The sequence below is a fragment of the Vanacampus margaritifer genome, chromosome 4, assembly GCF_051991255.1.
Source record: "Vanacampus margaritifer isolate UIUO_Vmar chromosome 4, RoL_Vmar_1.0, whole genome shotgun sequence".
Lineage (NCBI taxonomy): Eukaryota > Metazoa > Chordata > Actinopteri > Syngnathiformes > Syngnathidae > Vanacampus > Vanacampus margaritifer.
The window spans coordinates 5226295-5277689 of record NC_135435.1 but is presented as its reverse complement, the minus strand read 5'-3'; the positions used below and the strand labels follow the sequence as shown (position 1 = coordinate 5277689).

General features: G+C 39.5%; 3 protein-coding genes and 1 pseudogene across 3 annotated transcripts; 3 read left to right on the top strand and 1 right to left on the bottom strand.

The window, feature by feature from the left end:
- Nucleotides 1-15626: 15626 nt before the first annotated feature.
- LOC144050627 (beta-1,3-galactosyltransferase 1) lies at nt 15627-19060 on the top strand. The gene is made up of 2 exons (XM_077564043.1): nt 15627-15819; nt 17821-19060. The coding sequence occupies exons 1-2, from the start codon at nt 15785-15787 to the stop codon at nt 18992-18994; spliced, it is 1209 nt and encodes a 402-aa protein (XP_077420169.1). The 5' UTR covers nt 15627-15784; the 3' UTR covers nt 18995-19060.
- A 1536-nt stretch (nt 19061-20596) lies between these two features.
- LOC144050286 (interleukin-17C-like) lies at nt 20597-24504 on the bottom strand (annotated as a pseudogene).
- Nucleotides 24505-33959: 9455 nt separating this feature from the next.
- Nucleotides 33960-42717, top strand: nqo1 (NAD(P)H dehydrogenase, quinone 1). Its single transcript, XM_077564708.1, has 6 exons — nt 33960-34205; nt 38499-38666; nt 38795-38925; nt 39771-39884; nt 41390-41491; nt 42238-42717. The coding sequence occupies exons 1-6, from the start codon at nt 34109-34111 to the stop codon at nt 42604-42606; spliced, it is 981 nt and encodes a 326-aa protein (XP_077420834.1). The 5' UTR covers nt 33960-34108; the 3' UTR covers nt 42607-42717.
- A 1441-nt stretch (nt 42718-44158) lies between these two features.
- On the top strand, nt 44159-50218 carry gabarapl2 (GABA(A) receptor-associated protein like 2). The gene is made up of 4 exons (XM_077564155.1): nt 44159-44382; nt 45581-45636; nt 45720-45892; nt 49701-50218. The coding sequence occupies exons 1-4, from the start codon at nt 44349-44351 to the stop codon at nt 49789-49791; spliced, it is 354 nt and encodes a 117-aa protein (XP_077420281.1). The 5' UTR covers nt 44159-44348; the 3' UTR covers nt 49792-50218.
- The last annotated feature ends 1177 nt before the right edge of the window (nt 50219-51395 follow it).

The following is a 51395-nucleotide window of genomic DNA, read 5'->3' as shown; positions in this document are numbered from 1 at the left end:
TATATGAAGACGATGTGTTGTGGTTATGTTCAAAGTTGTGGCGAGGGGATCCCAGAAATACCAGATTGGCATGACAGTCAATATGAGAAAGAGTGTCATGATGTAACCGCAATTGAAGACGCGTTGTCGCTTTGAGTGATGAAGTTCTTTGTTGAATGAGAAGGACGTGTTGACGAATCCTTAAAATGATAAACTTTTGCGTGTTCAAATAAATCAAATGATGAGATTTCCGTGAACAGGGTCCTTGCAAGGATGATTTATTCCAGAGATCTCCGGTCACATAATTGAATATCACCAAAACTGTTTCATCCAAAAATGTGTCCCTCCCCCATGACACACAGCCCTTTATTACAATCCCAGTTTGTACAGAAACGCCTCTTCTCCTCCCATGAATAAGAAAAACAGATTGATTCTCACAATATGCTATGTGGTGAGAACAAAACAGAATCTCAGTACGCTAGCTTGCACCTGTCTTCATCTTTTAGACAAAATATATTCTCAGTGTGCATTTTCTCAAAACAGAATCTCAGTAAACAGATTGAACTCTCTCACGCAGGACACTGAAAAGAAATTTTATGCAAAAACAAGATACCAGATAGGTTAAGGTCGAATTATATTGAGTTTAACATTATTACACCTGCTCTACACATCTATAACTAAATTCAACATGGTTAAAATATAAAATAAAGAATTAAAAATGTTAATAATGTTAACAGACGTTTGTCAGTTCCGTTTTTGTTCTTGCGTTTGTTTTTTGTTTTTTTTTGTTCTTTTGAAGAGGGTCCTTCAGCTTCTTTTAGAACCCTTGTAAACTGCCAGAGATGCAAGGATTGATCACCGGGATTTGTCTTCCCAAGGTGTGACTCAATCTTTGTGGAATGTTGCCCGGAAAAGGACACGTGCCTCCGATCTCCATTGAGTGATGTCCTCAACGAGACTCAATCTCCATTGAGTGATGTCCTCAGCTAGAGCAGCTCGTCAGGTGGACACTGGAAGCAAGCATGGTTTTCCAGTTGAGTCGTCAGGTGGTTTCCTGCTGGTGAGGGGTTGAGCAGGAGGCGGACCCGGTGGGTCTGATAGGCAAGATGTGGAACAATGTGCCCCCAGTGAACTGGACCAGATTGACCTCTCCATCATCTCATCTGGGTGCAGAACATTTTCATTTAGTCACTAATAAACATACATATTCACAATTCCTTCTTTTTGAAAGAGCATCTGGTAGTTTTTTGTTAGTTTGGAGTTAGTAAATGTTAGTGAAGTTCTGTAGGTCCGTCCTGGGGGAAAATTCTGTTTGTTGTGACATTCAATCAGAATCCAGCCTTTGGCTGAGTTTAATGACCTAAGCACATTCATTAATGCAACAATGAAAATCTTATAGCCAATTCAAATCTGACGAGGCCAATTTTTGTCTACAGCTTATAATGGGTTCCATTGTCTGATCAGATTTTCCTAGGAAACCCATATGATGGTATATAATGATTAATGAAATGTTTTACCATAATATTTACTGTTATAGATATGGCATGAATGTGCTTCCAGCCATAAAATAAATGCAACCAAAGGCGGGGGCCTTGGCGGTCTGACCCCCGGCTACTGAAGCTAGCTCTGGGGACATGGAATGTCACCTCTCTGACAGGGAAGGAGCTTGAGCTGGTGTGCGAGGCTGAGAAGTTCCGACTAGATATAGTCGGACTCGCCTCCACACATGGCTTGGGTTCTGGTACCAATCCTCTCGAGAGGGGCTGGACCCTCTTCCACTCTGGAGTTGCCCACGGTGAGAGTCGGAGGGTAGGTGTGGGCATACTCATTGCCCCCCGGCTAGCCGCCTGTACGTTGGGGTTTACCCCGGTGAATGAGAGGGTAGCCTCCCTCCGCCTTCGGGTGGGGGGACGGGTCATGGCTGTTGTTTGTGCTTATGCACCGAACAGCAGCTCAGAGTACCCACCCTTCCTGGAGTCCTTGGAGGGTGTGCTGGAGAGCACCCCCTGGGGACTCCCTCGTTTTGCTGGGGGATTTCAACGCTCACGTGGGTAATGACAGTGAGACCTGGAGGGGCGTGATTGGGAGAAATGGCCCCCCCCGATCAAAACCCGAGCGGTGTCTTGTTATTGGACTTCTGTGCTCGCCACGGGCTGACCAGAACGAACACCATGTTCAAGCACAAGAGTGTCCATATGTGCACTTGGCACCAGGACACCCTAGGCCACAGTTCGATGATCGACTTTGTAGTCGTGTCATCGGATCCATGGAGCCCCGCCGACGGCCAGCGACAAGCCCCGAAGAGATGCGCTCTCCCCCTGGTCCATGGAGCCCCGCCGACGGCCAGCGACAAGCCCCGAAGAGAGGCGCTCTCCCCCTGGTCCATGGCGCTCTCCCCCAGGTCCATGGAGCCCCGCCGACGGCCAGCGACAAGCCCCGAAGAGAGGCGCTCTCCCCCTGGTCCATGGAGCTATGTTTTGCATACCTTCGTAAATAATATTTAAGATGAGATAGGACAGCTAGCTCTAAAAATTTACAAATATGATACAGAGTCAGTTGGCAAGTGTCCAGTTTTCAATGAATATTCCACAAGAGCACGGTCAATGAAGGCCACAGCCTCCTTGTCAGCTTTTGGTCAAACATCAAGTCAGAGATTATTTTTAATTACATATCACCTCAAATTATGTTAAAAATGTGACAACTCCCAGTTGGCGCCCTCATGGGAAGTTCTGTCCAGTATCAGGGACTTGCACGCAAAATGGCCGACTTCAAATTCTGAAATGAGACTCAGAGACAAAACAAAGGTTAAATTATTTTTTACACCTACGAATAAGTCATCATAGATACAGGAAAAAAAAAAAATTCTACTTACGAGCATGGGGGAAAGGCCTTTTTTTTTTTTAAATTGTGACCGACAAAGGGAGGAAGTCTCCTCCACTTTCAAAATATGCACCCTTTTTTCATTGAAACCTACTCTGTCCACCTTCTGCAAACGCCATTCATATACATCCTATCTTATCTGTTCTCCTCCATTTTAACTCCTGCTATCTACAAACTTCACCCTTTTTTCATTGAAACCTACTTTTTCCTTCTACTTCAACATTACGCAATCCACCTTTTCCATTGTCAGGGTCATACAAACATTCACAATTTCCTGCACATTAAAAATCAAATGCCCCCTTTAACACACAAGTAACACATAACTTCACCCCCAGGATGGGGAATGGGGAAGTACCTTCCAAGGACTGTACTTAAGTCTCGGGAATGCCCCTCAAAATGGCTGACACCAGATTCTGGAAAGAAACTCAAGGTTAAATAATGTTCTCGCGTACGAGGAAAATTATGAGGGAGAAACAATTAACTATAACAAAAATATTTCATGTAAAAAACAGTCCAAAAAAACAAACATATATTTCTTCTCATTAAACTATAAAAGCAGATCTACTTATAAAAAATGAAAATACGGATGTCACCTGCCTCTAAAACAGAGTCGCGTTGGAGATTTTTATTAGGAATATTACCGTCCCAATCAATTTATCCCGTTCAGCCTTTATTAAACGGTTTTATTTATTTTATTGCGTAAATTCGTCGTCTACAGCTGTTTTTATTTACAAAGCGAGAAAAAATAGAAGAATAGAAGAAATAGAATAGCTATTTACTTAGATATTATCACAGCCATCCGAGCGATCTTTACAGAACCACCCAAAGTCAACATTTCAGCATTAATTATCATTTAATACACTTTTCTTACAGTTACGTCCGGGTTTTTCCTCTATATATATAAAAAAATACATATATCTCTAACACTTTTGTAACCAGCGATCAGCGTTTACGTACACATGCAGCTTAAACTGCCGTCATCAAAGACATCAAGCAAACCACAGATCTTATCGGAGAGAACCAACCTTTTCCACAATAAATCTAAGTCCAGTTGTTCAATAATAAATATATTTCACGTCATTGTTTAACACATGCAAGTTCAACGGCTTTCATCAATGATATTAAGCATACCATAGATTGTAACGGTGGGAAAAAACCTTTTTCACAGCAACTGTGCATCCAGTCGTTTAATTCCTCCTTCAATTCACGTCTTTTTTTCGTGGGCATCGCCCCGATAGCCACCTCGGAAGCGTTAGCAACTTGCTTTAGCAACTTCATGTTGCTCTCATGAAGCGGAAGTGCATTCGGGTCAAACCATTCGGTGTCGCGGTCAAAAAGCGCCCCCGTAACTTATATTAAACATTAACCTGCTTAGTTATTATTATATTAAAGTTATATAAATATGTATTAAGTCAGTGACGTCTCACTTGTAGTACCACAATTAAATTAGTCGACAATATAGCTCATTACGCCCCCCGTAAAAAATAATAATAATAATAAATGACGTCAGACAATTATACAACAGACAAACATGAAATATCGTTTTCGCGATATAAAATTTTTTATCATGATCTCTGTCCTCTTAAAATAATGAATACTGCTTTAAGTCGATCACGAAGCAGTCTATCGGCTCCTTCGCAGCGAAATGTTGTTCCCAACTCTACATCTAGTTAACAATTGCCTCAGAAATGCAAGGACTTACACTCTCTAAGATTCCTTCAGAACGAGACTGCCATGTGTTTTCCGTAATTTAATAAAACGCCTACTTCAACCTGTTTGCCACAATTATTTGATTCAATTGTGCAAAATCCATCGTAACGTTACGTATCAAACTCTGGTAATATAATCTCATCTGCGCATGCATCAATGTGTTGTCGTGCAGCTGAACAAATGTATTCAAGAATCTTACGATTTCTTAACAGCGGCGTAAATCCGTTGTGTCAATCTGTACCCCTTAATATCAAATTTATTCAAGAATCTCTCGACTTCTTGACAGCGGCGCAAATTCGCTGTGTCTGCCTGTTTTCCCATTTTCAGCGCAACAACCAACGTGACGGCATTTCCGTAAACAATGCTCTCGTCACCACGTACGTGTACAGTTCAAACACCGTAGTAAAATCCGAAATCAGGGACTTCGCGTCCAACAAAACGACTTCAAATTTTACCACTACCTGTTCACATAGATCTCATCTGCAATGTAATTTTACAAGACGAATATCAGCTGCAGCGCTTCCAAACAGACAGAATTCCTTAAACGTGGATAAATGTCCACTTACCGTAATTAATGTGCCCTGGAATTCTATCCGTCTGTGAACGCCACAGCCCATAAAACGTCGTTCGTCGAGTGGTCACCATTTGAAGGCTTAAATTATAAATTATAATCTTTTGCGTGTTCAAATAAATCAAATATGAGATTCTTGTGAAGAGGGTCCTTGCAAGGATTGATTTATTACAGAGATCTCCGGTCACACAATTGAATATCACCAAAAGAGTGTCATCCAAGAATGTGTGTCTCCCCCCATGAGACACAGCCCTTTATTACAATCAGAGTTTGTACAGAAAACGCCTCTTCTCCTCTCATCAAATACGAAAAACAGATTACATTCTCACAGTATGCTATGTTTATCTTTCACGTGAGAACAAAACAGAATCTCAATATGCCAGCTTGCACTTTCTTCATATTTTAGACAAAACAGGTTCTCAGTGTGCCAGCCCCACTCAACATCACAAACACCGCTTGCAATTAGCTATGTAGTAATGTGCATATTGTTTAATTATTAACAATCGTGGTCTCTTTTCTTAATGCTGTCATGTCTGGGAAGATCTGGCTTTGGTTGAGGATCCCGATTGGTCCTGAGTGGATTCCTGCCCTTTCGCAGGCTGACCAATCCGGGTCCCTCAGCCACTTGTGCCTGGCCCCAGCTGTGATTAGTTACCCTAATTGGTGTGGGTGTATTTCATTCCCGGGTGGTGATCAGTTCCTTGTGGGATCATTGCTGCTTGTCACGGTCACCCCACGTGCTGTCTGTCATTTTGATTTTGTACCTTTTCAGTTCCTTTGTTATTTTATGCTAACCAGTTCCTTGGTTAGTGTGTTTTGTAAAATAAAGCATAACAGTCTAAGCCGCACTCCTGCCGTGGTTCTCCTGCCTCCCTGCATTTTGGGTCCTCTACTTCACACGCCGACAGACTCAACTCCGCTCTGTGGCCGGACCGTGACAGAATGATCCCACCATAAACGGATCCAGCGGACCAAGAGGCAGGTACCGTTACAGTTTTCGGCGGTGCGCATGCAGCGCCCGCTTCCAGTTGCGGCCGCCACTGGTTCCCGTTCCGGCGGCGCACGTCGTGCGGCAGCAGCCCCTGGCATCCTCGCCTGAGCCGCTGCAGCCCCTGGCATCCTCGCCTGAGCCGCTGCAGCCCCTGGCATCCTCGCCTGAGCCGCTGCAGCCCCTGGCATCCTCGCCTGAGCCGCTGCAGCCCCTGGCATCCTCGCCTGAGCCGCTGCAGCCCCTGGCATCCTCGCCTGAGCCGCTGCAGCCCCTGGCATCCTCGCCTGTGCCGCTGCAGCCCCTGGCATCCTCGCCTGTGCCGCTGCAGCCCCTGACATCCTCGCCTGTGCCGCTGCAGCCCCTGGCATCCTCGCCTGTGCCGCTGCAGCCCCTGGCATCCTCGCCTGTGCCGCTGCAGCCCCTGGCATCATCGCCTGTGCCGCTGCAGCCCCTGGCATCATTGCCTGTGCCGCTGCAGCCCCTGGACTCTACGCCGGAGCCTTCATCTGGGTCCCGCTACAGATGTTGACTTTGTTTGGGACGTCTGGGATCCGTCCCTTAAGGGGGGGGTACTGTCATGTCTGGGAAGATCTGGCTTTGGTTGAGGATCCCGATTGGTCCTGAGTGGATTCCTGCCCTTTCGCAGGCTGACCAATCCGGGTCCCTCAGCCACTTGTGCCTGGCCCCAGCTGTGATTAGTTACCCTAATTGGTGTGGGTGTATTTCATTCCCGGGTGGTGATCAGTTCCTTGTGGGATCATTGCTGCTTGTCACGGTCACCCCACGTGCTGTCTGTCATTTTGATTTTGTACCTTTTCAGTTCCTTTGTTATTTTATGCTAACCAGTTCCTTGGTTAGTGTGTTTTGTAAAATAAAGCATAACAGTCTAAGCCACACTCCTGCCGTGGTTCTCCTGCCTCCCTGCATTTTGGGTCCTCTACTTCACACGCCGACAGACTCAACTCCGCTCTGTGGCCGGACCGTGACAAATGCCAAAGACTCCAAATGACAACAATGTTAACCTCCAATGGCCATATAATTTAAGTAAATGCTGTTGTTATTATTATGAAGACATAGTTCTCACTCACTTTACAATTCAGCAAGGGGGAATAAATACAAATGATAAATAGGCCTAATTGACATGTTCTTTAACTCTATCCTCCATTATTAAAAGGTGGAACAACAATTGTATTTGTTGTGTGTTCCCCTCCTTCAATACTCAATGTGACTCTGCTCCTTTTGTGTTGTGCCCACAACATTTTTCTCTTGATGGCCATGTGGGAGGTAAGCGCCTTTACAGCTGGGGCACCAGCAATCGGTTTTGTGTTGAGAGTAAAATAGATGTGACATACTTTTGCCTCCTTGTCTCGTCATTTATTGTATCTCCACAACAAGTTCTTTCATATGTACATAAAATGCTGACCTTGCTGCCTTTTTTTCATATCGGTACAGGCAGAATTTTGGTTTTATTCAATCATAAACATGGGGGGAGAGAGTAGGTTATTGGAGACCTAAATGGTGTTAAAACATGATACAACTAAATAGTGGCCTGGTCTGAAAAAATCTAAGTCATGGCAAAGGAGTTGGACCTGCTTTAATAAGATGCCATTATAAACCGGACAAACAAGTTAACTGCAGTAATTCCCCATCCCTGATTATGACTGACAATTTTTTTTCTTTTCTTTTTCTTTTCTAAGAGCTCACTATTGTTCATTCGGTAATTTGACATGTCATCGTCATTGCTCTCTCTCTTTTATTTTATTTTTTTATTTTTATTTTTTAATTTTTTTTTAATTTTTTTATTTTTATTTTTTTATTTATTTTTTTTATTTTTTTTATTTTTATTTTGTATGTGGGTGAGTATGTGCATGTGTGTGTGTGTGTACATGTGTACGTGCGTGTGAGTGTTAACTCATTAGTTCACCTAAAACCTATTAAAAATCCCATACCGTTCACTTAAACGAATACTTCAGAATCCAGCTAGAGTCGTTAGGTTGTCAGGAGACCCGAGGAAGGATCAAAGAAAATAAATGAAAGTGAAATCCAGCACCGACCAGACATTACCTAATACCCACCGGGTTATCAACCAGAGTCTTTCACCAACCCCAGAAACATCTAAATTCCAACAAATTAGGGAGACCTCAAGAGACCAGAGGAGAGAGTGAGGAAAGGAAGGAAGGATAGATGAAGCAGAGTGACATCCACAGACAGCCTCCACCGATTCAACGACCAGAGGAAGAAGCAGATTGTGTTTGAATTTCAATAGATGCTGGTGTGGAAAACCTCCACCAAAGAGGGGAGACGTCGACCCGGGCCAGGACAGAGCAAGCACAACACCTGAGGGCCCCCCAGGCCACGGCAGCGCCAAGGGACAACCCCCGGGCCCCACAGTTGCCACCGGCCGGAGAGCAAACCCAGGAGCCAGGAGCGCCCCCCACCCCAACACGGCCTGCGCCCCCAACCCAACGCAACAGGATGCGGCACAGCAGGCCCTCCTGGCACCTCACCGGTCCACAACCCCCGCATGTTGCTGGATCAGTCTTTGTTTTCTGTTTGTTTGCTGTACGTATTCTGGTTACGCCAGTCTGATTACATGCCGGTCCTGTTCCTGGTAGTAATTTTCCTGGCTATACTTCGTGATTCACTTATTTCTAGATTTTTTGTGGGTAATATACGTACACTAGAGGGTGACACAGCGGATTTTCACTCCTGTCCTATCCCACTTCCACAGCAAAAATCTTGTCCCGTCTCGGACAATAGTTAAAAAAAAAAAAAAACGTCCCAGAACTCCCATCCCGTCCCGCTCCCATTCAGGATTACTCCCCCTCCTACTCCCACTCCCGTACCGCTCCCATTATGTGGGTCAACTGCATCATTTCATTTAAAAAACAACAACAAAAACAACTTTAGTTGCATTTAACTCATTTATTGAGTAGTTTGTTGCCCCCTTTCTTGTCCAAATGGCTGCGCAAGTATGCATCAGTCCAAGGTTTTCTCCCGAACGAATATTGCTCCCGTCTGCTCCCGAGAAGTATTTATCTTGTCCCGTCTCAATCCAGTGATTAACTCTTTCACTGCCAAACGTTTTCAGAAACGGGTTGTCTCCAGTGCCAGCCAATTTAAGCATTTTGGCTGATCTTTCAAGGTCCACAGAAAATGTTGTGTTTGGACTATGGAAACACACATACTACCAAATGAAAGATTGGACTCTCATCTTTCATCAGAAAAGTTGTTTCTACCTTATTCCGTTCTTCAGTAATCAACAATAGAAAATGGTTACTTTCACCGAAATGCTCTGTTTTGAAACAAAAAGCGGAGAAAAAGAGCTTTTTGTGAAACAATGTTATTTCATGCACTCTAGTGAATTATACACTTCTTTTTGTCCATGAATGATGCCACAAACACCTAAATAGTGCTTTACTTCTATAAAACGCTTTCACCAACAATGAAAAAGTGTTTTTAGATTGCAAAATACGTTTATTTCCATTCAACAGTGTAACAATTTGACAAAACAATTTCGCAAACTATTTACAAATGTGTGCAACTGTGGTACTACTTACAATCATGTGGATGTTTCAAATACAGTTTTTCTTTTTGTAACGCTCTCCTGCGTGCAAGGAGACGCTAGGACTTGCACAACACTTTACTTTCACTTTGGCTTTTGTCCGTTTCGCGTGCAAACGTTACACTTTCTTGACGGCCTTTTTTTCCGGGGAATAAATAGCAAGTAGCAGACTGTACACACTCCTCCGATGAATATGCATTGGACTCGGGGCACTCTCCGTCGTCCGATCGAACGTCCGCCTGTGCAGAAGTGCTCGGTTGTGCTCCGCGTTTTCCGGTGTCAGCATCGCTAGTCCGTGAGCCTTTATAATGTCGTCATAGCCGCCGCATCAGCGCTTGCAATTTCGGCGTCAAGCTCGGATTCACCATCATCATCATCGATGATGATCATCGTCGTCATCAATGTGCTCTTTTAGCGTTGGTCGATGCCTTTCGTCTTGTAAGTGTAGAGCTGCTTGCAAACGGGCGCCATTGTCCGTTTCCTCCTGCTCCATCTAGCTCCCCCCACGTATCCTACTGCCGCGTCAATGCTTTCCAACCTCGGATTCACCATCATCATCATCGATGATGATCATCGTCGTCATCAATGTGCTCTTTGTCGTTGGTCGATGCTTTTCGAATTTGAAAAAAACGGCTCGGGCGTGAGCTCCTCGCAACCGGTCGCCATTTTTCCTTTGTCTAACATTCTCATCTACTGCTCGACGCTCTAGCTCCGCCTCTACTGACGCCTACCCGATCTTGACAAAAGAGAGTCATCGCTGCCCTCTAGGGGCCAAAAATAGTCCTTAGGCACAACAGACCTCCTTGAAACTTTCACAACAGATGCGGAAGGCTTCCCTCCACCCGTTTCAAAGAATAAAAAATAAAAAAATTGGATGACGTCTTTTGACGTCATTGGCAGCCCTCCGTAGGTTTTTACTTGACGTCTTTAAACGTCAGTGGCAGGGAAAGAGTTAAAGATAAAGTTCACTCCCATCCCGTGGGAATTCCATGACCCGCAGAATTCCCCCAAAACGTATACTCCTACCCAATTGACAATTCAGAACATCCGTGCATTTCTGATATTTCGGCAATGCAAATGCTTCCTTTACAAGGTTTTGCCTGTGACTAGCATACAAACCAGGTAAACTGTTATAGTTGTCAAATGACATTTGATCACATTTTGAAATCAAATTATAAAAATGACAACAATCCAAAGTCCAATGCTTTTCAATGAGCGGATAAGCTTCTATTCACCAAATTGACCACCATTTTGACTTGTCACGAAAGCTCGGAATCGTCAATTGGTAGCACCCTTTGTTCCACAGTTTTATTCTTTTGTACTTTAAAGTTTTATTTATTACTTCTTTTTTTTTGTAATAGAGACTATTTAAGTTCCCCACCAGTTCTATATCATAAAATTGTACTGCTTTGCAAATAACAACTCCCCAATAAACATTGTACAAACAGAGAGTGATGTGTTGTAGATAGTGGATGATACGTTATGCAGAGCAGAATGTTGATAAACACACATGCTCCACTGCTGAAAGTAAATTGACACACACCAAAGACTGGTCATTTTAATACACTCATTAACCCTTTTTGGGGTCAAAGTACAGTGCTGGAGTAAAAACGGAAGAGAAATTCAGTGACTGATTCACAATTTGACACTTTTGTGACCTCTAGGCTGGATTGTTGTTTTTCTCGAACATTATCTACAAGTCTCTAAATTTTGTCCAGTTAGTCCAAAATGTTACTGCTTTATTACTGACGATAAGTTAAAGCACATTTACTGTGTATTACTTTAACACTGTATCTTCGGGAAGACAAGAGTGTATGTGGATCACTCCGCGGGAAAAAGAAACAGCATTCGGAGAGGGAATAGCTCCAGCACAACTTTATTGCCTTGCATCGTTCTCCAGTGACAGTCACCACAAATGTCACAAACGCTTCCCTGTCCTTTTTCAATGTATCCTTCCGCTACTCGCGCTCATTTTACAATAGTGTAGTTCCGTCCCCCCAAATCAGGAACAAAGTAGATCCCCAACAAAAAAATATAACAATGTGAAAAAAAAAGTATTGAAAATGAATGGTTAGTTTCAGTCCACTAGCTTCCTGAAAAAATAGAACTGTAATTTTAATTTTCCCTCCCTATCCAACCTTTTTCTCTCATTCTTCCTGCTTGAAGGCATTCCTGTTTTTGCTTCTGGCTAAAGATGGGCGAGATGGCAGTAAAACAAAACATATCACAATAATATACAGACAGTATTGTCAGTCAATATTGACAATCATTGTTTTTTTTAACCTAATTAAAAAGAGAAAACAATAAAATGGATTAAAGATAAAAGGAAATAAAACACATCCAGAGGAAATTTGTGAATAATGTAAATATGCTTCCCCAAACCAGTATCTTACAGTTAGATTAACCTTCATTCATCGTAAACACATTGTAATAGTAGTAAACAAATACTGTCTTGAATTGTATGCATTTTAAATGGCCATCCATGTCATTTAACTTGGTACCAGGCTCATTATTGACATAAGACATTTTATGGTCACATTTGCACTACATGCTGAGAGTCAGTGAGCTGGCACGTCATAGACAGAGAAGTCTTTTAATTCTACAACTTGCATCCATCCGGAGGTATTTACCCATGTTAGTTTGCACAATATGATATTTTTCTTCAATTTATTCACATCAAATACTACAGTTGCATATTAACCACCATGAAGGCAACCCAAGTGGCTTCAACACTTATTTGGTGTGGGCTCAGGACATTTAAATCCATACCAAGACAAAAGAAAACAAGACAACAATGACAAAAGAAAAAAAACACACACATAAAAACAAAATAGCACCCTAACTTCACACACAAACAGGATGTTGAATCCAGTCAGCCAAATCATAAGTATACTGTAAATACTTCTGCTTTTAATTTGAGGTGAGCATCAAGCTGATTACATAAAGATTTGTGGGCTATAACACACAATGCTTAAACTGGTTGTTTTAAGCCTTCCCGGTGATGTTTTTATTCCTGGTGTTTCATTCTTTCATTCTTGAAAAGAAAAAATAAATGAAAGGGGACAGAAAGAAGTAAAACTTGTAATATCGGCCCCGTAATCAACAAAAAAAAAAGATCAACACAAAATAAATGACAGCAAACAGTCAAGATGCTTTCAAAGTAACAATTAAACAAAATAATTCAATAGCATTGTGCTAAATATTTTTTTCCAGTAATTGTGCTTTTATAATTTTTTTTAGAAATACAAATAGACTGAGATTATTTAGTTTTACATTCCAGATTGTTCCACAAACTGACACCTTGAGTTGAAATACATCATTCCTTTTGTTTTGTTCTGTATATTTAGGTTTGGAAAAAATATTGGTTCCTCTTATCGGTTTCTCTTGTTATGTCTATGTAGAGAGTTGCTAATTGCAGTAAGCGCGTTGAGGTCAGGGTTCAAATTATTCATTACTTGATACATGGAATAATATGCATTATGATTTGGTATACTAGGGATGTAACGATGTCCAAACATCACGATATGATAAATATCATGATATGAGCCTCACCATACAGTAATTATCCCTATATTGAGGGGAGGTTGGATGATATAGCTCACAATACTGTGTATAAAGTCACAATATTGCAAAATAAATAAATAAACAAATTCAATTCAATTCAATTTAAAAAGCTCATATTGTGGGGGAAAGCAAAATATTGTTAAAGTTAAAAGTTAAAGTACCACGGTTTGGGTTTTTGTATATAATAACAGTAATGACGGAGAAATAGGCTTGGCCATGTTGTGTGCTCCTATCCTATTGACTCAGCGGAGCAAAGCATCATGATCTATGTAGTTCACAATCTTGTGTTTGGCTGAAGCGGGCCAAAAGTACAGTAATGCTTTTTTTGACGGACTTGCTGGTATGACTGATTTATTAGAGCGATAACCTCTGCGGTGGCCAAAACATACTTAATTAAAATTAAACCGAAATAATAAATTTGCCACCAGAGGGTGCTGGAACTGCACAAATGGAGTACACCTTCTTCTTTTTAACATATGTGCTGCTTTTAATATTGCGACGTGATGACAACAATACTGTGGCAATTTTAATATAAAGATATTGCCATTATTGTTACATCCCTAGTAGATACTGAGCTCAAGGAGTCTTTCACTTTCTTTTGCAGAGTGAAGAGCTTTTTATTTGGTTCTTTTTGTGAGGCTAGGAAAGGTGTTATACCAAATAACATTGCAGTTTTGTATAATGTAAGAAAAAATGTATAATATAATAAAATAGTATTGCATTAATCATGTATTAATGCAAATTGATCCCACTACTGTACTTTGACAGCAGATTATCTTTAATGGTTACGGTTACGTTATGGATGGTTACGTTAAAGGTAGCACAGGTTGTGTTAAACATTGTGATAAACATTAAACGTGCTCTAAAGTAAAGCGTTTAATAGATGTTTGCATGACATTCAGAATATTTGTTCATGTCAAAATATTAGGGTCTTTTTTTTCCCCATTTTAAATTATGCAAGTAATTAACTGATTAGAAAAAGAGGAGGATGAGAGGGTGCAGTGGATCAAAATATGTGGAAGACATTAAATGTCTTCATGTCATTATGACATTAAGACGTCATAACATTAAATGTAGAGAGAATTAACATAAAACAGGTGCTCTTCAAATTTGGCGGGCAACAAATGTTGATAAAAAGCCTTTTTTAAGTAAGTGAATCATGATTAAAAATGATTTGATTATACCATGAGACACACTTACTTTACTCCCAAAATAAAGAGAGAGAATAAAAAAATATGTGATATTGTGATATTGTCTTTTTTGGGGGGACATTCAAGGAGAGTTTTGTTACATTTAAAACATTTGTCAATGTTACAAAGTGTTGTGTTTTTAATTCGGTTCAGTTCAAATGGGCTCTCGTGGGTCAAAAAGAGGCGTCATCACGTCACATCATCACGCAGCCAGTGGGGGTGTGCCGGGTGGCGCGTTTGGGACATTTCCGGCTAGCATTTCGCTACTTCGCGAGTTGGCTGTATTGAACTTGACGCCATCGCGTCAGCGACAGCCAATCAATGTTGAGATAGTCCTCATCACCAAATACGTCACAAACAAAACACAATAAGCGGTTGCAGAACGTGTAGCATAGCAATGGAGGATAGCTTGATCGTCGCGGTTTGCAGACAACACAAAGAGTTGACCCTCTAAAACATAGGTGTCAAACTTCGGTCCTGCAGGTTTTGGAGGTTTCCCTCTTCCAACACAAACTGATTCCAATCAGCAGGATCGTTTTCAGGCTTATGCAGAGCTTCCTGATGAGCTGATCATATATCAGCTGTGTTAGAGAAGGGAAACATCCAAAACCTGCAGGATTCTGGCCCTCGAGGACCGGAGTTTGACATCTATGCTCTGAAGGGTCAAATGAATGAGAGGGAGAGGTGGGAAGGCATATAGCAGGCCCCTTGGCCAAGGGTGTGCCAGAGTTTTAAATCCAAATTAGATCATCTCAATATTGTGACTTATTTAACATTTTTACATACAATAATGACTTTATTTATTGTTCTTTTCCAACTAAAACAAAAGTATGGAATTATTCAATTAAATAAATGATCGTTGCCTTTGACGGCAGCAACAAAGATAGGAAAAGTGTGACATCAAGCCCCGGTTTCGCCTATGCAATATAAAGTGCAGGCTACTTGTCACAATTTGTAACGAGCCTATCCTTTAACATGTGGTTGCAGGTGTTGTTCAAGTAACAGTTTAACCATGGAAAGTGGACTTGAAACATGTTTTTCTATCAGCAAAGGCAATGCAAATGCAGAAGAAAAAAAAAGGAAGAAAAAAAACATAGAGCAAACAAAGGTGTGGCTTTACTGACAGGTTAACAAGACGTGCAGAGGTTGCCTCATCTAGAGTGAGTCACACAGACGGAGGGAATGCTTTCTGTGGATACTTGGTCGATACGGTTCAGCCTCGCTGAAAGACCCGTTCACACATTTTACATCTTCCTGTTTTAACTTTCAGCAAAGTTTTTTCTCACCTTTTGGAGTGGATAAAGAAACACCTTCATTGTGAGGAGAGCATAAAAATGCTAGAGAGTGACTTTGCCACATGTGGAAAAAGGTGTGTACACGTTATTACCGCAATGCGATTGTTGTTTTGTATATTTATGAACCTTGAGAATGAACCAAATTGGGGAGTACAAGGGGACAAGTTTGATGTAATGTGTGATCTCAAACAGTAAGTAAGTGAAAAATGATGTTATAATGTAAACACAATGCTGACATTGTAATATAGGCGGTGCTCGTGACATAGGTCATGGCAATTATCATACCTACCAACCACTAATCAAAGTCTTCATTTATAGCAGGGTTTTTAAACTCATTGTTATCACGTGCCGTTGTGACTGTAAAGATCATTTACATGTACACTGTTAACACCAATAAGTTAGCAAAGTTAATTAATGTTTTGAAGTTAACCAAAAACTAGTATAGTTCAAGTCAATCAAACATTATTAGTACAATTACTCATAAAAGCATACAAAGTTACACCAATTTAAAAAAGTTAAGTTAGTAGTAGTTTTTATAAACTGTGTACTTAATCCATTTGATTATTTTGAATGTTCGGGTTTACAGTGTCCTCTTCATATTACTATATACACAATTGCTTATGTATTTAAAATTTAATTTGTAGTGAGAAGTCATAGACAATAGTGATAGCCAAATATTTAAACTACTGCTTAATTTATGTGAAGACAGGTTTCGGTGTGGGGGGAAAAAATGATTGTAATAAGTTAGATAAGTGAAGATTTATTTATTTTTTGCACAAATTTTCTTCAAAAATAAAAATCCATTTAGCAAGAAACATAAAGCACACCGGAGAAAAAAAAGTTATAAAAAGTATTTTTTTTTAAAACACACACAAAAAAGGTAAATTTCCGTCAGTTGGGGTGCCCAAAAAAATTCAGTGAAATTACAGAAACTTATCCTTACTTACTTCTCTTAAAAATATATATTTTTCATAATTAAAATACAGTTTGTGATTGTAATTTTAAAAAAAGTTGCCTTATTTTCAGGTTGTTTTTAATGTTTAATTAGAAACATTTTTACATTAAAACTCTTTTACTGCCAAAGACGTTAAATGACGTTCTGCAAAAACCTACGGAGGAGCGCCAAAGACGTTAAAAGACGTCCACCCATTTTTTTTTTTTTTGAAACGGGTAGAGGGACCACTTTCGCATATGTGGTGAAAGTTTCCATCAAGTCTGTTGTGCCTAATGACTATTTTTGGCCCCTAGAGGGCAGCGATGACTCTCTTTTGACAAGATTGGGTGGGCGTCAGTAGAAGACGTGAGGCGGGGCTAGAGTGTTGAGGGGACATTGGCTGAAGAAGCCATAATGGCGGCCGCTTGCAAGCAGCTCACGGTCGAGCCGTTTTTTTCAAAGACATCGACCAACGATAAAGAGCACATTGATGACGACGATGATCATCATCGATGATGATGATGGTGACTCCGAGATTGACGCCGAAGTTGGAAGCGCTGACGCGGCGGCTATGACGACGTTATAGACAGACGTCTGGCAGTCAAAGAGTTAATTAACAATTAAATTACCTAGAAATACAGTATAGATAAACATTGTAATACGTATAGCCATGCTTAAAATTACACAAATGTGCTGTTATTAGTTGTTTATATTGACATGATTTTATGGAAAGAGGTTTTAGAATAATTGGTGTTTGATGTAATATAACAGTTTATGACACACAAAAACAATGTGATTCATCTCCCAAAACACATTTAAAAAAACCTGTTGAATAACTAGATAAAATTGTAACAGTTTACTGTTAGGGCAATTCATTTATAAAAGAACAGAAATATTGTGTGTTTTCACGGTTACAGTGATTTCATGTTATTTTACATTCAGTATATTAGACCACAGTCTATTTTTGAAAATAAAATGATGTTTTAAAAATATAGGAAAATCTGTCAAATAAAATAAACATCGAAATTCTGTTATTTTAGGATTTTGTATTTATTTATTTATTTTACAGTGTAGACATACTTGCTTTAAAAACGATATGATGTGTGTGATGTGTGTTCATCTTGTCTCTCTCATCCCTCAGCCAGGAAATGTCAGATGGCGGCCAACACAGGAGATGGTGCAGTGCGACACAAACTCGCTGCCTGTTCTTCATATTGGCACTGGCAACAGTTTTGTTTTATTTCAGTGCAAATATAGACAGTGCAAGTAACTGGAGACCTGAATGGTGGACGCAATATAATGCAACAAAATGGTGGTCTGGCCTGAAAAGTCTAAGCATTGGCAACATTTCTTTCATAGAAGTTGATTGGAACATTTCTCCGTCTAGTAGAGTTTCGGCAACTAAGACACAGGCCATAAAAACTGGACAAACAAATGAAGGAAGTCACATTGTTGAAAACCAGTTGGTGGCTGCACGTCGAAGTCCATACTTTGTAGCTTACCCCGCTGAGTATCACTTTATTGTGAATGAGCCCAACAAATGTGAAGAGCAGAAACCTTTTGTGGTCCTGATGGTTCCTGTGGCGCCAAACAACAGACGTCATCGAGACATTGTCCGCAGCACCTGGGGAGGGCAAACTGTGGTGTTGGGCAAGACACTCAGCGTATTCTTTCTGCTGGGGCTGCATACTGGCAAACCTGTTGAGCAGCTCGACGAACAGCTGCAGCAAGAGAGCAGGGAGCACGGAGACCTGATCCAGAGCAATTTCCTGGACTGCTACACTAACCTGACCATCAAAACCATGGTGATGCTCGAGTGGCTCAGCTCCTACTGCTCCAGCGCCCCTTACGCCATGAAGATTGATTCGGACATGTACCTCAACGTGCCAAATCTCATGACCATGTTGTCAAGTGCACCAAAAACGAACTACATGACTGGACTTGTGGCCATACATGCAGCAGTCCTGAGAGATCCCAAGTCCAAATGGTATCTCCCAATGGATGTTTACCCCAAAGCTCAGTACCCACGTTATGCTCTGGGCTTGGGCTATGTTCTGTCTTTGGACCTGCCAAAAAAGCTTGTGGAAGCTTCCAGACACGTCAAAGCCATTTACATTGAAGATGTGTACTTGGGGTTGTGTATGGAATACTTGGGCATCCCTCCCACAGACCCTCCAGATTGGAATTACTTCCAGGTCATTCCTGTGCAATACAACCGTTGTGCTTATTCCAAACTTGTTGCCACCACCTTAGATGAACATACAGATCTCATGTGGGTTTGGAAAGATTTACAACAAGCAGGGAAGCCCTGCTGATCTGTCAAAGTATGATTGAAACAATTAGACTGAAATATGCAAATGACCAATAAAGCAAGTATGACAGTTTTATCTAATTTTTTATTCATTCGTCAGGTATCCTCTTCAGTGAAGCAAATTGTTACTGTGACAATACCTTGGTTAAAATGTGGTGTTTCAAGCTTTACCTCATAACATTTTGGGTAGACGTTTACAAAAGATACACCAATGTCTACAATAAAAGTACATGGCCTATGTTATTACATGTAGGTACAGCCCTCACAGTAGAGGACACTCTTAAAACACTCACAACATGACAAGCATTATAACCTTCCGCCAGCGATTGAAAGATAGGTTTCAACTCGTCTCCAGCTTGTATGTATGGAAGGCATTAAGGCGACACATGCTGTTATGACTGTCAGCGTTTTGCAACCACTGTCTAGCAGGGAAGTATCTTCATGTTGACAGTGTACGCTAGACTATATTCTGTACACGAACATCCTTCCTCCTAAAAGTCAAATCCAAGGGGAGAATTTCACAAATTGCTGACAATATCAGTTGTTTTTTTCTTCCAGTAGGCAAGTCGTTCTTCTGTTATCTGTGGAACTATCTACATGTGGCTACAAGACGCTACATGTTTCGTTTGCATCAAATGAGGGTGGAGTGCTGCAATAAAGCAATTGATCGTTTGGCACGTTATCTTCTTTAATAAAAAATAAACAGCTCTTAATTTAGTATTGTTTAAACATATCTTACTGGACAACACTTTTTAGTCGTGCTTTTCATGCTTATACATGTTCATCCACTGCTCTCTTTGTAGCTCTTTTAACGAAACAAAATTAATTATGCTTTTTCAAAATATCTTAACACACATATCGATAAGCATAGTAAATAAAAATGTAAAAAGATACTGTACCAGTATTTGAAAGATAATGGTAAATTGCTGGCTGCAGAAGCGGTTGAAAAAGTGTATCACCGCTTTTCAGTTGGTGTAATCAAAAAGGCAAAATCCAAAGCTAAATACTGCCACCTTGTGGAAAAATCCCATTTTAATAGATGGTTGTATTTACCAACTTTTCCAAGCACATATGCGACGACTGAAATGGCTATAAGGAAAATAAAATAATAATTTATTTATTTAATAATAATTTCCATATCAATATCTACCTACAAATGTTGATAAATTTATTTTTAAAAAGTTGTTTCTTTCACACTTAGAATAGAGTAGAACTTTATTGTCACTGTCACAACAAAAATGTGCACCATCCTGTTTTGTTAGCATGTAAACATTTGCTAATAAACCGTAGACGAAAAGTAAAAAATAAAAAATAAATAAATTGAAAAGTTAATTACTGCAGAATCAATTAAATCCCTGAGGAAAATAATGCAAACCCATTTTCCGGTATAAGTGAAACATTGCTTTAAATCTGTTTCATCTCACTAGTTTGTATTGTCTTTAATTTGAAACAATAGTAGCCAAAAGTAAACCTTAATCTGCTGACAAGATGCTAGTAGATAACCGACAAATTCACACAACAACTGATGTCATTTCATCAAGGACCAATTTTTTTTGTTTGTTTTTTTATGTGAACTTGCCTAATGACAAATTCCTGTACACATATGTTATGTGATGTACTTGGGAACGACACATGTGCAAGCCACCAGGATTTTGATGAGATCTTTTTTTGAGTATATATTTGTTTGGCTCAAATAGGCACTGAACTGTTCTCAGAACCATCAGCGGTGCAAAAACAGGCACAGAATTGTTCTGCTCTTCTCGCTGGTTGACGATGCAGCCCTGACAAAGGTACCCTGCAACCACAATCTTGTGCGTGTCACGGTGTGGTCACGGAGCGGCGTGGTGTCTGTCGGCGTGTCGAGTAGAGGACCCAAAGTGCAGGGAGGCAGGAGAACCACGGCAGGAGTGCGGGTTAGACTGACGTACTTTATTGTACCACAAACACTAACCAGGGTGCTGGTTAGTATTAAATAAACAAGGAACTGAAAAGATACAAAATCAAAATGACAGCCAGAACTCCGGGGGTGACCGTAACCAGCGGCAATGATCCCACACAAACTGATCACCACCCGGGAACTAAATACACCCACACTAATTGGGTAACTAGCCACACCTGGGGCCAGGCACAAGTGGCTGAGGGCCCGGATTGGTCAACCCGCGGAAGGGCGGGAACCCACTCAGGGCCCTCAAACAAAGCCAGATCTTCCCAGACATGACAGTGCGGGTACCTGCAGTCATCACGGTGGCGTCTGAAAGACCCACATAAACATATGGAAGGTCATGTCAAAATGTATTTACTGGTAAGTGATTTCTAAAGGATTGGTTTACCCACTCAATATATTATATACAACACATCTCAATAGTTACAGTATGTACTGTAATACATTTAATGCTACAAGTATTTGCTCACCTGCCTTGACTCATCTAAAGTTCAAAGAAGTGACACTCAAATTTTAATACAAACATTTTTTTCATTTGTTGAGGAGTGTGTTAATGGGAATTTTTGACCATTCCTCCAGAAGTGCATTTGTAAGATCACAGACTGATGTTGGACAAAAAAACCTGGCTCTTCAGTCTCTGTTTTAATTTGTCCCAAAGTTGTTCTATCAGGTTGAGGTCAAGACTTTGTGCAGGCCACCTAAGTTCATCAACACTAATCTCTCTTATCCATGTCTTTATGGACCTTGCTTTGTGCATTGGTGCCCAGTTATGTTGGAACAGGAAGAAGCCTAGAAAAATGTTTCCCATTGAAAGCAGAGGTGGCAAATCCAGGTCCTGAAATTAAAAACCCTGCCACAGTTTGGCTTTAGCCCCAGGTGCTAGCTAGCTCCCTAGGTGCTTGTTTACCTTTTAGGGAGCTAGCTAGCATCAGGAGCTAAAGACAAACTGTGGCAGGGTTTTTACTTTCTGGACATGGATTCAGTCAGCCGCGTTCCGTTACAAAGCGGCGCACAAAGAGGCAAACAGACTCTTCTATCTAAGCTAGTTCAGCAAAATACCCAAAGAAAGAAAAACTTTTTTTCGCTCTCTCCTGCGAATTCCCCCTTTACGTTCATATGCGAGTCTAGGCAGGTGGGCAAATACTTTTGGCATCCTATGGCTGGATGAAAACCACGTAGTTACTATAAGAATTATTCTCTCAGCATACTGTACATATTATCTTAATTAAAGGGGGAATAGTATTATATAAGTTGAGTTTTAATTGTTTGTACACAAATTGCTGGCTCTCTAGCAACTATTTTACAGAAAAAAAAATTTTAACGGCAGACAACCCAAAAAAATCTTACGAATACTAAACAATCTTGTCGCACTCACAAGTTGACTCGTCACTGGAAAATCAGGGACTGCTTTAATGAACTCAAAGCTGATATACTTGCAGTAAGCCATGATGACCACATGTTTATTGTACCTTCTGCCATCTGATGGTACTTAAGTGTTCTGCCTGTCACTATACAATACACCACTGGCTAGATGGAAAAACAATATATTTGTCATTAATGAAAAACATCTCAGGCAAATTAAGTGAAATTGTGGCCTTTTTCTGAAAATGTATCTGTGAGCGAGCCGTTCTTGCACTTCCGCCCACGTGTAGCAGCGGGCCTAATCTCCATAATCACTCCCATGCAGAGAAAACGTTTCATGTGAGCACATGATTGTGCAATAAAAGTTGGCTGAAAATGATTGCTCCGCCCAGGCCCGGACTGAGAAGGCGGGACCATCAGCAGTCTTCCTGGTTGGCCGCCAGGAGGCGCTATTTATTTCGGGCCGCAAATTCGTTGAGAAAAGCAGCAATTTAAGTGCTTTTTTCCTCTTGGATTATGGACCTTTTGGCCGCTATTTTGTGCAGAATGGATCATACACATTTTTGAAGCAAGCGCCACGCTCTCTCTCGCTCCCTCTCCCGTGACGGCCGTGAGCTCTCTGCTCACTTTGTCTCCCCCACCCTAGCCAGGCTGCTGGCCGACACACAGCCAAACTAATTAAACAATACATTGGGTGTCCGGACTCTCAAAAGTAAAGAAAGTCGGATAGCAGAAAAGAGTGGCGCAGAAGTGTCACTTTCCCTTTCCCCCTACAGCCAAGACACTTGTAAAATAAAAAAATAAAAATAAAATAAAAGTCATGTCAGATAGCAGAAAAACCTGAAAAAAGGTAATACTAAAAAAAAAAGCACCCAAATGTGCCCTGACTCAAATGAATAAATCATTGCAAAGCCCTATAGAAGTGCATGTGCCTGATGGAGATAACAGTAAACAACACAAAAACAAAAACAAGCAGAATAATGAGTAAATAATTAGCATGTAGCAATAAAAAAATAGCATGTTTGGCGGTTCATTTTTCTATTAGTCATTTAATGTTGTGGTATTTGTATTTGTTGGGAACAGTAGGTTATATTGAGGGAGGAAAAAAAACATTCTGCCCCACTAGAAGGAACAGATAAATAGCAGGCCTTAACTTGCTTTTGGGGATAAAAAAAAAAAAGTAATAACATTGAAAACAAATACAGAAATGACTAGTTTATAAATGTGACTGAAACTAACTTTTGCATTTTGTACCCAATTTTGGAAGCTTCGCCCTTCTTTGCTAATAGTAATTCAAGCCCATTCCAGCACAAGGAAATTAAAGTGTGATTGCAGTTCATTATTTGAGCTCTTAAATAATATCAAATTTGTCTTGTACCTTGACTTATTATCTCCTTATTTAGGCTTTATGTTTAGAGAATATGACCGGTGGTCAAATCAATTTCTTTAGCACTCTTGACTTTATTTATGTTTTCATAATTGTTCAGACTTAGTGATTGTGATCTTGAAAATTATTTAAATTTTTGATCGTATACAACCTAACTATTGATGTTTGTTACTTATTCAAATGTTTCATCTATATTAGATTGATACATTAATACAGAAATAGACATCTTCATTAAAACACTGTAAACTAAAGTGGGTCGGTCTGAGCCATGAAACTCCAGGGCTGAAAATGAGTCCCAGTCCAGCCCTGGCTCCGCCCCTGGAATGTACTTTCGTTAAAACTAGGGGTGTCAAAATTAGTAAAGTAACTTAATGTAGTAACTTAACTAATAAAGTAATTAGTTACTTTTTTTAGAGAAGTAACTATAGCTCTTTACTTTTAAAAAGTAACTTGAACATCACTGCATATAACATATTATTGTCAAGAAATGTTTATGGTTACTTTAACTATTGAATTCATGTGATTAATTACGATTGCAAATTTTTATCGCCCTACACCCCTAGTTAAAACTTTTACTGGCTCACCTGTACGTCCATGGAGACAAAGAGCGATTGTTGATGTCTTCCTTCATTTCTTGGAGCGTCAGTGCACATGACTGTGGTCGCTGCTCACCTTTCAGAGGCAGCAGATTTTTGGAAACGTTCAGCTTTTTCCAGTAGAATCTCCCAAATTTGACAATACGACTGTCAAATTGCTGCTGGTTGATGCAACTAACTCTCTCGGCAGCTGCGGAGGACAAGGACCTCCGATCGGTGATGACCATCAGCCAAAACATCTACAGTAAAACAAACACACACAAAATTAAAGCATCACGGGCATGATTTGGAAATGCAGCAGAACCAAGTACAGCGACACCTGCCATTTGCATGCTGAACCTGTAAATGTTTGAATGAAACTTGGACTTCCATGGGACCTTTTATACGCAGTCTACTCAGATATGATGTGCACTAGCTGCTTACCTTTATATAAGGACTATTTCCTTTGACTGGGTGTGGGAGGCCAACAGGCAGACAGGCGCGAGTCAAACAACTTGGTTCACCTGCTTAACTGGGCAGTGGTTTCCACTGAAGAAATATCTCAAGATTAAAGTTAGGACCATACTACACAGTAATTAAGTAGATATTTGCTCACTAACTTTCTGAATAAGTGTAATGTGTCTAACGAATATTGACATTTAACATTAAATTATTTACTAAATCTGCATTGTATGAGTGAATAAATGAATGTTTATTTTGAACATGAAAGATAGAAATTAATAATTACTTTAAGTACTAGTGGTATCGGTACTTGGTATCGGTGACTACTCGACAGTTGAGTAGTCGTACTGGTATCAATCTGAAAAAAGATATGGCAGTTGTTTCAATCAATTGTGAAAAATATTGGACAAATTGACAATATACTGTTTTCAAGTCTTATTGAAATTGGTTAATATTTGTCTCACCTCACCAGTTTAATTTTATTGCCTTTAAAACAATAGTAGCCGAATGTAAACCTTAATATGATGACAAGTTGCTAGTAGATAGGCGACACATTTTTCAGTCACCCAACAAATGTAATTTCATCAAGGGCCGAACAAATATTATTGCGCTTTCTTATGTTAACTTGGCTAATGACAAATTCCAGTACAAGTATATGGGATATCCCAATATAGGATTTTACCTTAAAATTGCATGCAATTATACTGTATGTCAATTTTCTTTTCTTTTAATTTGTAGTTCCTGATCGTAAAACGACCACAGGGGGTGGCCAATACTGGTATCAGCCACCGTCACGAGTACAGATACCTTGAAATAAGGCAGAGTATCAGCCTCATATGATACCTGGTGTCAGTGCACGCCCATCTCTTAACATGATAATATTAATAATATATGAATGTATAAATCCAGAAGTAACTGACTGAGCTCATCACACAATGCACTGATGACTCAGTACACATAGTAATTTTGTTATGTGGTTACAAACCATTAACTTTTTCTAAAAATGTCTTTGTCTGGTTATCTATTTGACTGATTACCGTATGACATGGCTGGATTCGAATATGTAGGCAGCAAAAAAAAAAGATCTTCGGATGGGTCCTCAATTGTTTTTGTTGGATAAAATCAGTAATTTGATGTATGTGTGTGTGTGAAGTACATAACTCCACGTATGTTCATTCTTAGTTATGATGCCTTCAGTGAGAATCTACAATGTAAATAGTCATGAGAATAAAGCAATGGACACATTGAATGAGGTGTGTCTAAACGTTTGGCCTCTACTGTACATTGAACAATATTTAAACACAATACACACACAAAAGCCTTTAAAAAGATCCAAAACACTTTAAAGTATTACATTTTCTCAAAAATTGACGGTGCGCCTAATAGTGAGGTGCGGCAAAGTGGAAATCCCTCTTCTTCCTTCGTTGCGGCGCGCGTGGAGCAAAACAAATCCCATATAGAACTCTGCGAACAAACACGCGCAAGACCAGCGTAGCGTCGCGATATTTTGAAAAATGTATCCTGTCACCAAGTCCCAGTTTCATCTTTTTCAAAACATGCCATTTAGAAAAAGGTTGGTGATGAGAACGGCCAATTTCAGGAGAACAGGAGATGTAGTGATTTTTTTTTTTGTTAAGCACAGGGTCACCCCGACATGTCTTTGATGTACAAAGAATGTTGCCGTGCTCAAGATATCAGACATCATTACTCAAACGACACACTGAGGAGTATGCAAGGTACCAGGGAGATGAGCGAGAGCAATTGTCAATCTTGTTCATGTTCTGAAGATCTGAACTGTTTGAACATTTGAGAAAATTTGATTAGTTGTACTTTTTTGGAACACTTGAAAAACAATTTTTGGTGGACTACTTTTATGCCGCTGCACCAAATAAGTTGAGTTTGACATCCCCATTCAAAGTCAAGATTGACCTTAACCGTCAAAATTAAGTTTGGAGATGTAAGTATGAATGGCGGGATTATGACATTCATATGTAATGTTGCATATGAAAATCACCCCAAAGGGTCACCCATGGCAAACACTTCATAGGTGAAGGACCTAAAAAAGACATAAAGCACGGCTCTCAAACCCCTTGTAACGTACAAATACTTTGGATTTCGATTTCCTTCACCTGGACGTGCATCACCGGGACCCCATCTGGAGCCTCCACACACAGCCTGGGCTCTAGTACCAGTCTTCTCGAGAGGGGTTGGACTCTTTTTCACTGCAGAGCAGGTGTGGGCATGCCCCCCAGCAAAAGGGTAGTGTGCCCTTTTCCGGGTTGGGAATGACATCCTGCCCCAAGTGGAGGAGTTTGAGTATTTTGGGGTCTTGTTCATGAGTGAGGGCAGGATGGAGCGAGAGATCAACAGGCGAATTGGTACAGCGCCTGCTGTGATGTGGACTCTGTATCGGTCCGTTGTGGTGAAGAAGGAGCTGAGCCGAAAGGCAAAGCTCTCGATTTGCCGGTCGATCTACGTCCCTACCCTTACCTATGGTCACGAGCTGTGGGTTGTGACCGGAAGAACAAGATCCCGGATACAAGCAGCCGAAATGAGTTTCCTCTGCAGGGTGTCTGGGCTCTCCTTTAGCGATAGGGTGAGAAGCTCGGTCATCTGAGAGGGACTCAGAGTTAAACCGGTGCTCCTCCGCGTTGGGAGGAGCCAGTTAAGGTGGCTTGGGCATCTGCTTTGGATACCTCCTGAACGCCTCCTCCTAATCGCGGGGTGCTCTGGGCATCTCCCACTGGGAGGAGGTTCCAGGAAGGACCCAAGACACGCTGGAGAGACTATGTCTCTCGGCTGGCCTGGGAACACCTTGGGATCCCCCCCGACCCCGGAGGTGCTAGATGAAGTGGCTGGGACAAGGGAAGTCTGGGCGTCCCTGTTAAAGCTGTTGCCGCAGTGACCCGACCCCAGATAAGCGGTAGATTTTGGGTGGATGGATGGAAGGAAGAAATTCAGAATGACTCACTTGAACACATTTCCAGAAGGGTGCAGATAACAAAAAAATACTGTACTTAATTGTAGACTGCAAGCACTCCACAGACCTAGATATTTTTATATGAGTAATTTAATAAGGGGCTTAATTTCTTTGGGTTTACATTTGTTGAGTCTTTAATAATGGTTTCACATAAGTGTATCAATACAGCTTACAACTGAGTCTCGAACGCAGTACAGTTTTCACATTAAATACAAGCTAATGGGTTTAGAGAGCAATAATGAGATCCAATAACGCCACAGGATCAACCTGCTGTGTACTTGGGGATAGATTTGTGTTAATCCATTTTATGATGGATGTCTGTCTTGCCTGCTGTGTACAATGGAATGCAGAAATGTCTCTTCCAAACGGTAATAGACATCCGTTTCATTAGCCTTTTAGAATAACCATTACAATACTGGTTTGTTGAGTACTGGTTCCCCTGTTTCTATCTGAGCAGAAAGAAAACCACTGAATAATGATATGGTCCACCAAGAACATGAACGGCAACCAAAGGGGTCTAATTGCATTGAACGATTGCATCAGTGAATGGAGGGGTATGTAATGATTTCCAAGGTCCATAAAGAGACCAAAAATTGAATAGAACAGTAACTGCAATTGACCTTTCATAAATCACGCCCCCAAACGGCAAAGGTCCCTCAAGCTCCTATCTGCTCCATTGTAAAATTGCTCCACAAAACTTTTGTCAGATTCAATAAAGCTATACCAAGGGGCAGAATGCAGAATGCGACGCAATAGTAGAGCGCGGGAAACAACACATAACCAAAACACGAAAGCCCGGTATCGGTTGCTCATTCTGTTTTTAGTGGTGCTTCGAATGTGGTGCTTTTTCAGAGCTCGCAACGCAAGGAGAAACGCCGCCGCGAAGAAAAGGATGATGTTTTATCGTCTGAAAGTCTTCGAGGCTATACACGCTGATAGCAGTGGGAGCGCAGAAGAAGACAAACACTTGTCGAAAAGGACATGGCTGGTAAGTTGTTTTTTTCCCCTCGCCGATGTCCATTACTGATGGCATCACAGGATCGACCGCCCAATCAACTGCCGTGGTGTTTGACGTCATGTCCTGGGCTCGCTCTGAGCTAGCTCTGGCCCAACGTAGGCGTAGGGCCGCAAGCAGCTCCACACGGTCCACTTCCGACCCACTTCCGACCCAGTCAGCTGTAATGGAAACACTCGCCAACACCGTGCTGGCTTTGCTTTGGAAGAAATACGCTAATAAGGGGCTAGGCTAAAGGCATATTGCTAAACTAGCAACTGAACGAGGTAAAAGCCAGCGTTTAGCTCTGTTGTCTTCGAAAAGCTGTGCATTGCAAAATGTGCTCATTGCGGGCATTAAACCTGACTTCTTCAATTTGATTTGGAAAACAAAAATCAGCTGAAATGTTTTATTTTTATTTGTAGGTTGAAGTGTTTTATGTATTGTAGTCCTGAGTTAATGTTGTTGATTTGTATATATTTTTTCACTATCAAATGGTTCGGTCACTCAAACAATGTTTACCGTTTAAATAAGGATTTGTTCCCCCCAGGTAAATCGATGCAAATCTTTTCTGTCGCACATAACAATTTTTTTCTTTGTAAGATCACATATTTTCTTTCTTTTTTTTTGATTGTCTTGGTTGTTATTAAGGATATTATGTCATGTATGGGTGTACTTTAAATAATTTGATAGACAAATACACTATTTAATTATAGTTACGGCTTGGAGTTGAGGGGGCGCAAAATGTTTTTTTTTTCCTGGGGAGAAAATAGGAGAAAACAATTGAGAAACACTGCCCTATTGTTAATTTTTTTTGGTTGTTTTCTAGGGGTACCATAATTTTTTATCTGGGTTGTTTCATGAGCTTTTTTTCTTTCTTTCTTTTTTAATCTGTTGAACCACAACTGAAAAACAATGTCTGATTTTTATTGGTTAATTTTCATGACATTTTTATTTAATGTTACTATTCTTTTTGCATTATCTTAATATTATTGTTTTCCTTTCAATAACAGAGTGGTATCAACAATTTTGCCCACGTGTGTACATTGTCAAAACTGGATTTGCGTTATTAGAACATGTGCCTAACCAGTGTGTTTTGTTGTCCAGCAGTGTCCTACATATTACATTCATTATTCAAACAATAGCTCTTACTGAATATCTACATTCAGTTTCAGATTTCATTGTTGCTTTTAATATCTACAGTTATACAGGTTAGAGGTGTAACCAACATGAAAACCAGAAAGTTGACTTTGGGTGGAAGAGCAAGAGATCGTAAAACTGAGAGAGGGTAAAATCAATCAGAGCAATAAACCATTCACACTAACATTAGACATACCCATTACAGCCATTCAAAATGACCTGAATAAGAGATAAGCTATTGTATCAGACCTTGTATGGGTAGAACAAAGAAAAGATTAGGCACTGATGACAGACCTGTAAAACAAAGGCCTAAAAACTACTTGTAAGTGACATTAGCAGCAACCTCCAGCTGGTAGAAGTGCAGCTGTCACTATCTACTGTTTGCCGAACACTCTATGAACAAAAAAATTATTGAAGACTATAGAAACCACTATACAAGACTGTACAAGACTATACGGGCATGCCATGACCAATTCCTGTGGGGCTCCCATACTGCAGACCATCAAGTGATGTCTGAGACACAGATGCATGGCCTCAGCAAGTGTGGGTGGTCCAGATGTAGTCCGAAATCCAATCATGCTGGTCAATGCTTGTGCGCTCAAGCTTGTACTTAAGAGATCCATAAAGTAGAAAATACTTCTCAACATTGGCAGGAAGTGAAAGAAACACAATTCCCCCAAAAATTATTTAGCCAATTTAGAACAAAATGTAAAAAATAAATATTTCACTATTTTATTATCAAATTGTGTTTATTCCGTGACACATCTGCAGAGACAAAGAGAAAGACCATTCAATTGCCACAGATGAAATAGGAACCAGTTGATTCATACCACTGGCAACCGTGTACAGTCAGGCAATCTGACTGGGATAAATCCGACTTTCCGACTCACTCGCATGCCTACTGCCCATTGACGGCTGGGATAGGCTCCAGCATACCTGCGACCCTCATGAGGTTAAGCGGTTCGGAAAATGGATGGCTAGCTTATCCCGCTAGCCACTCTTCGCCACTCCAGCCTATGACTCCAACTAACTAAGCTGCTCTGGCTATATCCAGTTTGCTCGGTCTTTCGACGTCGCTCACTGGGCTTCACACTGGCTGCCAAGTTGCCGTTGCTAGCCGAGATAAGAATTGGTCGTAGGCTTGCAAAAGTGTGGTCCCTTTATATGGAGAAAAAAAAAACGCCAAAATAAAATAAATAAATACAATTGAAAATAAAAATTGATTAGAAAAAATACAATTCAAAAATTTTATACAAAAGGATAAATATAAATGGAAATCAAAACAACTAAAAGTACAAATAAATACAAAAATCAAAAACAACATTCAAAAAATAAAAAATAAATATAACAAATGTGGAAATATATACAAAAATAAATATATTAATATAATTAAATGTCAATAAATAAAAACGCTCTGCTCTCATTTTTATTTATTTCATACAGTAGGCACTGTCAGCAAGCATGAAATGCATCATGAAATGTTATTCAAATGAGGGGGCGGTCCTAAGTGTGTCTTGGGTTGAACTTTTCGCCTATTGGTTGATCAACGTGTCGGTCTATGTCGGACTCTGCCTGTTCGGCAGCAAGGGAGAATTAACACACGAAAGAAACAATGGACCTTGTTTACAGGAACTTGTGTGAAGTTTTCGAGCAACTCAAGTCGCAAGTTGTGCTGACAGTGGACAAGATTGTTGTCCATTGCAAGAGCTCACCACGCAAGACATCGAGACTTCCTTGTCCGCCAACCTGCTTGGTGTGCATGAGAGAACACTCTACCATCGAAAGGCTTGCAACGGTGTAGTCCAACCCTAGCCACACTTCGGACTGCCCCTTCATCTGAATAACATTTCATGCTGCATGACGAAATCCAGCATGAAATAAATAAATATGAGAACATAGCTTTTTTATATTTAATATTTAATTTATGTTTGTATTAGTTTCCATATTTATTTTTACTTATATATTCTACTTATATATATATTTATTTCCACTTATATTTATAGATTTATTTTTTATTGGTGCATTTTTGGTCTTACGCATCTCAGAACCAGTGCAGTGTGCGTGCTTCGAAATGCATACACTTTGGCTGCATTCTATATAGTGACATCTAGGGGTGAACTACTACACACCGTCACTTTAAGATGAGCTGTGCAAGTGTTTTCTTCCGTTTCGATGCCTAAAAGCGTTTGGGATAGTCTGAGCATAGTTTTGTTACATAATGATTCAAAGCTTGATCAGATGGTAGATGTGACCAAGTAACATTCCTGCCACATTCCAGCCCATGAGGCCATAGGCAGTGCTGACAGTCTGACAGAGAACTTGGTTTAGCACTACAGCAGGGTTTTGGGAGAAAAAGGAAATCTGAAAATACATGTTGTAAAAACCTGACTCCAAGTGCAAGGATTATTTTTGGGATGAATGATTTGATGCATGTTTGTAGTTGTTGTTGCTCGATGAAAATTTGATCATTTATTGTTATCTTGTTCTTCCTCCATCTCCTCTCCATCACCCTGCAATTATGTTTAAGTTTCTTGACTTCATTGTTTCTCCACGGAGTCATGGACCTTGGGTATATATTTTTCGTTGTACGAGGGGCAACTGTATCAAGAGCCAGCTGTAGTTTACTGTTAAAATTGTCAATAATAAACCCACAGGTGGCAGGTAAGACAAGTAGAGGATATTTGTTTTAAACCACAATAAAATTTGCAGCCAATTTCAGCGGTTTCTGTAGTTTTTACTCAATACATTTTCAAAACAAGGTCATTACTTTTGAATATGAGGGCAATGTGTGCCGCAAGTACTGAGGATCATTTTTACTTGATCAGAACAACGCTTCATTTTTGCTCCATTAGCTAATATCTTTCATATTGACGTAGGAGGAAACATCCAGTAAGAATACTTTTTACTTCTACTCGTCAAGTACAATTCAGAGGCTGTACTTTTTTTTTATTTTTTATTTTACTTTTACTTGAATAATTATTTGAGTGAGTACTTTTACTTTTACCAAAATTGCTTCTTCTTTTTTTTTACACAAGTAGTTACTTTTACTCAAGTAGAGAATGTCAGTACTTTTCCCATCTTAACCACTTAGTCCTCACAAGGGTCGCGGGAGGCTGGAGCATATCCCAGCTGGCTTCGGGGCAGTAGGCGGGGTACACCCTGGTTTTCCCATCTCTGCATGTAAAATTGTTGGATTACTAAAAACTTGCTAAAAACATATTACAATGTTTTATAGTGCTTGAATAAAATTTATTGTGTGCCACATCCCCTTTTACCACTCCTAAAAGAATAAGAAAAGTTCAAATTTGGTGGACAGGCCTCTGTGAGAACGACCTGTACGTCTGCCCGTGCCATATTTCAGTAAAAAATAAACAATCCAGTTTAAAAAAAATCTAAAATCAAGTAATTCACACAATAAGGCAGAGCAGAAAATGGATGTTCAATAAAAATGAGACTTGAATTAAATAATTATTTAATAACAACAATGAGAATTTGCTGAGTGTTAATATCGAAAAAGGCTTTAAAATATGTGTAAATGTTTTTTGTATTTTATTTATTTATTGTTTTGTTTGTTTATATGCTTTATTTTCTTAACGTTCTACCAAATAACACCAAAAACAATAGTAGTGATGTTTTAAAATGTTACATTTTATATTGGTCATAAATTATCTTTTTATTCTGTTTGTAGGTGTTGTGTGGAACCCATGAAATCCTCTGAAATATGGATCATTAAAGTGTTGATAAGGGAAAACACTAAATACAATATGGAAAGCTGGCCAAGGCAAAAGCAGTCGGTGTGTTCACACAGAAACTGGTGACTGGTGACATTATAGAAGCAGACTTGATTGAATTACTTCAGCTTTAGCAAATGGACGCCCTCCTTCACTTTTGCTTCTAACAAAGTGAAATTAAGTCGGATTAAAGTGTTTTGGGCCACATGACGCCTGTCGGATAATCCCTTGAAAGTGTCCCATACATTCTTGTCCAGGCCAAGTGAAAGCAATCTTATTCACCTGCACCAGTGACTCCACAGCCTGACTAAATTGCACACACACGAACACTTTAGGCTCCTCCCAAAAAAAAAAAAAAAAAACTAAACCGGTCCTACAGTGTGCTAACACTTTTTTTTTCTTTCTTGTCGCTGTAAATCCTGGACACTTTTGCTCCACCTGATGTCCGCTCTTAACTTGTTTCTCACGCAAAGAAGGCTAGGCTACAGAGTGTATAAAAGCCACAGAAGCTGACCTAAAGTGCAGACTGATCTAGCAGATACAATATGGAACTGGCCCCCGAGGAAGAAAATTTGGGGGATGAACTGCAGCAAGCAGCAGACGACTCTCGGGTCTTTGAAACAGAAGTAGTTGAATGTACTGGTAAGTCTACTGATGCATTACATTTGTTTGAAGCAAAGTTTCTTCAATATGTGAACTCATTCTTCCAAACACTGAAGTTTAAAATGTGTTTAATTGATATATATATTATTTATTATTATATAATACTTTATTATATAATTATTATTATATTATATATATATATATATATATATATATATATATATATATATATATATATATATATATATATATATATATATATATATATTATATAATACAATTTTTGGTTTACATTATGTGTTATGGAAGAATTTGGGATTTAAACAGGATTACTGGATATGTGCTACATCAACAGAAGCTTTATCAGTCCTCATTTTTGACAAGGAACACATTTTACAGCCATGTTTTAAGAAAATGTACATTTTTTTTTGTTTTATAAAATAACCCAGATGATTGTGTTTTTTTAAATACATAAATAAAGCATACCTAAAACAAGAACTTTGGTTCCTCGTGTGAGCATTTAAGCGTTTTAGATGCCATCACTTGATATTCAGATGCAGATCATGTGTTGCTTGCACAAAGGAATGTTCTTGTTTCTCCTATCTGATGACTGTGAGATAAAACGGACCGAAAGCAAAAATTCCTTGAAAATGTGGCTTACTAACTTTTCAATTTGGTTAACTTACTGCTCACCACAAGTAAGGCTCCAAGTTTAAAAAGTGACAGTTTAGATGTAAGTGTTTTTCAGTCCATTTTAAGATTATTTTATTTGTTTTTAAATCTTTAAATGGCCTAGTACCAACATAGCTCTCTGGGCTTCTCCATCTTCGTGCTCCTGCCTGTTGCCTCAGGTCGGCTGACCAGTTGTTCCTTTTAAAACCTATTTTTATTCTATGGCCTTTAACATGGCATGAGACTCAGCTCTTTTAGTGCTCATTTATTTGTTTTACTCTATTTTATGTTACATGTTGTTTTTATTTTAGCTATCAATCCATCATGTTTTATGTTCACTGTATAGCATTTTTTTTCAGATGCTGTTGTTTTCAAAGTGCTTTATAAATAAAGTTGAGTTTAGTAGCTTGTAGTTTGCAGTAGCCTATAAGTACTATGTATCATACTGAGAATTGTTCATAAACTTGAAAACCGATTTTTTTAAAAATACTCCTTCATATGGTGCAGTTCTAATAACTTCCAAGTGTCAAATTTGCCAATCAAATCGGATCATTATCATAATGTAAAGAAAAGATGAGTTTGCACCTAATCCTGAGGTAAGAGCTCCAAAGAGGTGCCAATTTCCTGTACCTCTCTAAAAAATAAAAAAAGAATCAATTTTGCTCTATCCAAATGGAGGTCTTAAAAAAAATAGCTTGCCATTGCCTGCTTAATATATATAGGTCACTGACTTTGTCGTGGTTCTCTCATCTGACCTCTTGCAGGCTGCAGGCAGTGTGAGTTTATTTCTTATTTCATCATGAAATTTGAATGGTTGTCGGTCTCAAATGTGCCCTAAGATTGGACGGAGATCAGCCCAGGGTAGGCTTGAACGATTTTGAAAAATAATCAAATTGCTTTTTTTCCCCCTCAGTATTGTCTTTGTACGACGGCATATTAGGGCAACGTATAAATATATATATTTTTTTACAGGCCAGGGACAATATTCAGAGAAAATAACTCTGAAACTTAAGAGAAATGGACGTAGCGTAGCTATAGTCTAATGTGAGGAGTCGTTGGTGGTTAGTGGGACACTGTTTATAAAATAAAAAGGCAGGATGGAAACAATTCCTTCTTAATTTAATTTTTACTCGTCATCCACGGCAGCTAGAGCGACAACACTTCCTAATCCCCTATTATTTGACTAAACACTAACCAATCAGAAGCTAGCATACTTTAGGTAAATGCAAGTGAATGACGGAGAGCAGCCGATTCAACACATCAACTTAGCTATTTGTACAAAAAAATGCCAAAATATATGAATGTGTAAATGATAATTCTGGAAACATGAAGGTACAAGTAAATATACATATAATCAATTAACTTAAATGCTTGATCCTCAGGGTGTGGACCTTCGCAAAGCGAGGCGTCTTTGTTGCTGGCAGTACCAAACGCTTCAAAGTGCGAATGCGTAACACGATATGGTTAAAGCCATTACTATTTCCTTATTTGAAAACCGAAAAGTATTGGCATAAGCATACGTGTATTTCTCATAAGGCCAGGTATAAACGTAGCCGGGTTTTTTGCGAACGGGAGATATTTTTCTGCGGCTTACCCTGTTATTCACACTTCCGCAGGGATTTTTTTCATTACAAACGAAGGTTTCTAAAAACTCCGTGAAGATTTGCGTATTTCTTCATGTGTCCGTAAGTAAACAGTTTTACGGCTTCCTCTACACTCGTCACTCAATCACATACCTCAAATTGTTGAAAAAAGAACGAAAATAAAAGTGGCGTGGATTCGCTTCCCCACCGGGGAGAGACCATGTTTGTATTGACCATTTGCACCGACGTCACGTGATTACGTGACTGCCCTATGACGGACGACGGAAAGAAATGATTGTTGAACGGAAGTGGACGTGACCCGGAGCGACTTAGTGACTTAGCTACTGTTATTTTACAACTGAAAAGTTATTATTGCCCATCGAGCCATTGAATCTACTACTTCAACCGAAGTTCGCCTGTCAGTCGAAGTTGCACATTTAGTCGGGACGCATAGAGCGCGATAATTACTTTAGTTGGAGATCGCTGTGATGATGTTATGTTACTATGTTTACTCGCATGGAACTAATGACTATCGTAGTGGCAAGCTATGCGGTAATTTCATGAATATTACTCCGGCTCCAGAGTGAAAAACTCCAAGCACAAAGACGAAATCCCTCATTATTAAACAGTCAAATGCACTCAATAGTTTTGAAGAAGGTGCATTTTAAACCTAAGCTGTGTGTTTGTGCAGTTGAAGTGGACGCTAACTATCTGGCTCATTAATGTGATTTGAAACACGAAATTCGAAACCTCTGTTACAATCTTTGTTAGAGTGTACGTTTACCAGTAAAATGTATGGACATTTATCTACTAATCACAACATTTATCTACTAACCTCACAAAAAATGATCGCTGGAAATCTGTGAATACTTTGTGGGCTGCCAGTCCTTTCTGTTGATTGCTGCTATCAATCAACGCCGTTCATCGTCATTAGTAGGTATGTGATAAAAAGCAACATTTGGTTTACTCCTTTGTCTGTCTCTACAACCGACCGCACAGCAAGATATGACCGTTTTATAAGATAATCGATTAGATATAGGACTTTACGCTGTATGAGATTCAATGGTTACAATACAGGCAAGTGGCTCTTTTGCCGTCCAGTGTCCCCAAGGGGGCGTTCCCATGAGGGCTGTGACGTCACGTGCAAAAGGTCAATATGTGTGTGGTGAGTGAGTGGGAAAAAAAAGTTGAAGTGAAGCTTTTTAAGATTTTGTATTTATCCTCTTTGTTTTCCTCTATGCTCCGTTTATGATGTACTCATTGACTGTTTACAAGTATTTAAACAAAAAAAAAGTATTGTGTGCGCTGACAGCACTGATCCGCATATATACAGATCAGCGGCTGACAGTCTGTGCTTGCGTGAAGTATGGTGAAGTGAGGTCAAGAGATGAGCAGTATTTGGCTAACTACTGCTGCCTAGAGTCTTGGCATGCATCTCAGTGTAGAGCCCATTTGTGGAAGTGGCGTCACCAGACGGAGGCGTACTCTCATTGGATAGGATTTGTGGAACTGTTGCCACCTTAAAGGTCTCATATTATTCAACTTTTCAAAATGATAAAATAGTTCTTAAATGTGTAAAAGACATGTCTGTGACATGCATTTGTCAAAATTGACTTTGGATCTAATATTTTTGCTGTCCCTAAATCAGCCAAAAACCGCTCTGTTCACTTTAATGTAAATAGCACCAGGACACGTCTAGGCCGCCCCATAGCGCTCCTATGTTGGGTATGGCAGGCGAGAGCCCCCGCTGCAGCAACCTCCACACGACAAATGTAGCTTCCACTTTAGGCACTAAAAATATACCAGTAATATGGTAGAAGGTGCACATCTCTTATTAGATAGGATAGGGGGATGATTCGCAAATTTGACACTTTATAAAGTCACAAATTTGCGATTTTTTTCTTGCAAATTTGCCACTTTATATTTTTTTCTCTTAATATTGCCCCCGCACTCTAAAAAATTATTTATTTTTTAGCTCACCATGACGCTAAACAGGAAAAGTGCAATAATACAATATGGATGGTTGATTGAATGTTTGCTCTTAACCCATTTTAACTACCCTGTTGGTGTGTTACAGCTCAGAAAACGGTACTGATCGTGTACGCCCACCAGAGCTTGGGCTCATTTAACGATGCCGTCCGGGACGTGACAACTAAGGAGCTATCAAAGCAAGGCTACCGAGTCATCGTGTCGGACCTTTATGCTATGAACTTCAAAGCCAACTCCACAAAGAGTGATATCATTGGTGAGCTGTTTTTCTCATTTCCATCCCTCAAATGCTATAATTAAATACTGCGTGTCTTTATATCACTAGCCATTAGGATGTTAAACCTTATTTAGCTACTCAGCACTGACAATATTGGTATTGTCCAGGTGATTTAAAGAACTCCAAGCTTTTCCAGTATGGAGAGGAGACAATGCACGCGTGGACGGAGGGTCGCCTAAGTGACGACATTGTGGCCGAACAACGCAAAGTAGAAGAGGCGGAGCTAATCATCTTCCAGGTCAGGGGTCACTTCTGATGGTAATACGACTCCAGCGAACTAAGTCAAAGATTAGAATGAAACAATGTAATCAAAGAGGAACTGTGGTTATTAGGCTCAGACTAACTGGGTTTTTTTCTCTTTGTAGATTTACCAGTAAGCTGAAAAAAATATGATCCATGTATCATAACATAACACTGAATATTAAGGCAGTATCTAAAAAAAAATGGTTGTAGCATAAAGCTTGTACAAATCATATTCCATTTGTCCATCCATCCGTTATCTATAGTGCTTGTCCTCATTAGCGGACAGGTGTGAGCTGGAGCCTTACAGCTGATTGGCAGCATGAGACGGGGTACACCTTGTAATGGACGCCATCATATGGAGACAAAGAACAAACGCAAACACTTTCATATTCACACTCAATTGCTCCGACCCTAGTCGCCATTGTAACGAATGCCTTTCTCACCTTTGCACACCCCGTAGTAGACGGGCAGGTAAGGCTATGGGGGGTTAAGGGAATGTGGGAGAATCTGACATTTTTCCCACTCCTAGGTATCGCATGGGGCCCATACACAGCCTTATTTCAAGGTATCACCGATGGTGGCTGATACTTGTAGCCGGATGTAGAAATCAGAAGAATATAAAATTCCATTAATTTTATTCAATTTTAAGGAAACATGCTATAGTGGGATATAAAGGTCTTTCTTTAAAATTATCTGTCATTGTTTTTTGGGGGTAATACTGGTATTGGTACTTGGTGTTGGTAACTACGAAAGAGTTGAGTACTCATTCTGGTATCAGTCTGAAAAAAAGTGCTGTTGAACATCCCTAATTAAAGAAAATATTGTGATGTCTTTCTGCAGTTTCCTTTGTACTGGTTCAGTGTACCTGCCATCATGAAGGGATGGATGGACCGAGTGCTGAGTCAGGGCTTTGCTTTCTCCCTGGAAAAGATGTACAACAATGGGATTTTCAAGGTCGGTCTCAGAGGCGCTACATAGAATTGTGATCATGACAGTCAAATGAATTAGTTGTTGTTGTACATCTCTAATGGATAGTACTTTGCAATGAATAAATACATCAATCCATCCATTATCTTTACCACTTGTATCGTCACAAGGCAACCTATGACCTGAACTGTGAGACAGTAGTACTAAGTAGTTGGCCACCTTAATAAATAAAATGAAAAGTAAAATGCAGATGATTTGATTATTGGAATAAAACTCCTACAGTATCTAAAATATACTATATGCCATATATTTTTCTCCATTTGTTTATATTATTATTATTATTATTATTATTATTATTTATTTATTTTTTTAATTTATTTTTTTTATTACTACTACTACTACATAACAGCATCCGCGATTAACTTGATATTAAGAGTCCATACAATTTTCAACAGATTTCATACAGTGTAAAAAAAATATATACATATATATATATATATATATATACATATATATATGTATATATATATATATATATATATGTATATTTATATATATATATATATATATATATATATATATATATATATATATATATATATGTATATATATATATATACTGTATATATATATAATTTTTTTAAATATATATATATATTTTTTTTTTATCCTAAAATAACATAATTTTGATTTTTCCAAACTCCATTATTCAGAGTGTCTCAGAGAACTGGTTTCCATTTCACAAAGCATGTTCAACAAGCACCGAGACTAACCCTGAACAGCTAGTTGACATGCCCTGAAATAGGAAGCTCTGCGTTTTTGGTTCCAGGACAGCCGATTTTAGGTAGTTTACGTCTCTGAAACTGAAAATCAAATCATATGGTGAATTTGAGCATGTCTTTCGAAAAAAAGTGCAACACCGCAGCGTCTCCCGATAGAGGAAGGCGGCGTGGGAGAACGTTGCTGCTCGGGTGTCGGGTCAATGCGTAAATTTAAATGTAGTCCTTTGCAATCACAATAATATTACAGGGGAAACCTGTTCAATGGTAACTCATTAATACATTTCATTTAGGCGCGATCCTGCGGGGGAGAAGCGCACTTGACTTAAGATGAAATATAAAAACATTATTCAAACGGTTATAAAAAAGTACATACCATGTTCGTGACAAAAGTGGACTTCACGCTATAGACTATAGGCGTTTTTACGCAAAAACTCTCCGCAGCGGACTTTATGAATGAGGAAATGAAATGTCGTGTGTGGCTGAAAGGAGGTGGGGACAGAGTAAAACCTGCAGCCGACCAGGTTTGGTTCATGGAATGGAGCTTAAATTACCTATTTTTATGAAACAGGCTAGAGTTACCTCTTTTTCTCTGGTTTCAGTTGCCTCCCTTTCTGAAACGGAAAACGCAGAGTTTGCCACATTTCAGGGTTTCTTGACCCAGGGTTCTTGCTAAACCTGCTTTGTGAAATAGACCCCAGGTCCTTGTCATCAGCTCAATTGCTAATTTTGTGATTTGATGTCTCCCCTAAGGACAAGAAAGCGATGTTATCTTTTACAACTGGAGCTACACAATCGATGTTTCGCCCCGATGGCATCAATGGAGACATTAACGTCGCACTGTGGCCTCTACAGGTGAGAATGAATTGCTGTTAGAGTTACTCTACTCACACATCAACACAGTAAATATGCCCTTTAGAGGCCACCAAACTAATTAATGCAATGATTCCCAACTGGGGAACGCGGCATCACATTGTGTCACGAGAAATCCTCATGGGTGAAGAAAATTTGTCTGAAAAGTATTATTTGTTGATTATACATTTAGCTTTATCTGTCTGTCCCAGTGGCGTATAATGACAAGCACAAAAATTAACAAATTTGCTCCCAAAAACGTATAAATATGTTCTATTTTAAACGTTTTAAGTCTCCCAAAGATGTATTTATTTGTAATGTTTTTTTTTTATGCAGAGCATACAGAAGGCTTTAATGCAGCCTTTCAACTGCAGAGAACAGTTGAAGAATTTGTAGTTATTACAAAAACAGCCAGCAGGTAGCAGCAGAGCAAAAGATATCAACCAGGGCCATGTTGCAAAAAGCTAATTTACTCACAATTCTGAACAGATTTGTGAATAATGTTGAAACTTAGCTATATTCTAATGTTAATTGCTAATTTACCACTTTTTGTAGTTGATTGGTTGTATTCTCTGAGATTGTTTTAATTTAAAATGGGTACATTGTCTCAATTAAGGTATGCAAACAGATGCATGTCAAATAGAAAAATCTACAAAATAGTTTTAGGAGTATGATAACCATGCCCTCACCTTGGGCATTGACCGTTTCTGCTTCACTTCATATTTGTGTCTTCTGTTTTTGTTTTTCAGAATGGCACTCTGCACTTCTGTGGATTTCAGGTCCTTGCACCTCAGATTTTCTGGAGTCCAGCTCACTGCCCTGCTGGAGTTCGAACTGCAATGCTAAAAGAGTGGCATGCGCGTCTCCGAGGACTGCTGGATGAGAAGTGTCTGACTTTTGCCCCATGTGAATGGTTTGACCTGAGCTTTGAAAAGGGTTTCCTGCTCCAGCCAAAGGTGAAGGAGGAGCAGGAGTCCAATGCCTACGGGATCACCACAGGACACCATCTTGGCAAACTACTCCCCCCTGACAACCAGACAAAAGTACAGCTCACAGATGAAGAACTTGTTAGTACCTGCCTTCGCACACAAATGGCTGTAACTACAAACAAAATGTGAATGTAAACGAGAGTAGCAGAATGACTTTAATCAATTTACTCAACTGTTACAGTGCTAGTATTATGTGTTTTGGAATATATCTCACTTGAATAAACAGAAATTTAGTTATCACCAGATTTAAAATTGTATTCTCAGCTCTGAGATTCTATTCTATGAGTCTATTCATGTGAAATGTGGTTGTTTTACCTATATATTTTTAATTACATAGATTTACTTTGTGTGTTTTTTTACACACATTAGGCCATTTAGAAAGATTAAACCACATAAATGTATAATTGCTAGCGGAATAACACAAAAAATCCTGGTTCAGTACCCTACATATATCTTGGTTGTAAGTTCACAATATCATTCATATTCGGTATAATAAGGAAACAAAGTGTATAACACGCTTCAATTTTGTTTAAGCAGAATCAAATTTAAAGACTTAGGTTTAAATGAAACATTAGTTTATATATTAGGTGTCCGCTAGCCAGTAGCCGAGCTGCACTGTGTTTGTTTATGAACTGGGCATGTGGCTTCATTGCGAAGCTGTTAAACATTTCATAATAGTTTAACACCCTCGTATGTGGCTAAGGATGACTCAGTCACTAATGCTCTTCAGTTGCTTTATCACCATGAGTGTTAAGAAAATGTATATTCATTCAAGATGCTCTACCGGCTACAACTCACATACAGGCTCTCAACACACTTGCTGACTGACTTGAGCCCACTTTCAAGCTGGAATGTCCCTTTGTTTTTCATATATATGCTCACATTCATATTAGTGCTGGCAGAAAGAAATGCAAACATTTAGCTTGATTTATTACACCAGCGTCACAAAACATGCTGGGAAGTGTGCGACATCACTACGCAACATAATAATTGCCCCTGCATTTAGATATATATATATTTTTTATGTTGACAAGCTTTTGTGGGCCACACAAAATGGCATGGAAGGCCAGACTTTGTCCTAGGGCCTTGAGTTTGACACGTGTCGTTTCTTAGAAGAGTGCACTTCCACCTCAAACAGCCAAACATACCCTTCCCTTCCCTGCCATACTATTTCTGCTTTCTTCTACTGGCACCACCATTTTTTTTTTAAATTAGAAAATCTGAACAGATAAAAAGATTCACTTATTTTGAAAGTTAGACTATTCTTCCTACTTTGAAATCAATCAGCAATTTTGGCATAGCCTACTGTATGCTTTGCGGTAATAATTGAGAAAATACAAGCCCTGTGAATGTAGCTGTGGCTTCGATAAGGATTGATATTTTACCTTCATATTTAGTAAGTTAGTAACAAATCATCAGAACGGGGCATTTGACGACGAAAGAATGATGACGTAAGAAAATTGCTTGAGGCAAAAGAAGTAGGGATTTATGACAAATGTATTTCATGCGAAACGTAAATTTTTGCATTTGACTACAATACTACGTGCATTTTAAGCACCTTCTCCGATCGCAGCACTTGTGATATTTGTCCATTCGTAACCCCACCCTCCTCAAAAAAGTAAAACCGAACGAAACAATCTAGCAATGACGTCATCGTAAAAGCGCCTGCCAGTTGGCTGACAGTGAGGGGGCGGTGCTTGTTTGTTGTTTTGCTGAAGTGTTGACTTTAAAGAGACGATCGAGCTTTACGTCTATATCCACCAGTCGCAATTTAAACAATACTAGCCGAGAACGATATTTTACTCACAGATCGGACCGCGAGTGACTACAAGTATTCTCTACTGAGCCGAGAGAGCCCGAAAACGGCAACCATGAAATGGATGTTCAAAGAGGATCATTCTCTGGGTAAGGGAAGAGGGAGGTGTCGTTAATATGACAAAGGCGCAGGAATATTATTAAATGGACGATTCAGATGGACTATTGAAAAACACATTTCATCATGTGTACAAATTGGATGTAATTTCGGATTACTTATTTTATAAACAGTTAAGAGACGGAGGGTTTGCAAATTCGGCCTCTCCTCAAATGGCTTGACTCTTGGGAGGCTTAGTGGTTTTAGAAAACACCTTCAACAGGGCATACACTTTTAATACTTCTGTTACTAAAAATATATATTTATATAGCTAAGATTTTCTCCAATGGATGATGTGAGCTAGAATTTGTGAGGAAAGCGTCGTGCCTTTGTTCATACGCACACGACGATTTCTAGGACTGCACTTGTTGGGCTAATGGTGGTGACACGAAGAGACGCTCGACTGTCAAACCTCCGATTCTGCACGATTGACAAATGCTTATCAGATGCCTGATTTGCCTGTAAGTACATCAAAAGAGCCAGGCTTGTCCAGCCATTAGCAACTGGAGTGTAGCCTTGTTAGCAGGGAGGAAACGGTTGTTTTGGCAGATCCTTAAGAGGCCTACAGGAGGGGGCCTTTAGATTTGCATAACAACTTCTGTTTGACGCTAATTACGTAGATTGGTTGTCCCTGTGAAAAATAATTGTAATTACAAAAAAGATAATGAAATGTTAAAATGATAATATCCTCTGATCGGTGGCCAAACAGGAAGACTATTGATTAGTTTATCTGCAAAGTCAACTGTATATCAACAGAAACAACTCCATTTACAGTATCACATCGATCATAACAACAATCATTTTTTTCAGAGCACCGTCAGGTTATTAATAATTTATAAAAGAAAAAGATGCTGTCACTTTAAAGTTTGCTGGATGAAGACTTCATTACCCAGAATCCTCTGTCTTCCTGCATGCTGGAAAGCCTTACTATCCTAAAAACAGCACAATATAGTACAACATTTTCGTTGTTGCTATTCATCTTCAAAACCCCAAAAAATTGGCATTTCCCCCTATTTAATTACTAAATACAAAGCAAGATAGCTTCCCTTCACCACTACCATGGTATTGTGTTCATAAATGCATGAGTCTGGAGAATCAATGGCTCACTCTCTCTAGTCAAAACCACACTGCACCAAAAAAGAAATATTTTATCGTTTTAAAAATAAGTAACTCAAATATGATATCCTGCAGAACATCGATGCATAGAATCTGCCAAAATCCGCAACAAGTACCCTGACAGGGTCCCGGTAAGTGAAATCTTTCTCAACTCTTGTTGTTAATGAGCCTTTTTGCAACGTTCACTGTTCTCCAACTGTGTGCTTTGCTGTAGGTGATTGTAGAGAAAGTGTCTGGGTCCCAGATAGTGGACATTGACAAGAGGAAGTACCTGGTCCCCTCTGACATCACAGTGGCTCAGTTCATGTGGATCATCAGGAAACGCATCCAGCTGCCATCGGAGAAGGCCATCTTCCTGTTTGTGGACAAGACAGTCCCCCAGTCCAGGTCAGAACAATATTTCACCAGATCTACTAGCTTGGACCGAACATGTTGTATTTATGCATCAAATTTCAATTACAGTAAACTGTTCACTTATTAAAATGTGAAAATCTAGTTTTCATGTAAAAATACATTTAAGCTCTGCTGAGATACATTATAATGATTAGGAATTGAGGCCTCTTGTATCAACAACACTGGAAAATATGTCTTAAAACTTTTTTTTATATACCTTTAAAAATAAAAATACTATTAAATGCCATAGATTGCTTACCTGGTAATTTAACTGTTGCACTATCCTTATTTACCAGTAGATGTCACTAACTCCTTTACATTGCTTCATATTTGGTTTGACTCTGGAGGACCAGTCAAGTTTGTGGGAACAAAAGTATCACACACACTAACATTAAAGTTTAATGTTAATTAGGGGCTGCAAAATATTATGCTGCAAGTTTAAAGGGATACTTGACTCATTGAGCCATTTTCAGAAGTAAAAAGTTAATATTTTAGTAGTTTTGTCCAGAATTCATTTGATGACTTCATTATTTTTCTTGTACAATTAATAACTTTAAAAACTTATTTTTCCACTTGCTGTCCACTGAAGATGACATCACCTGTGCTGAGAGAGTAGGTAATGACCGATCATGGCTCACCTGTTTTCTGGGTTTGGTCAGCAAACTAAGCCCTGATTGGTCATTACTTCCTCAGCACAGGTGATGTCATCTACAGCCGACAGCAAGTGAAAAAATCTGTTTTAATAGATATTAATTGTACATGAAAAATAATGATGTTATCAAATTTATTCTGGACAACATTTTTGAAAACATCGGCATGTACGCCTACACGCTAATGCAGCCACCTCAAACTATAGAAAGCTTTTCTATTATAAAATAATTTGCTTTTAAGTTCTAGGATCTGTTGCCGAACACTGGCTTTGGTTAAGTTTTTGAGTACATTTTGAAAATCTGGTCACCCTATCCATGTGCTGTCATACCAGCTAGCTAGTGCTCATCTAACCTATGAGAATTTGTCTCCAGTACTGTCTAACATCCAAGTTTGCAAACTCTCTTTGTGCGCGGGTGGCATCGGAGACTTAAAGCGAAGTAACAGCAAAAGCGTTGATACTTAGAATATATATAAGACTTTTTCATTCTGATCTAGAATTTCATGATTTAAAGAAGACTTAGTATGTATTTTCCCCAAGGTTCTTTTATAAGATGTTTGAGACATTCTTTCATCAAAATACACATGGATAAATGAATAAAAATCACAGTTTAAGATACATTTCACACCTTTCTTGTCTCACCAATATTAATTAGCCAGTTTCGTGGACCAACCCTGTCTCATGGAAGTGAGCAAATGTATACCACTCCCATATACTGCTGGGCCAATGGACTATATGCCACGGAGGAGGCGGGACTTCCGACTTCCGGGTTTTCAGCCATCAATTTTGTTCCGTTTCCGGTTTGCGACGTGTGGGCCGCGTCCCAGTACTTGCGCTTCCTCCTTTGTGCCCCTCGATTGCGCGTTCCCGTCGACGGGTGCGAGGCTGCTAGTGTATAGTGTCTGTCTGTGTCCAAAGCATTTCAGATAGCCGAGACGCCCTCCCACCGATGAGCGGGAGCGCACTGTTAGGAGGCACAGGGGTGGGAATGCGAGTGTTGGAACGGGGCCAGCAATGGCCGGGAACGGCACTGATGTGTAAAACCCGGAAGTCGCAAGTCCGTGGCATTTACCCCATAATGGCAAATCTGGCTTTGGGAACTATGCTAATCAAGGGCTCAGCCTTGTGACTAAAGTTTTGTCTACCAGTGGGAGACTTAGAGCCCAGAGTCTGACTGGTTGATTAAAAACAAAATTATTTTTTGGGTTGCAGGAGAAATTTAGACACTGGTGGGGTTTCCATCCACCCATTTTTATTTGAATTTTCAAGAAATGTGAAAATAAAAATGCTAGAAATTCAAAAAAGGGCCAAACATTCGCAAAAAGGTTTTTACGCTTGGAGGGGGAGGATTTTGAAGTGTATTGAAAAAAAGGAAAATGCTCATTTTGGCTATGGAAACGGGTTTTGCGAACACTGACAAGACCAGATACACGTCGCGCGTTTTGACCGGATATTACGTCACACGTACGTTTGTAGTCTGAAAGCAATGTCGGACGATAAAGTAAAGGTATGTTTGTAGGGAACGACGAAACAGAAATCTTTTTGGGATTAATTAAAGAAGCGAATATTAATTTAGATGGAAAACAGCTAAGAAAAGCTACAGGTTATCAATAATTACAAAGGCAAACTCGTACGACGTCAGTGCACTGCGCAGTCGCTTCCTGTTTTTCTTCTTCTTTTAAATTACTGGTGGATCCCATCTCTATGGTGTATACCGCCACCTACAGCGGCGGAGTCCTCTCTCAATATTCGCAAAAGAAGAACAGATGGAAACGGCATAAATTATACATGTCCGTTTTGCGCATTTTCATTAAATTCGATTAAAAATTTGGAAACAATTGGATAGAAACCTGACTACTGTGTTATGTAGCGCATGCACACAATGCCAAACACATCCATCTCATGTGTTTTTGGTTCCCTTTAATTTTTGTACAACAACATAATGAACCACAAAGACATGGACAGGTATTTTTATTATCTATGAACGCTGGAGAACAGAATTGCTACAATTTTTTTTCTTGGTCACACATTTGCACAATTTCTTGCATTTGTGCCCTAAAAGTTACTAAAATTTTATAATACACCAGTCATACCCTGAAGGCTGACAAACTCAGGACAGCATAAACACCTAGTCAAGTCAGAGTTGCACAAACTAAGGAAATAATGTCCATACACCGGATTTATAAAAACTATTTATTTAACCACATTCTTTTTACAATTGAATCAATACTATAGCAATGACCTGCCGTATTACAGGTTTAGAATAGTTTTAGATTTTTCATTATGGTAATTTTTTTTTTCATTTGCCTTAAAAAAGGATGTCATTTAGTTATAATCAGAGCTGGATACTCAATCGTCACTTCCTGTCAATGATGACGCCCACCTTTTGGTGAGTGCACAATGACGCAAAGCCTCGCAAAAAATACACGGACTGAGCATCGACTTAATCATGTTGACGTCCGTCAATCGGTTTGAGTACAGACGCTCTCTTTCATTCTGTGTATTTTTGTGAAGCTTTCGCGTCATAAAGCATTTGCTGAAAATGCAGAACCACTCGACAATAGACAGGCATCGTCATCAATGGGAATTGACAATTAATAGAAGTGCTCAGCTCTGGTTCCAATCCATTTCAGCTGCTTTATTAGTTTTTATTTTTTCAAAAATATGTCCTTTTAGTTTAGTTTTTATTGCTTTTTAGTATTTTAGTTTATATATATATATATATGGAATATTTGTTTATTGCATGATTTTAAAATGATTGTGTAACAAAGTAAACTAAACTACAATTCTTAAAGAACTGTTTGACCTTTCTTCTGTACGAACGTACAGTATAACAATATCAAAATAACTACCTTTGAAATGAAACCCCAAATCTCATGCGGGATTAACATAGTTGAAAACGAAGTAGATTTATGCTTATTATAGTTTTATTTAGTTTTACAAACATAGGATAGATTTCCTTTTTGTTGAAACATCTTTTTTATTGTAGTTCATAAATGAAAATCTTTTTTTCAATTTTAGTTTTTTTCTATTATATTTTGTTAAGTCTAATAACCTTAGCATTGTTTTTGCAAATGTTCAATCTAACAAATCGACATCGTGCGTAAGCAGAAGAGCTGACGGTATTGATGACGAGCCTCCTTCATGTTTCAGCATCACAATGGGACAACTGTATGAAAAGGAGAAAGACGAAGATGGCTTTTTATACGTGGCGTACAGCGGCGAAAACACTTTCGGCTTGTAAAAGAAGAAGCCATGATAGTGAGCCGACCTTACCTGCTGACATCTAATCAAAGCCCCCACTTGGCCCCTGGAGAAAGCTTTGGGAAATCCCAATGAAAACACCACAGAACGATGGACTACCTGCTCACCAGCCTGGATAAATCAAAAAAGTGTGCCAGTGTCTTTTGTTTTTTTGGGCCCATGTTGTACCTGTCTGTCAAAGATTCATATATTTAGTTGTTTATTGTGTGGTAGCTTTGGTTTATTTTGTTTTCGCTCTTGCGACTTGAAGTTTCTTCTCTACTCCTTATGTGTGAATGACTTGCGTTGACTTGAGTTTTGCTTTTGTCTTTGAAGACAATATTTATGAAATTGGAATATTTTAATTTAATTATTTGGAGGTAAGGTAGCTGGATGACCTAACCAATAAAAATGCTAAATAAACCTTGCCACGTTGTCAGTTTGGACCCAAATGTACGACTCAGCGCCACAAAATCATTTTAAACTAAAGCCTTTTAGTGACAAAAGTAATATTTGGGAGGATCCTTTAATGGCATCGGGTTTCAAGTGTGGGACAGAGTACCTAAGAGGACAACGCACAGGTGAGTGCAATTCAGCGGAAAGATGCTGTAGCGATTATTTGGGTTGCCGTAATGGCTTATGAGAAATTTAGACGGTACTGGGGGAGTTGTAATTTCCTCAGCAACCTCTGGGGCGCCACGTTGACTTTGCTTGTTTGTAGGAGCAAAATAAACGATAAAAATCCTATTATCAAGTATTCATAATCATAATGAACCGGTGCGATCGCCAAGTCCGAGACACTTGGTCGTTTCTTGGAACAAAGGTGCCACGTGGGAAGTCCTTTTGTCAGTTCTGGGCCAGACGGACGGGAAAAAAAGGGTGGAAGATAACAGGAACAGCGGCAGAAGACGAGAGCGGGTTCAACGGCTGATCTCCCTCGGGACGCAGACACGCAGCGAATCTCTGCTTCAGGTTGTTGGCCAGCTGATACGTGGATCTCCCTGCGCACCGAGAGGACAACTCCGGCTGAAGTCCCAACCACACCGAGTCGTGTCGCCCTCGTCCGACCTTGGAACAATTTTTCATAGTTTTTATTTTTGTCTTGTTTTTTTGGAGCAGTTTTTCCTTCTTTCTTCAACCGATCTTCCCTCCGTCCGCTTGATCCAACTCACTCCAGTAAGTTGCACGTCTCATAACCAATTCGACATATCGCTGGTGCAACGTCCATTTCAAACATCTCACAGATTTGGCAAATCAAACCTTTCCTTTCTACCTCGTTAAATTGTTCCTTTCTTATTTCGATTAGTTTACTTTGATTTTTATTTTCTCCACCGTATGATTGATAGGTAGACAGTATTGTGATTCTGTATGTGTGACCATAGTGAATAAATGCATGTTTTTTAAAATCTAGTTCAGCCTCAATCGTGCTTGTGTCCGAGTGGATTAGTAATTATTTTAGTAATACAAAGAACCACAAACATTGAATGTGGCGACTTCAGATTATGAATAAATAAACGAGAATTTAGATTTTATTCGTAGTGTTTCTCCAAACTGAAAGTAAACAGAACGTGGTGCACCTATAAGCGATTGGGGAAATTACGACTT

Excerpts from the sequence above, each read along its gene's own strand:
- nqo1 (XM_077564708.1), top strand. The coding sequence starts at position 34,109 with ATGGAACTGGCCCCCGAGGAAGAAAATTTGGGGGATGAACTGCAGCAA. Across the intron at positions 38,667-38,794 it reads CACAAAGAGTGATATCATTG|GTGATTTAAAGAACTCCAAG; the intron begins GTGAGCTGTTTT and ends GGTATTGTCCAG. Across the intron at positions 39,885-41,389 it reads ACAACAATGGGATTTTCAAG|GACAAGAAAGCGATGTTATC; the intron begins GTCGGTCTCAGA and ends GTCTCCCCTAAG.
- gabarapl2 (XM_077564155.1), top strand. The coding sequence starts at position 44,349 with ATGAAATGGATGTTCAAAGAGGATCATTCTCTGG. Across the intron at positions 44,383-45,580 it reads CAAAGAGGATCATTCTCTGG|AACATCGATGCATAGAATCT; the intron begins GTAAGGGAAGAG and ends GATATCCTGCAG. Across the intron at positions 45,637-45,719 it reads AGTACCCTGACAGGGTCCCG|GTGATTGTAGAGAAAGTGTC; the intron begins GTAAGTGAAATC and ends GCTTTGCTGTAG.
- LOC144050627 (XM_077564043.1), top strand. The coding sequence starts at position 15,785 with ATGCTAGAGAGTGACTTTGCCACATGTGGAAAAAG. Across the intron at positions 15,820-17,820 it reads TTTGCCACATGTGGAAAAAG|CCAGGAAATGTCAGATGGCG; the intron begins GTGTGTACACGT and ends CTCATCCCTCAG.